Source organism: Brassica napus, chromosome A9, assembly GCF_020379485.1.
Source record: "Brassica napus cultivar Da-Ae chromosome A9, Da-Ae, whole genome shotgun sequence".
NCBI lineage: Eukaryota > Viridiplantae > Streptophyta > Magnoliopsida > Brassicales > Brassicaceae > Brassica > Brassica napus.
This window is the reverse complement of record NC_063442.1, coordinates 16,945,787-17,017,695: the sequence shown is the minus strand read 5'-3', so window position 1 is coordinate 17,017,695 and position 71,909 is coordinate 16,945,787. Positions and strand designations below refer to the sequence as shown.

Below are 71,909 nucleotides of genomic sequence, written 5' to 3'. Positions count from 1 at the left end.
GTAATAACTGCATAATTACCACAAAGTTGAAGGACCTAATGAGTAAACTTAAAAGAAATTTCAATTCAGCCCCAACATTTTCAATATTATCAAAAGAAACACGTACCCGAAAGATCACTCGCCGGAATGTTGCTGGCCATCGAACTCGCGAGCCGCTCGCACTGGCGTTCGAGTGTAGACACCCAACGTTTAGCTCCGAAAGCTAAACCGGAATGAACCAACGGTTTATACATTGTGTGAACCGATCTATCATCCACCTCCATATGCTCTATCCATGTGACCTTTAAAACACACACAAAATATAAATATTAAAATCTTCACCTTAAACTTCAGAAACAGTCAAATTAGCCCTTAATATCTTCTGATTTACCTTAGAATAACCATTAGGCAGCTCTTGAATCAGACAACCTGACGGCCTTCTTCTTGTTCTTGAGATTAGGTTCGGTCTAAGGCTGTCTAAAGAGACATCAACCACAGCCCAAGAACCGTCGCTATGCTGTTTACAGTATCTCACAAAGTAGTTCTCACGTGTCGGGACTAGCGGCGACGGAACTTGAAACTCAGCTGTCATCTTTTCAACACAAATCAAACAACAAAAAAGGTTTAAAAACCGATTACTACACTGTTCGGTTTAGTATCTTGAGAAGCAAGTAATCAGCTAGGTTTACATACCACTTGCAATGCACCATTGTAGTTCCCAGCAACTCCAGTAGACAGAACTTCAAGTGTCAAGGCTCTTGACACGATCCCAGAGAACACACACGACCATTGATTCTTTATTCACACGTCATAAAAACAAGACAAAAGTAAAATATTAGTTTGCTAGGGTTTAAAAGTTAGTCAATAAACCTTGGAGATCAAGAAACAATTTAGTTTAATTACCACATCCATGAGAATCTCAACGAGGTTGATGTGATTCATTATAACAACAGCTGATTCTCTTGACGCTTCTGTTCTCAACCCTAGTGGCTTTGGTCCGATTCCTCTTGGAAACGTTCTGAAATACTCTTCTTCGTTCAGAAGGTCCATCGAGTTACCGGTCGAAACCCATAATGGATCCCCAGCTTGAGCCATTCTCACGAGTTCCTCCATAGCTGCAACCGCTAGCTCGACGATCATAGGCTTGTCTGTATCAGAAGGGATTGAAACCGACCTCAAAATGTCACCTGTTCCATACATGTCCCCTACAAAACCTGTCGTCTGGTTCCCGAAGTTCCCAACTTCAAGTTCCAGAGAACGAGAAGGCGCGTGGATCCCTAGTGGAGCGAATGAAGATCCTACTGGCTTCCCAACGTACTTTGCAGCAATGGCGGAGATCCTGTCAATCTGTAGGTTCAAGTGTTGATAGAATCAGGTTGGTCGAATTCAACTTAAGTCACGTATATGATAAGATTAACTACCTCTTCGCGGAGGCGAACATTTTCGATCCTGAGATGCTGTTCATCGAAGGACATTTCTCCGATAGCAGCTGGACCGCCACAGTTAGGGCATGTAGCATTGCTTAGAGCCTCCTTGTATCTGTTGTTCTCTGCTCTGAGCTTGTCATTGTCTGACTTAAGAATCTGGTTCTCATGCCTCTCATGTTGTGCCTATAGATATTACACACACACACACGAAATGAGATTAATATAAATTATTTCAATCTATTATAATTATGATATTAATTAGTTTACTACTGTATATAAGAATTCATTTTAATTTAATAAGAATTTAATGAAGAGGATGTGATTTGTTACATAGATATATACCTTCATTTGTGTGCGTTTGTTTTGGAACCAAAACTTTACTTGAAGAGGCTCTAAGCAGAGATCGCGGCTCAACTCTTTACGTTGCTTATCATCTGGATGAGGACATTCTTTAAAGAACCTGTAAAGCCAATATAAATATAAATACAAATATGAAACTTTTTTAAAATGTGTCGTATCTATTGTTATGTGAGCTAGAGCTTAAGTGTTGTTTCTTACGATTCTAGCTCTTGGATTTGGCGCTGCGTGTGGCGATGGTAACGCTTCTTTTTGTTGGGACGTTGGTTAGGATCTTGAAGCTCTTCACCAGAAGGATTATCGGTAGTGACCTCGGTGCCTGACTTGGTCTCGAACTCATCTTCTCGGCTGCCGGTGATTCCCAAGTCGTTGTCGGAGGTACTCTTTGTGGTCATGTCGAACATGTGGTGACTCTCAAACATGCTTGGATGATACATTGTGATGATGATTGATTCTGGTCAATCAGTCAGATACTAATCAGGAATGTTTTTTTAAGTTGTGAACTTTGGTTTCCTTCAAATCTTCAAGGATGTGATCATAGTCGTTTCATGAGGTGATTTTCTACGCCAAGAAATCAAATCAAGATAGTTAAATATTGTGTTTGAAATTGTCACATATATCTAAATGAAATGAAGAAGAAGAAGATCATTATGGAAATGGAAGCAAATAGTGATGTTAAGGGAAAGTAATTTCGAGGTGTTATGAAACTATTGTTAGCTTATTAAATAGGAGTAATTTTCACAAGTTACCGTTAATTAAACACTATCGGGTTTCTCCGTTTTGGTTATATGTACATACAGTTTCTAGGTAAAAACATTTAAAATGTAAGAAGTCTTACTTATTACTCTAAGTGTCAATAGCAGAAACCAGCCAAATAAAATGAAAAATTTGGACTATAACATATATAAATCCAAAAAGTATTTTTTAACAAAAAGAAGGGAGAGGATCCGATGATGAAAGAACCACAACCGCATACAAGATACACATGTGTTAGTATATGAAAACGCACGTATGTTTTACAAATAAAATCCCTTACTTTATAACAAAACGTATTAGGTAGCTATAATCTTGATAATCATCTGATTTGTTAGTTTTAGAAGAAAAAAAATGCGATGTAAATAGGAGGAAACATATGGACCCAAAATGATACTAATAAAAAGAGTTTTTTATGTATAGAGGAAAATATCATTGTTCTTGGGTTGATAGTACATGTAAATACATCTATAAAATGCACAGAGTGACATATATGTGAGTTTATCTGTCTCCAAGTGTGTGTGCATATAAACAACAAAAAGAAAATCACTCCTTGAAAGTCAGAAGACTTCTCAAAACATCAGATCTGGTGGACAGAGCTGACGGTGAAGGAAGAAGAGAGAGAGAGAGAGAGGGAGAGTTACGATCTTTAAAGAAACCCTAATTTGGGGGCAAGGTCAAAAATGAAAACAAGAACACTTGTATAACTTAAATACTTACTCGTCAATTCGATCTGAAGCTCTTAAGTTCTTTGGAAAGTTCTTAAAAGTCTAAAGACAGATCTCTTTGTAGTTGTTTTTCTTATTTTTTCTTTGGTTGGTTGAAGTTTTAGGTTCGAGTTTAATGATATTTCTCTCTCCTTTATCGACTTAAAAGCTAGGAAGAGAGGAGAGAGATAGAAAGCGGTTCACAAGTTTCCAATTTCTCAATTGAAATTATTAAAGAAATAAATTGACCTTGGTCTTTGTGCACTAAAATGAACCGCTTTCAGTAAAAGAATACTAAAAACTAATGAAAAGGCTAAATTTAAACAATTAAAAAATGAAGAGAGATGCATACATATGTAGGGTTAAATTAAAACAGTATATAGTCTATAGGGTTAATTAAAGCGTTGACAATAAGTCAATGGACTTTTTTGGTGATGCAACCACCAAGAAGATTTCGTCAAAGCCCTTTTGAACTTCTAACTCCAAGAAAGTTTATAGTAACGCTTTCTTAATTTTTAATGAGATCATAAGTCTTCGCAAAAAGACACTAACGCATTAAATCAGACTAAATAGACATAATCTAAAAAATAGACACATGAATATAGTTATCAAGATCTTGACAAACCAAAAAACAGAAAAAAGTAAAGAAATGGAAGATCTAAAGACTTCTCTTCTCAAACAACATGCAATACATATGGATCCGATCTAGATAAAAACACAAATGTGTATGCATACTTACATGCGTGTACATATATATATATATATATATAGAGAGAGAGAGAGATCTTACTTAGTATTGTTTTGAAAGATCTTTCTTCTGGAGACAGAATGAACCCTAATTTACAATGATCTTTGGTTTGTACCAATTTTCTTGTGGGTTACAAAAGATCGGGGATAATGACAAAGAGTAAAAGGGTTGCTTGCTAGGGATCTGGTTAACATGGGATACCGGAAATTTAAACTGAGGAAGGACTAGCTAGGTACAATGGAAACTTTTTGAAGGAGAAAGAGAAGAAGAAAGACAAGAGAGGAAGAAAGGGAACAGATGGATTTGCAAGTAGAAAAAAAGAGTTATTGCTGAGCGCATAGAGAGGGTGCAATGCATTTATGATTATCTAAAGCTCCATTAATGCTTTACTGAGAGAAACTTACTCTTACTTGTGTGTATATATATGTATACATGGGGGGAGTTTCAGTTTTTAGAAGAAAAAATAATTTTCAGAATTTACTGTTTTTCTTCACCTCCTGGTTTCTCAGTTCTGAAAGCTCTATAGGTTAGACAAACATAAGCTTTGAAAAACTAATTATTTTTGTCACGTATAAATGGGTTTCTTTGGCGTCCTCCATAGTGATGTGTATATGTATATCTGTTACCAACCCATTTTCTAACCTCTATAACAAGTACAAACAACGCATCACTTAGTTTATTAAGGTTTATTATTTTGTCATTACCTGATTTTTATGTTCTCAAAATTTAGACTGTGTTGTTTATAGATTAATTAAGTATTCTAATATACTAGTAGTCTAGTACATAGTGTACGTGTGTGTGTACGCATAAATACATAAATGATTGGTACTTCAAACGCTAATTTAACAGCTAATTAAGTTTTCATACTATTGTTTTTTAGTAATGTTACCGTATCCCTTGTATGCAAGAAATGTTTCTAATATAAGAAGCTGGACGATGACATATCAATGCACTAGAGCTTCTTTCATTAAAATACTTGTTGGTATCTAGGTCTTCAAAAAGTATTTTTAATTTTTCTTAACATATTACAAAAAAAAAAGAATTTTTAATTTTCCTACTGATCGTCAAGTTGAATGTCGTAGTTCTCCAGATAATATCTACAACGTTAAACATCTCAGAGTTTTGAAGAGCTTGAGTTGAAAATTTTGTTATGCCAAATTAGTCGAAGGTCATTTCCCATAATCTTGAATGTTAGTGAAGGTCTACGAATTTCGATTGATAGGTATTTCATATAATAAACCACAATAAGGAGTGAGGGTAAATGTTCTTGTAAAGACAAAAAAATAATAAATATATTCCGGAACGTTAAACATAAATACTTTATTTAAATTATGATTATATGTTTTGGAAGAATTTCTGCATTAGTAGCTATTGTATAGCTGAGTTAATATTCTTACTTGTGTGTTACATAAAAAAAACTTGTTTATATAGCTGAGTTATTAAAACTATGAAATCATTCTATATTGGAAAGTTGTTTTGTACAATGAAACATCTATAAATTAATGATGTTGGGACTACACCAAAATTATTATTTTTTTATTAATTTATAAAGATATTAATTTATCGATATATTTATTGAACCAAAAACTTACACTACAAGAAAACGTAACCTTAACGAGGAAATTTAACGAGGAAAAAGAATCCTCGTAAAAAAACGTTGATTTTGCGAGGAAAGTACGTGGAAAAAGAAAAGCATCGTTATTTCGTCGTAAGATAACGACAAAACATATTCGTCGTAAAGACGATGTAAATTGACGTGGCTTTTAAGAGGAAAAACTATTTCCTCGTAAAAGCCACGTAAATTTCGCGAGTTCTTTACGACGAAATATTTTACGTGTACTTAACGAGGAAATTTTGAATCCACCAACTTGGTAGGTGGCTCACGTTTTTTTTTGGCCATCCAATTAATTTTCGTCGTAATTTCATAGTAAAATTACAACTACCAGATTCGAAATTTTTTATAAATATGGATGTTTGAACATCATTTTAAACACACCAACAACAAAAAACGTGAAAGAAAAAAAATGGCTCGCTCTGGGACTATTTACGAGTTGCGGAAATGGATGTATATGCATAGAGATGCTAACGGGAGAGTGACGAAAGAATACCTTGCGGGGCTGGAGACATTTATGCACCAAGCAGATTCAACACCGCTCGCCCAAGAAAGTGGTAAGATGTTCTGTCCTTGTCGGAAATGCAACAATTCGAAATTGGCAAACCGTGAAAATGTTTGGAAGCATTTAATAAATAGAGGTTTCACGCCAAATTACTATATCTGGTTTCAACATGGGGAAGGTTATAATTATGATCAGAATGAAGCTAGTAGTAGTAATAGCAATTTTCAGGAAGAACCGGTTAATCATCATTTGCATAATGAACATAGTTACCATCAGGAGGAGATGGTAGATTATGATAGGGTTCATGATATGGTAGCTGATGCATTCGTAGCTCATGATGAAGATGAAGAACCTAATATAGATGCAAAAAGTTTTACGGAATGTTAAACGCGGCGAATCAACCACTTTACAGTGGTTGTAGAGAAGGTCTCTCTAAATTGTCGTTGGCTGCTAGAATGATGAATATTAAAACTGATCACAATCTACCTGAAAGTTGCATGAACGAATGGGCGGACTTGTTTAAAGAGTATTTGCCGGAAGACAATGTGTCTGCTGATTCTTATTATGAGATTCAGAAATTAGTTTATAGTCTTGGGTTGCCTTCGGAGATGATAGATGTCTGCATCGACAACTGCATGATCTATTGGGGAGATGATGAGAAGCTAGAAGTATGTCGATTCTGCAAGAAGCCACGATTCAAGCCGCAAGGACGTGGACGTAATAGGGTACCGTACCAAAGGGTGTGTGATATATGGTGTTTTATACATCTTGTATATATGCTTTTAAATTGGTTTTCAAGTCTTTATCGTGTCTTTCTAGTCCTTTTCGAGTCATTACAGGTCTGGAGTTGCATTGGATGTGAGATGGACCAGCTGGAACAAAAGAGGCAGCAAACAGTGCAATTTGGTGGTTTTCACGCAGAACAGTCTTGATGACTGTTCCGGATAGCGGAGCAACCCGAGTGGTTGTTCCGAGTGAGTGTTCCAGCGGCAGAGATTTTTAAGGAAACTACAATCATTACGGGATTTGCCCTAATTATCCCTATTTTCTCTTCCAGCCGCCTGTGGCTTTGATATATCATATTTTCTGTTTCTCTTTATCATTCTACGCTGTTTTTGGGAGAAGAAACCAGACCTTAGAGTTGGAGACTTGTGATTTGATACTTTGTAAAGGGAGAAGGCTCCATCTCTCTCACCATAGAGAAGAACCCCCTGAACCCTTATTCTATTTTATCTACACATGTTTTATTCAGTCTATGTCTCTGTGTTTTCTTGCTCCATGGCTGAGTAGTCAGCTTGCTTAGTCTAGGGTGTTAGGGTGTTAGATCCGTGAGCTTGACATAAATAAGTTATAAATCGATTGTCTTCATTCATTGTTGTTCTTAAGGCTTGCATCAAGTTAACCACTTAGTGCCTGATTCTAGGTTTAATCTATTCATCAAAAGTGTTATAGGTTGCAGATATGTGCAAAAAGGTCGGAGAGGAAAGGATCAACGCAGCCTGCTACTCGTTACTGCTGCAGAAATTCAGTCAGAAAGGAGAACAAGCAGATTAAGGGAGCAACTGCTCCATAACCAATGAACTGCGCAAGAGCAGGGGTGGAGAACCAGAATGGTTGCAAAATCAGAACCACCAGTGGCACTCAGAACGATCATGTATTACCTCCTTCTTCGTCACATCACCATATCAGTCTTCAAAAAAAAAAAAAAAAAAAAAAAAAACGAGATTAATGTGATGGAGAAGGGGAAGAAAGAAAAGAAACATGGAGCCACTGGAAAGGTCGAGCAAGAAGTTGGTACCAAGTATTAAAGAGTGTGTAGAGGAAAGTAGAAAGCAGAACAATCAGTTGCCTGTTCCGTCATCAGAACAGTCGCACCAGATAGAGCAAAAACGAGTAGAGGCTGTGGACATCAATGGATCTATCCTCTCTTGCCATTTTGCGTGATATCCTGCATCCTCTTCAATGAAATGGTAGCCCCTAAACACTTTTAACTCCACCATTAAATAGCCTGTTCCACACCTAGACCGTCTACCCTGAATGATGCCTGTGATGAGAAGCTCACGCTACTCTTAAATGAATGTAGGGAGTTCTGTCTCGATAGTGTTGCTTTTTCAGGTTTGGGATGAAGAGTATGGAGCCGATTTTTGAACAGCAGTCAGTGGGGTTCCGGTAAGGGTGTGTTGTCCTAGTTTTACTGCTTGTATGGTTCAGAGATTCGTGGTTAAAGTATGGTTGCTGAGAATAGGAGAGTTCCCACACTTTCAAACCTTTCTCCCTGTTCTTGATACTTGACATTGTTTGAGGACAAACAAGGATCTAAGTCTGGGGGAATTGATATATGGTGTTTTATACATCTTGTATATATGCTTTTAAATTGGTTTTCAAGTCTTTATCGTGTCTTTCTAGTCCTTTTCGAGTCATTACAGGTCTGGAGTTGCATTGGATGGGAGATGGACCAGCTGGAACAAAAGAGGCAGCAAACAGTGCAATTTGGTGGTTTTCACGCAGAACAGTCTTGATGACTGTTCCGGATAGCGGAGCAACCCGAGTGATTGTTCCGAGTGAGTGTTCCAGCGGCAGAGATTTTTAAGGAAACTACAATCATTACGGGATTTGCCCTAATTATCCCTATTTTCTCTCCCAGCCGCCTGTGGCTTTGATATATCATATTTTCTGTTTCTCTTTATCATTCTACGCTGTTTTTGGGAGAAGAAACCAGACCTTAGAGTTGGAGACTTGTGATTTGATACTTTGTAAAGGGAGAAGGCTCCATCTCTCTCACCATAGAGAAGAACCCCCTGAACCCTTATTCTATTTTATCTACACATGTTTTATTCAGTCTCTGTCTCTGTGTTTTCTTGCTCCATGGCTGAGTAGTCAGCTTGCTTAGTCTAGGGTGTTAGGGTGTTAGATCCGTGAGCTTGACATAAATAAGTTATAAATCGATTGTCTTCATTCATTGTTGTTCTTAAGGCTTGCATCAAGTTAACCACTTAGTGCCTGATTCTAGGTTTAATCTATTCATCAAAAGTGTTATAGGTTGCTAGACATAACTTGAATGAGCATTGCATCCCTAACCAGCGAAAGTAGATGTTAGGGTGTTTTGTGAACATATCGGACTTGACCTCTATTGCTTGTTGTCGCATCTTGATCCAAACGAGAGTTTAGGTATCAAGATCGATCAGCATAGGGAGCAGTACCACGACAGTGGGCTGTTCTACTTGAGTGATCCGAGTTCTAGACTTGCTCTTAATTAAACTTGAATAATTGTTTGGCTCACACTTGCTTAACACCCGACCAAACCACCCTAGGCTAGCATTTTAATCATCTGAAATCTTTAATTAATCTTTTTACTTGCTTGTTACGAAATCAACTTTAAAACCCCCATATTGTTTTAGCTTGATTCTGATCCCATAAAGATAAAGTGTAAGATTTGGTCTCTGTGGATTCGATCCTAAAGTGCTACATCGACATACCATTCGATTGTGGTAGTGTGCACATTAGGTTATTTGGTGTGCGTATACACGTAATATCAATGTGGTACCTACCAATTACAGACATATTGAAAAGATTGTATCAATCAGAGCAGACTGCTGCAAAGATGAGATGGCATATGGCATGCCGAGCATACTCAGACGGATGGTGAGATGACTCATCCATCAGATGCAAGAGCCTGGAAACATTTCAACAAAGTACATCCGGATTTTGCTAGCAATAGCCGGAATGTGTATCTCGGATTATGCACAGATGGATTTAGTCCGTTCGGAATGTCAGGGAGACAATATTCATTGTGGCCAGTCTTTCTTACGCCATACAACCTGCCACCGGAGATGTGCATGCAACGGGAGTTGTTATTCTTGACGATATTGATACCTGGTCCGAACCATCCAAAAAGGTCCCTGGATGTTTTCCTACAACCACTGATAAAAGAGTTGAAGGATTTGTGGTCAACAGGGGTGAGGACGTACGATGGTTCAACGAAGACGAATTTTACGATGCGAGCTATGCTTTTGTGGACCATAAGTGACTTTCCTGCATATGGGATGTTGTCTGGATGGACTACACATGGGAGATTAGCTTGTCCATATTGTAATGGAACGACAGATGCGTTTCAACTGAAGAATGGTAGGAAGACAAGTTGGTTTGATTGTCATCGTCGATTTCTTCCCATTGGCCATCCTTACCGAAGAAACAAGAATTTGTTTAGGCACAAAAGGGTTGTGAGAGACACTCCTCCACCATATCTAACTGGAGAACAAATTGAAGCACAAATCGACTACTACGGAGCTAACGAAACAGTTCGTTGGGGTGGTAATTGGCATGTCCCTCGTAATATGCCTGATTCTTACGGTGTTCATCACAACTGGCACAAGAAGAGTATATTTTGGGAGTTGCCATATTGGAAGGATCTTCTTCTGCGCCACAACCTCGATGTGATGCATATAGAGAAGAATTTCTTTGAGAACATCATGAATACAATATTGAATGTCCCAGGGAAGACAAAAGACAACATAAAATCGAGGTTGGACTTGCCGGATATTTGCTCAAGAAGCGAGTTACATATTAAAAGCAATGGACAAGTTCCCGTTCCGATATTCAGACTGTCTTCAGAAAAAAAGTCGGTGTTGTTCAACTGGGTGGCATCAGAAGTGAAGTTCCCCGATGGGTATGTTTCAAATCTCTCTAGATGTGTTGAAAAGGGTCAAAAGTTCTCTGGGATGAAGAGTCATGATTGTCATGTCTTTATGCAACGACTACTGCCCTTTGCATTTGCGGAGCTACTTCCAACAAACGTACATGAAGCACTTGCAGGTTCGTAGTGTTTTATATCACAATAATTTTATAACGGTCTAGTTTGCAAAATAATATACGACTAACAATGTGTTTAATTGTTTTTGGAATATAAAAGGCATTGGAGCATTTTTCAGGGATCTGAGCACACGCACTCTTAAAGAAGAAGTTGTGGAACAGCTTCAGGAGAACATTCCCATCTTATTGTGCAACTTGGAGAAGATATTTCCTCCTGGATTTTTTGACGTCATGGAGCATCTAGCTGTCCACCTCCCATATGAAGCATTGCTTCGTGGACCTGTACATTACGGATGGATGTATCAGTATGAGCGAGCCATGAAATATTTGAAGGGAAAAGCAAAGAACCTCGCCAAAGTTGAAGGTTCTATAATTGCTGGAAGTTTGACGGAAGAAGTTTCTCACTTCACATCGTACTACTTTGCGTCAAAAGTACGTACCCGTAGAAGAGCTCCAAGAAGATATGATGATGGTGGAGTTGCGCCAACATATGCAGTTGCTGGTGTTCCAGACATCTTTAGCCAGATTGGACGACTCGGTGGGAAGTCTAAAGAGGTTTGGTGGTCGAGTGAACAAGACGCTCATAGTGCACACACCTATATTCTACTCAATTGCGAGGATCCATTGATGCGTTATTTTGAAAGGTAACATATATGGACACTTCAAAACACATATAATTAATTATATAATTGCAAGAGATTCATTCCTATGAAATGTGATTAATTTTACAGCCTATTTGTTTCTCAAGTCGAAGAAACATTTTCTGGTATATCCACAAGTGACGTAGACAAAAGGAAAGATCAGCACTTCATTAAGTGGTTGCGGAATCAGGTATTATAACTCAAACTATTTTTTCATACATGATTTGTATTTTAATGTTCTCTTTATTTTTGCAGGTTGATTATGACGACGATGCAGATTATCCTAAGTGGTTACACGAAGTAATTCAATCTCCACTTGTAAAGGTCACCACATCACAGATGTATTTCACACGAGGCTACACTTTTCACACATATGAGTATGGTAGACAGCGGGCGACCAGTAACTATGGAATATGTGTGAAAGGGGAAACAGATTTCTACGGGATCTTGACGGAGATTATTGAAGTCGAATTTCCAGGGATACTGAAGCTGAAATGCGTCATCTTCAAATGTGAATGGTTCGACCCCGTCGTCAACAGAGGTGTTCGGTCTAACAAATTTGGTGTAGTTGATGTCAACGGTGGACGTCGGTACAACAAATTCGAGCCTTTCATCTTAGCTTCACAAGCAGACCAAGTTAGCTTCCTTCCATACCCTCGGATGAGAGATTCGGGTATAAATTGGTTAGCAGTGATCAAAGTTACACCTCGAGGACGAATCATCAGTGGAGAAGAACCACCATTGCAAGAAGAACAGATAAATGAAGTCGAGGAACCTGAACAAGAAATTGATGACATCCTTCTCATTGATCCGCATAATCACGAATACGAAGATCTTACCGATGATGCCACAGACGAAGCTGTAGAAGACGAGTTTAATGAAAATGATGATATTTCTAGTGATGACGAGAATGTCGATGTATCCGATTGATGTATTTGATTTTGTGTAGTTTGTTTTATGAATAAGGTAATGTGAGAGTTTGTTTTATGAATAAGGTAATGTGGGAGTTTGTTTTATGAATAAGAAATTGTGGGAGTTTGTTTTATAAATAAGTAAATGTGGGAATTGTGGTTTGGAATGGAAATAAAGATGGGGTTTGGAATATATGAAGTAGAAGATAAGGAATATGGGGTTTTGGGGTTTGGGGTTTCGGATTTTAGGGATTTAAACGTAATACTCATTAATTCCTCGTAAGTTGACGTCGAATGTACGACGTAATCCTCGTTTATTCCACGTAGGACAGAATCATCGTAAATAACTCGTTAGCTTACGTGGAAATAACGACGAAACTAAAAAAAATAAAGAAAGCGAAACCCGTTAATTCCACGTAGGACGGAATCGTCGTAAAGACCTCATAAGGTAAATAGACGTAAATACCACGTAAAGTAAATGACGAAGGAGGCACTCTTTAATTCCACGTAGGATGATTTCGTCGTAAACACCTCGTAACAAAAATCGTCGTAAAAACCTCGTAGACTAAAAACTAGAAAAAAAAGGAAAAGAAGAGAGACACCAGATTTACATGTGGCAATACTTTCAGCAATTATAATACTTAAGTCTCGCCCACATAAATTCTAATATCTTCTTCTCTTTCTTTTGTTCCAAATATTTCTAATTTGGTGAAAAGCGGGACTAGCTACTTCCTCATAGTATAAAAACTAGTAAAAAAAAAAAAAAGAAAGATACTGGAATTTTATGTGGCGAGACTTAAGTCTCACCCACATAAATTCTAATATCTTCTTTTCTTCTTTTTTTTCAAATATTTCTAATTTGAAAAGTATTTTGGTGAGGAGTGTGATTTGAGATAGGGTGTGTTTTGTGAGTTTGTGTGTGGTTTGAGAAGGAAAGTTGTGGGTATTTATAGAAAATATAGGCTCGCTAATTCCTCGTAACTGGTTAACTCGTTAATTCCACGTAACCTAACTCGTCGTAAAAACGTCGTTAACGAAAACGCGGGCCTTTGTATTTCGTCGCTATTTCCTCGTAAATGAAAACGCGGGCCTCTGTAATTCCTCGTAAGTTTACGAGGAAATTACGAGGACAAGTAATCTTATATATATCCCGAGCGAGCTCGCTCTGTCTTTCCTCTCCACTTCTTCTCCACTTCCTCCCTAATTCGTAGCAATGGTAAGTCTCTCTAATTCCTCTCTAGTTTGATTAGTTTAGGATAGATTAGGTGGTTAGTATAGGGAATTTAGATAGGTTTACGGATCTTATGTTATTTAGTGTTGATTAGGTGGATAATGTTGGGAAGTATATTGTTCACGAAAATTTAAAAAATTAAATTTTTTCTCAGGTTCGAAAAGGTAGACTTACTGCCCATTACAGAGAGATGTTTGGTGAGCCGGGTAGTCGTTTAGACCCGTCGTCTTCTTCAGCTCCCGGTTCTTCGGGTCAGGAGACTGTCCCCGAGACTCAGTACACTCAGAGAGTCATTGGATCTCCTTCTTCTAGTGCACCATCGGTTCCTCACGTGCCTCCCCAGATGGCTCCTCCTCCTGTGCCTTCTCCGATGCCGGCACCTCCGATGCCCGCCGAGATTCATCCCGATTTGATGGTGCCTCCGAGTGCTCCTTACTCGCAGTACACCGTAGAGGACATTCTCCGTCTGCCAGGCAGAGAAGGTTTACCAGTCATCGACCCCGACCGACCGGACGAAACTTTATGGTATGTTTCATTATTTTTTTATTCTTTTTAAATTCTTTTATAACTTTAAAAAATAATTTATATTTTAAATTTGTATTTTTCAGGTGGGGGATTGACGGATGTCTTGCATCGGACGTAACCGACACGATAAAAGGTTACTTCTCCATGCCACATCCGAACTGGAAAACGACGCCCCACTACGTCAGAAAGACGTGGTTCAAAATTTACGCTGTAAGTTTTATTAATTAAATATATATCTTTAAATTTTTTCATTATTTATATATATATTTTTTTCTGAAAAACTAATTATAAATTATTTTTTCCAACAGCAAAAATATAATTGGGCCTTAGGGATCACTGAGAGGGTGAGGAAGAAGTTTGTCGCGAAGGCGAAAGTTCGCTTGTTGGACACGGTCTCCAACTGGAAGGGTGACTGGATCGTGAAGGGGTATGAGCGTGGAAAACCCGCTGAGCTCACCACGGATGTCTGGGATGGCCTCATCCGATATTGGCGTCTTCCTGATTCCATTAGAATCGCCCAGTCTTGCTCGAACTCCCGTAACACAGTCGATGAGCACGGGAATGGGCCGATGCTTCACACTACGGGCCAAAAACCCCACGCCGGTGTCCGGGAAATGGTAATTAAAAATTTAATTATATTAAATTTTTAGTATATTTTTATATATATTCTAACAACTTTCGTAAATGTTTTTTTAGGCCAAAGAGACGGGAGGACCCACAAGAACAAGGCGGGCCGATTTATAGATGGCAAGTCCGAGCAAATCTACAACGATTTGGCTGCTCGGGTTGAAGAACGCCAGACCCAGCTGACCCAACAGTCCACCGATGGATTACCCGTCACCTTATCCACACCTGAAGTGGATAAGCTTTACGAGGAGGTAAATTTTCTAAAATTTTAATTTTCTTAAATATTCATTTAATTTAACTTTAAATTTTTACTAACAAAATTTATTTTTTGTCTTTAAGATTGTCCCTAAAAAAAAGGGATGGACGTTGGGGATTGGTTCCGTCAACGATGTTCCGAGAGCGACATCGTCTTATGTTCAGCGACGGGATGATGAAGTCTCTCAGCTGCGTAGGGAGTCCGAAGAGCTGCGTAGAGAGTCTACTCAGCTGCGATCTCGTATGGGTGGACTCGAGGGCTTCTTGGACGTTGTAGCGGCCACAAATCCGGAATGGGAGACTTTGTTGAGGACCATGCGACAACAAAATCCTATCCCAGGCGAGTCACCGACCGACGACTCACATGCCGAGGCGGATGTTCAGGCGAGGAGTGATGAATTCTACCAGGCGATTAACGACCACCCTTAGTTCTTTTTAATTTCGGTTCTTGTATTATGAATTCAAAACTTATTTATATATAAAATATTTTGGTTTTGATTTTTTTAGAATTTTAATTTTATTAATAATTTAAATAATTTAAATTATATTTATAATTATAATTTTTTATATTTCTATAAAATAATGAAACGAAGTAAATTCGTAGCTAATTTTGCGGCTTCTTTACGTGGAAGCTTAACATGGTTTTTACGAGGAAACTTTTACAAGGAAATAACGTGGAAATCTATCAAGGTTTTTACGTTTTCTTTACGTGGAAAGCTGTCAAGGTATTTACGTTTATTTTACGAGTATTTATTTACGTGGGTTTTACGAGGAAAGTTTTTCGTGGTATTTACGAGGAAACTTAGCGACGTCCTTACGTGGAATCTTTACGTGGTCTTTACGACGAAATATCCTCCTTCGCTTTTACGACGAAATTATTTCCTCGCTACCTTACGACGAATTAGCGAGGATATATGCGTTACGACAAACGTATAACGACGAAACGGGTTTCCTCGCTAATTCCTCGTAACACTGCTTTTACGACGAAGTAACAAGGAAAACTGCCCTCGTAAAACTTGTTTTTTCTTGTAGTGTTAATTTAGAACTATAAAATTATATTATTTTATAGAAATTTTTAGTGTATATTAATTTATAGAGTATTAATTTAAAGAGATTTTATTGTATATTGAAGGCAGCAAAATAAAAGTTAACGAACGTGTGTTGTCTGGTAGTAGAATAATTATAGTATATATTAATAAGTAAGGGATATACAGACTCAGTGGCGGACCCAGGATTATTTTAAACATGGGTCATAAAATAAATGGGCTTGAAATCCATATTAAAAAGAAGCAAAAATGAGTATCAAGCAGGAATTGAACCCATGTTTTAGGTGTTTAGGGGTGTCAGAACATGGAAATTCACCACCAGAACTAAAGAATTTTAATTGTACTAACTTAACAAATCACATTTATATATTTTTAAGGTGTGGCAGCTGCACCCCTTTCTCTCCACATGGGTCCGCCTCTGTATACAGTGACGGAGCATTTATATACTTATATTACAATGAGTATGTAGGTCGCTTAAATGATATATTTAATTTGTTTGAAGGTTTGAACATCATTTATTTATTATTTTATTTACTTTTGCAATAGAAGCTCAAAACATACATTTATTCGCATACATTTATTTTAAAAACATACATTTATTTTATTTTAACAGACAACCTATAATGACTATAAATCTCAATATTTTTTGTAACTTGGCAACGAAGCTAGTCTCTCCCTTTTTTTTTTGGCAACATGAAGCTGAATCTTTATCATTACTGTCTTTGATGTGGTGGTTCAACTGAGACTATGATCATCTTTTGTTCTTTCCTAGGAATATCACTTCCTACATGATTGATAGCTATTCCACATAAAAAAAAATCTAGGTTGCTTGTTGTGCTCTTGAAAATTACTCTAGAAGTTTGGAAAGGTTTAGATGCTTAGGTTGACTTCCCTTGAGCAACGTGGAGATTCTAGAAATCGAAGAGCGACTTACGTTTTCACCCTCAGGATATTGTATGCAAGGCTATAGAATATGTTGATGGTGCTTTGAAATCTCATCAATGGTGAACGGTGTTGGGAATGGAAGGAGAGTTGTGTAGCTGGTATGGTTGGCAAGCTTTTGCCGCGGCTAAAAGAGCAGTGAAAAACACTTGCGTTTTTATTTTATTTTTGTCATCTTGAAATCACTTACGCTATAATGGGCAATTTTGTAACGTTTGGGATATATAGATGTGATTTTTGAAAGTGAGATTCTCAAAATGTCATCACCAATGTGGATAATAAAAGTATTTTAGAATGATAACAGTTAAAATGAAATACTCCATCCGTTTTTGATATATATAAATACTATTTTTAAAAATGGTCTCCTAAATATATAACTCTATATATATATTATGTTTTTCATTTATTTTTTATATAATAATAATAAATTGTAATTTAAAAAATTAATTTATTATAAAACTAATAATCGTAAAAATAAATCATTTATGATAAAAGTTTAATATGTTTTAATGTACAAAAAAAGAAAATATATTAATATGGAAGGGAGTATGCTTTTAGGTGTATTTAACTATTAACATGCACTACATATATGTTTAATACACAATTGTCGTGATTCAACAAAAAAAAACCCTGTCATTTAGTTCCTAACCATAAACCTTCAAAGGAAGCTGCACAGTGTCTCTTCCTGGGTCGCTCAAGATCGACGCCGTATTTATGCGCACACAGTCCCATCCTGCAAAATTAACAAAACGGCAAACGGCAAGCGTCGTTCAAACCGTCTAGTATCCTTGGCCTTAGATTCTTAGCTTCGAGTCAGTCCCAACCAGTTTAGATGAAGTTTGTGTTTAGATTTCTTTATGCTCTCTGTTTCCTTGTTGCCTCTGTCATTCTGTAAAGAATCTGAAAATGGTAATGAAATTTTAACATTGTTACCAAAAAAAGAAACCGTATCAGCGATTGATTAGTACACTGTACACGGCACGTAGTTCTGGCGTTAAAATTGGAAACGTTAGAGTGTGTTGGATCAGAGGGTAACTTAATGGATATTGCAAAGGTATTTCCGTAAACTAAAGGAAATGAAATACTAGGAGCAAGAGCAACGGGACGTCACGCTTCCAATAATCAGCTAGTGGGAAAGAGTGCTACTGTTACCCACCAACAAACTCATTTATTGCTTCTAAAATATTTATTTTTCGTTTCCTTTAATTTTTAAATGATTTTTGATATTTTATTTGCTTATTTCAAATTTTCAAATTCTATTTCATTACATGAGTTATTTAGAATATCTTCAAACATATTCTATTTTTAACTTGAAAATGGAATATAATATGGGTAAAATCTTATCCATTTTCCATTCTATAATTAAGTAAAAAAAATAAAGTAAAAATGGACTTAATCTATAATTGAGGTGGTGCATTAACATTTAAGTAAAACTCAATCTATATGTAATTCTCTATTTGAAAAAAATGAAATTTTACACTGGAGATGCTCTCATGTAATCGTTCTTTATATAAGAAGAAGTGATATATAATTTTGTTTTCCATTAGAATAAGAAAAATTTAGTTAAAATATTATTGACTTGATTTTATATTTAGAAATTTTGTAGAAAACAATAAAGAATGTAAGAATTTGTGTGTGAATAGCTAATTTGTACACTTATTTATTTATTTTTATCAAACGAGTAGACATTTCTATATTTAAATGGGTTTGCAGTTTTTTCAGTCGAAGCTGTGTGGTATTGGTGGTTTACCAGTGAGAAAATAAAATGTGAGGGTGCGTTTTGATCCGTTACAAAACTACCATTGAGTTCTTTTCTCCTTGTAACTTATTGCGAAGATGGTATGCGGGGATTCGAGATGGAGCCTTCTAGTGGCGGGGAGGCTATCCGGTTATTGGTTCACCAGAAAATTATTCAGTTCCGTATAACTTCCCATAACATGCATGCGTTTATCAAGATTTTTTCTTGCTTTCGAGCTGGTCGGCTTTGCTGTTGTGCTTAGGCCGTGATGGTTGCGGCAAAGACATCTTCATGTTTCTTTTTCTTTCCATCTCTCCTTTGTTTTCAGATTAAGCTCTCTTCAATTTTGGAAACGGTATGCTTTGCTCAGTTCAAACTCTGCATATTTTTGGTGGACAATTGCGTTTAGTAGATGCGGACCGTTCTGGCGGTAAAGTTTCGGCTGAGTTCTTTGTCCTGATTTTTTTCTTTTTGTCCTTTGGTCAACTGGTTTGTTTCGGTAGAACTGGTCCAATTTTAGGTTTTGAAATTTTCTCTTTTTATGTTCTTTTTATTTTCAGTCTTATCCTTTCAACTGTAATTTTTAAACAAAGCACCAACAAAGTTAAATATGAAATATATTCAAAATGTGGAAAAATAAGAAGTAAAAAAAGAAGCCATATATACACATGGACCGAATCATATAATTTTATGTAGTAAAATTTCAGTTTGTAGAAATTCATTTTGGTCCACATTTTCAACTTCAATTCTGGTTTTGTTTTTATTCGAATCATAATTTTGTTTGGTGTAGACTATAATGTTAAATTCATTTTCTTCTTGAAATGTTAAAAGTACAATTTATAACATATGTGATTCGTATAAAGTGTTACTACATATTACTAGTAAAGTATAGTGTGGACCAAGGCTGGCACAAAATCTGGAACCCAAGATCCGAAATCGATCCGAACCGAAAAACAACTCGATATCCAAACTGAAATGTAAAAATATCCGAACGGATCTAGTGGGGTGGTAGTAGCATATCTGAACCCGAGATAGTATTAACCGAACCTAAACAGGTAATCCGAAATATCTGAAAGTAATAGTCAATATATATATATTTGAAATATATATAAGTATTTCAGATACTCAATTCAATGGTAGCAGCAGCGCGACGGTGAGGTGGCAGCAGCGCAAAGGTGAGGTAGCAGCAGCACTTGGCATAGAAGGGCTCGAGAGTCGGCTTTCTATGGATTCCGTCGATCGAGGCCGCGGGATGCCTCCGAGGATTGCTCTTGCTTTGAAGATTAACTGCGTACGGATGGCTGGTTTTGCTGGCCAGCGGGAAGTTCCGGTGACATCGAGTTTTGCAATCCATATGTGTTCGTCGGAGAGGGTGTTTCACAACCCTTACGCCTTCTTTCCCTCGCTCGTGTTCTATTTTTCATCTTGTCTTAGCTACTGCTCTCTAGGTTTCCGGCGTTTCTCTATCGTAGGACTGTACTTTCCGACTTCCACTATAGGGATCACTACAATTAGTTATAAAAAAAGCATAAACAAACTCTATTACAACTCTCTTAATCAAAATGGGACTCCGTGTCTATATTTACAAAGTAAAAGTAACCACATGCAAGATTATCTGCTTCTTGTGTTTTGAGTCATAGCTACGTGCTTTATATCAAACGTTCTGAAACTCTCATTCGGTCTTTGTATTTTTTTCAGTTTAATTGTAAAATCAGGTCATTCTTCAAGTTCCTAAACCATTTTTAATAGCTGAGAACAATCTGTTGCAAAAATCACATGAAATTGTCCGAGACTTTTCATGCTTTCCATCGCCCAAATGAAAGCTTCAGTTCCGCATATAAGAATATAAGAGTGATAGGGAGCCTCTTGTATTTCTTGTTCCCATCAATCTTTCAAATTCTTCTAATGTACTATACCAACCAATTTGTGAACATAAGTTTTTATCCTTTCAGGACCCATCCATAAAACATCATCGTCCCACTCAGCATAGTGTGTTATTTGTTTCCTCATCCCTACTTTGTGTGGATGTTGTTTGTGTAACCTTGTGCACCATTGCAAATTATTCCTCATTCTATAAAATCGTCTATGTTTCTACCAACTGTAAAGTATCTCTGAGAACTTTATCAATACCGTAAAAACCTTTTAGTTACGTCCATTCCAAATATACCATAAAATCCAAACAAAGTGATTATCTTCTATGTGTGATGCAATTCTCCAAAAAAAAAGTCAATATTCGCGTAAACCGATTGCATTGAAAAACTAGGATTTGTGGGAATTCTTGAAAGAATCCATACTTGAATGGCCGATAGACATTCAAAAATGCATTACTATTCATTTCATCTTCTGCTCCACATATATTACAATGTGTATTGACATTTTTTCCCTATAGTATTGAGATTTCTCCTAACCTGTAAGCAACCTGAAATAATTTGTTAAGAAAATGTTTAACTTTGGAATTCATTTTCCAAGAATGAGCTTGCAAAAACTTAGTGTCTGGGCCAAAAACTAGTGCTTGACGTGCTTTACTTGGGTATTGATGTTCCAATTCATATCCAGACTTAATAGTATATCTTCCTGATATTGTAAAATATCATTCATTTTTGTTTGTGGTTTGTATCCGATCAGTGTAATACTCTCAATTAAAGTTGCATCGTCCGGTTCAACTAAGGTCTTATTTAATTATTTAAACGATTAGAAATAAATATTTTATAAGATTTTATTTAGGAAGTATGTAAAAGTTAAAATACGTAACTTAATGGAAAAGTATCATTTATAATCGTGAATTATAGTAAAATAATCTATTTATAAATAATGTTTTAACTACTACCATGAATGAAAGTTCTAGGCTTCTAGCCATAGATTTTTTTCAAAATAGTCTATTTTCTGTAATATTACACTTAAATGCAAATTTACTTTCATATGATAATTCTGTTTTTAATTGATATAGATACGCATTTTTTCCTTAAAATGTTTAGTAGTACAATTTAGAAAAATATGTGATACATATAAGTGTTACTAATTACTAGTAAACTATAGTTAAGACTTTTGAGACTTTTTCCTGTCCAATAACTATATTTATTTTCCTCTCTTAAAAAATGCTAAACTAGTGGGCTGGGACTTGGCTCAATTTGTAGTACTATTTAGTCATCTTTGTTTGTTTCTTTCAAACCAATATGTAGTTGTCAATTGGTTCAATTTATAATTTTTATATGTTTTCCCAACCAATATATGCTCTAATATAGAGAAGTCAATGTCTATATGTAAAGAGACTGAGTTGGCAACATGCCCTTCAAGTTATCAAGGTAATCTTTTTTTTTAACCGAGTATTCTGGTTCCACCGTGATGGTCCAAATTAGAGATCGAAGTGAGCATAGATCCGAAGGTCACTAGGTGGCTCACCGTGTAACAGTCTTCGATCTTAAATGCTGCAGTTTATATATAAATTCCACAGTGGTCAAGGCTCGAATCCAAGGGCGAACACTCCAGCTGGAGTTCCTATATCAAGGTAATCCTTTTCGCAAATGATTCCTAAGTCGCCGGAGTACTACCACAGTTGCATGATAAAAACTGTTTAAAATCAAAGTTTGGTTGCTTTTTTTTTGCTAGCGGTGTAAATTTTGGTTGTTTATAAGAATTGTGTAAACTATTTCTAATATCGATTTTATATGTCTTTATAGTTTCAAAGTTCTCCCTCACTTACATTTTAAATTTTTTTTTATCAAGTTGTGGTTAAGACTTTTCATGCCGTCATATTCATCGTATAGATAGTTGATCACTAAGAATATTTTCAACGGCGAAAACTTATATTAAGAATCTTAATCATAAAATATTTTTATTTTAATATGTTCTATTAAATAGTTAAGTTTTAAAATTATTCTCAAGTTGAAATAGCTAAAGAGTTTCTGTAGAGAATTTCAAAAAAAAAATATTAATAAAAAAAAGTTTCTGTTTTTCTCTACCTTTCAAATTTTAATTATTTTATTTCTGAGTATTCAACAAAAACTCTAAGCCGGAGATGCTCTACTAAGGGGGCAACTGGTTTTTCCGCTACCACCCGCAAATGCAGCTTTTGCGGTTGGTAGCGGTTATCGGCGGTTTGCAACAATCACTCAAATCGCTCTAAACCGCTTCAAACCGCTCCGAATCTCATAAATTCAAAAGCTGGCTCCAGCTAGCGTTTGCGGTTGCGGACGGTTGCGGGAGAATAATTTTTTTTTCTTCTTTTTAAAACAATATATATACAAAAGTAAAAATATTTAATAAAAATTTAAAAATTGAAATTATGAAAATATTAAAATATATCTATTATATTTTAATTAATATTTATATTTATTATAATTTTATGATTTTTTATATTTTTATAATTATATTAAATGTAAATATTGTTAATTTATTATTTGACTGTTACCGCATTAGGTAGTTAACCAGTCATAAGTCATCCGCAAACACACTAATTTTTAACCGCAGTACCAGTCGTACAAATCTCTTAAAAATCGCTAGAAACCGCAACCGTCCGCATCCACAAACTCCCGCAACCGCAACCGCTGCGTTCGAACCAGTCAGGCCGTAAAATGATATAAAGTTGACCAAAGAAATGGTTGTTTTACCCTTTTTTTATTGAAACTAGTGGGGGATTTGTTCGCAGCTTATATTAATGTTTAATGATATAGCTTGAAAACTTTTGAAAAATAATAAATTTAATAGATCTAATGCTTCACCGTTTTATAAGTACCTAAATTATCAAAGCCATATTTATAATAAAATTTTATATCTATCAAACATTAGAATCTTATAATCACATATGTCAAACATTAGAATTAGTAAATATTAAAAAAATCACAAAACAGCGGCGGATACCCAAAAACCCGAAGAAACAATGAGACAACGGTGCAAAACTCTACAATTAGAGGGTGACTGGTTTTCCGCTACCACCCGCAAACGCAGTTTTTGCGGTAGGTAGCGGTTGTCGGCGGTTTTACAACAATCACTCAAATCGCTTTAAACCGCTTCAAACCGCTCCGAATCTCATAAATTCAAAAGCTGGCTACAGCTAGCGTTTGCGGTTGCGGACGGTTGCGGGAGGGTAAATTTTTTTTCTTTTTTTTTAAATAATATATATACAAAAGTAAAAATATTTAATAAAAAATTTAAAATTGAAATTATGAAAATATTAAAATATATCTATTATATTTTAATTAATATTATAAAATTTTATAATAAAAACAATTTCAATAAATTTTCAAAAATTAAAATTATAACTTTCTAAATATAAATTTTGTATTTATTATAGTTTTATGATTTTTGATATTTTTATAATTACTAGAGCCGGTGTCCGCGCTTCGCGCGGATTATATGTGTAATTAAAGTAATGTTTTATTAAAATTTAGAGTTTTAGTTTCTGAAAGTGTGAGTTAAGTTTTGTTTTTTTATGTGAAGACGTAGGAATAAAATAGTTTGACAGTAGAAATAAGTAATTGTCCAAAAGGAATAGAATCTGGTAGATAACGAAAAAAAATTAAAATAAGATAAGACGTAGACGATGTCTGCGAGGTATATTGTGAATAGTCTTGTAGAGCGGCCACTTTCTTTCGCCATGATTAATGTATAGAGCTAATGATCTGAGATAAGAGAGATAAGAGTATGATCTCAGGTAAGAGAGATAAGGGTATAAATAGGAATCTAGATATAAGGCGGAGGGGGATGTGGAAGGTCCGTAGGGATGAGGCTTTAAGGGAGAACATTGAAGTTCCAGCCCTTTCATCAGAAGCGTTTTGCGGGAAGATTTGGAAGAAACGAAGAGAATCGCCATGCGGGAAGAGAAATGGGGAAGACAGCAATTAGGGTTACTGAGAGGTTGAGAAAGCTTTAGCTTTAGTTTTACCAATACGGCAATTAGGGTTAATGGGCTGCGCTGCGAAAAAGTTATTTACCTGGCCCACCGGCAAGTGTTGTGCATATCTATACTATTATTTGCGAAGTAAATTTTCGGAATCGAGGTCTCACGTTAAAAGTTAGAGTGGTTAATATCGTTTATACCCTTAATGAATAAAATGTATAAATAAATTAAAAAATAAATCGAAATTTTAATTGATTTGATTAGATTATTTATTAATAATAATAATAATAGTAAGAATTATCAAAAATCTGAAAATAAAATTTAAGAAAATGATAATTTATGGATATATTGTATTGTTATCTGAAAAAGTCTTTTAGTAAAAAAGTAAAAACATAAATTATATAACTAAATATTAATCAAATAAAACTATTAATTATATAATTAAAAATAAAATATTGAATTATCTAAAATCTAAAAATATAATTAAAAAAGATAATTTCTATATATATATAGATATATTGTATTGTTATCTGAAAAAGTATTTTAGTAAAACATTAAAAACATAAATTATATAATTAAATATTAATCAAATAAAGTAAATTTTTGGAATCGAGCTTTCACGTTCAAAGTTAGACTGGTTAATATTGTTTATACCCTTAATGAATAAAATATATAAATAAATTAAAAATAATAAAAACAAATTTTAATTGATTTGATTAGATAATTGATTAATATTAATAATAGTAACAATTATCCAAAATCTGAAAATATAATTTAAAAGGGAGATAATTTCTATATATATACTGTATTGTTATCTGAAAAAGTATTTTAGTAAAACGTTAAAAACATAAATTATATAACTAAATATTAATCAAATAAAAGTTTTTAATTATATAATTAAAAATATAATATTGAGTTATTTTAAAATTTATTTTAGTAATGAATATAGTGTACAAAGAATTTTTCAAAAAATTATGAAAATATTTAAGCCCGCGGACAAAACATCTAGTTTATTAAATTAAACATTTATCTAATTATTCTGTACTGTTTTACTGTTGTCGTCGTTTAGCTACAAATCGAATAAATATTTAGTAATTAAATTCTTCAATACAGAACACAGGCGTGTAATCCAACACCTTGAATCTAACCATGCTATATTGCTTCAATCGTATAATATTGTTCTATAAATTTTTAAGTACAATACTTTATCATCAAAATAACAGTTTATAAATTGTGTAATCGTACTCTTTCCTTTCTTGTGACATGGGTGGTGCCAATAACGTGTCGTCGCCCCCTCCACAACTTGTCAGATTTTAGCTTCTTTTTTTTACTTTTGACTCAATAGTTAAAAGCTGCCTAGGGACAGCCTACGGGTGAGAGTATGATACACCTGATGCTTCTGGGCCCCACATAAGCTGCTGTGTACAAAACCCAAACGTTTTATTGCAAACGAAGCCCGATTGTTTTATTGCAATTTTAATTGGAAGCTCAATCCTAATGACATGGCAGTATGATAGGTGGGGATTATTTTGCCCATGTGGCATCTCTCTTTGGCCTTTAAATTAGTCTCTTTTATATAGTAGGATATTGAATGTAAATATTGTTAATTTATTATTTGACTGTTACCGCATTTGGTAGTTAACCAGTCATAAGTCATCCGTAAACGCACTAATTTTTAACCGCAGTACCAGTCGTACAAATCTCTTAAAACCGCTAGAAACTGCAACCGTCCGCATCCAACCGCAACCGCTGCGTTTCAACCAGTCAGGCCCTTAGAAGGAATGATAAATCGATCTGTTGCATATTAACTTTTAAATATATCTTATTAAGTAAAAAACCGAGAAAAAGTGTAAGACTTTGATAGTAAAATCGTTGAAAAAGTAAACCGTCTTGTGTATTTAAGTTAAATAAAGCATACGGGTGAGATAAATCACATTTACTTCATATTAGATCTCGTTTGGAGAAAATAATTTAGAGAGAGAGAAAGTAGATCTCGTTTTAGGGCCCGGCGTACGGACGGCGCGTGAGCGTCCGTGCCGTCGCCGGAGGCCGTCTTCTTCCATCAAGCTCCCTTATTTTCTTTCCTCTTCGCCGTCCTTCAACGATCGCCTTGTCTAAGCTCTGGATCTGGTTCATCTTTCTACGGTGGTTTAGTGTCTGGAGGGAAGACGCGGTCGGGTTAGGTGCTGGCGTGAGTAACTTGGTTCGTGGATCCGTGGTGTTGATTCCGGGACATGGAAGCTACCCTAGTTCCGTCGTCGCCGGCCTTCTCCGGGAGGTGGAGGCTTTCGCAGATCCACCGACTCCGGCTTCAGTTCCCGGGAAGAGGAGACTTACTCAGCTCCGTCTTCGCCGGCTCTTGGCTCCGAGGGTGGAGGCTTTCAAAGCTATGCCCTGTCGGTTATGAGACCCGTTGTTTTGTGGGTTGTTGCTACTATTTTGTGGCGTATGAAGTTGCGTTGTGGTCTTTGGTGGTGCGGTTTCAGTGGCTCACGGTTTCCTTCTGGCGGATGAGATCTAGAAGAGTTTGATGAAACTCTCCGCAGAATGGTTAAGCGTTGAAGAAAAGCTCGGTTTCGGTGGAGGCTTTCGGTATTGAAGCTCCGACGAAACGAGGTGTATGGTGGTGGTGTTCCGGCGGGGCTCCGATGCGGCGATGGTCAAGTCGAGGCATAGGTGACGCGTGTCGCGCTGACGACGAGATCTCAACACGCGTCCAGTCTCCTTGACGCATGGGTCAGCAAGGATGCGTCCGGCCCGCGTAGTGGGGTTCTTTCGGTTTGGGCCGTAGGCCCGGTTAGCTGGTTTGTGTATGCCCTCTCGTGAAGGGCTTTAAGTTTAGTAGTTGGTTTGGGCTTTGGCCCGGTACTTGTTGTTGGGCTTAGTCCCTTTTATTAATAAAAATAACTTGGCGGAAAAAAAAAAAAAAAAGCATACGGGTGAGATAATTTATTGATAAGTAGAGTTTTATTTATAGATTTTACCCCTGATGAGGTCAAATTCAAGATCATGAGGGCGCTATCCGCAGTGGATAAGAACTATTGATACTTGAAACAAGTTCAAGGCAGGAGAGCTTAACATAAGTTCCCCAGATCTCCTCTCTCGCCATACATTATTTGGTCTATAGATTTTTTATCTATCGCATGTAATAATAAGTCTGTTTGAATAGTCAACTATCTCTAAAGTTCAAATGAGTATCATTACATAATAATATAATATTCACTTTTGGAAAATATGACCCATTTTCTGGAGATATTTAACGTTGTCTCCAAAATGAAGGTGTGATACTTCTTCGAGACTTGGATAAAAACGTCTCAAAAGTTTAGATTTTTTTTCTCTAAATAGTTTTACCTCTACTTTCAATTTTTTTTCCTAGTCTTTTTATTTACATAAAACATTCAAACTTTGAACACATGTCTACATATATGAAAAAATCAAAAAAAATAATCAGCAAAAAAATCCCCCTCAATTATGCACAACGGCGATCAAACTTTTGACTTTTTCTTTCTTTCTTGCACCTACTCTTATATGTTTAGATTAGTTGGGATACAGTTGATTTATACGAAGATTTAGAAAAAATAGATGATCTTGAAGATTTTGGAGATGATGACGATGAAGCTGACTTCTTTCTTCTACTACTTTTCGTGTTGCTATGTTTAGGTAAATTTATTGGAGTAACTGGAGGTGCATCTCTTAGTGTATCAGATATTGTTCGTTTACTCGACCCTTGATCAAAATCTGCATATACAAAAACAACGCAAATATAACTATCTATCAAGTATACTCTAATTAACACAATGCTTACTAAGATGACCAATTTTTCATTGGAGAGAAAACACTGATTTTTCTTGACAAAAAAAAAACACTGATTAAAAGAACTAACCAGTTGAAGACGAGGTGAAAAAAGAAGTAGAAGGTCTTGCATTACTAAACGATGATGCCCTTGGAGACAAAACCTCAGCTCCGACCTTGAACTCACTCATCTTCATAATAATAAAAAAGTTCATAGATTAGCTATAAATTACTTATTGACATTTTTGGTTTTACTTGTTAGTATAACTTTAGTTCTCACATATGTATTAGCCAAGAAAAAGGAAAACAGCAAAAGAACTTACCCAACCAGGACCACTACTAGAAGAACCCTCCCAGCCAATATGAGAGACATGTTTTACATTTGTCGGATACCCAATTTCTATTTCATCACTCTCTTTCTCCCCGGCTGAAAAATAATAATTATTATTATTTTCACATCAGAATGTATTGATAGTTATATTTTCTGAAACATAAGGACATTTCCTTAAAACTAATAATGAAACAAAGTATCTTATGTATAAGTAATTAACTTTCTTAATACATTAAAAGAAGCGAAAAAAAAAACTATGTGGACGCAATATATTATATGTGACAGCCATTAGGTTTAAGTGACCAAATGTTCTTGCTACATAAAAAGGAATTATGTTGACCCATAGCATTTGTTAAAGTAGTAGTAGCACGAGGAGAAACTTAATTAAGATAGTATATGAAGAGAAAATGGGAAAGATTACCAAATATTTGAGAGATACATTTGAAGCCTTTGTAGATGCCCTTCATTTTCATTGCCATGTTGAAGAGATCACAAAAATGCAGACTAAACTTGTCTTGGTTATTGTTTTGTAAACTTGATTACTAGAAAAATAGTATCCTTTCTAGGTGATAGTTGAAGAAGCCCAGCAAACAATCTCCTCTCTCCCACTTCAAAGTTTTCTTTTCATTAGCAAAAAACATGAAGGTTTTAGTGTTTTACTAATAAATCATATACATTCATATATACAAAATAAAGAAAGAAACAAAGGAGAAGACAATAAAGTGAAACTAGTACCTAAATGCATGTGATAATGAATAAGGTTTTCTGTACAACAAGATTGAAACTAATGCCTTTGTGACTACAACTTTTATTGTAAGATCCCAAGCATCAAAACTTAACTGTATAAAAGAAACACATTGATGCTGGTATCATATAATTTGACAGTATTTTTAATTCAAAATGAATGATTGTTAAGGCGATCATCATATATACACAACTACATCAGTTTAATATATGAGCACTATAATTGGTTTGTTTTGTTTCAATGTTTACAAAAAGTAGTATATGACTTACGAGAATTTTAGCTGAAATTAATAAATCTTAAAGATTGATCGGAGAAAAAATGATAAAAGAAAAAGTAGAAGAATAAAGGAACAGCGTCTCTTTCGATTCTATGCTTCTTTCATCTTTTGGTGAAGCCTCTCTTGATAAATCACAAAGCATATTAAGAAAAAAAAGAATCTTAATGAAAAAACATAATTTCGTGAGAAATTATGGAAAAAAAAAAGAGTTCAAAAGAGAGAAGATGGTGAAGGCCAAGGGAAGAAGGAAGAAGAAGATGGAGACTCAAATCAGGCCTAAGGTAAGAGATAAGTAAGTGGATCACCATGAAAAGGCATCTACACATACATATATATGTGGTTAAATAAAAAAAATTATAATAGGAATGTTTCAAGATGCGATATGATCAGTATTCAATGATTAGTTGGTCTGTATAAATATGACACATAGTATGAGGAGCTTAAAAATGATTTTTTTTTTCATAATGATTTATCACCAGCTAAAACTTTATGTGGGTTTAATTAACTAGCAACTAGTTAGTTTCATAAGAAATTAACATGAAGTTCGTATATAGATTTATTATCTGGCGTTGAGAATTAATCTGGGGAGAGGGGGGGTTTAGACCAATGTTCTATAGAGCTAGAGACAACTGTTAGTGCATGCATATTTTAATTACAACCCAAGATTTGGTCATATTGTTGAGCTCACGTTTGTCTTTTAGCTTTCTTGCAGGAATAAATCTCCTAACTGGACGATAAAAGACAAATCTCCTAACTATTTTTGTACATTTGTTTTTAAATACACAAAATATATATAATAATAATTAAGCGATACATATATATACACATACTAATCACTGCAGTCAATCCGTGGAAATAGTTCGTTTTCACAAACAGGTATTATGACAATTGGAATAAGTACATTCTAAAAAATGAATATTTGATTGTATAGGTTTATAAATAGACATATATTTCATACACACATGTTAAAAACTCAAGCTTTTGTGTAAATTTTAAACTAAAACTTTTGATCTATGGAGATGCAAAATTTGTTTATTACTCTTGAATGCAAATTTAGCAGCGTCAACCTCCAACTCCATTCCACAACACAAAATCTTTTTAAAAATAAATGTTGCAAGTTGCAACCATGCTATGTTTTTTAGCACAGTTTGCATTTGTGAGAAAGAGATTCTCAACCGCGGGACTGGAGAACGAGTAGAGATATCAAATGTGTGGGTTGTGCTTATTTGGGTGTGTTCATATGGACATGTCTTTTTGTTGGACAGTTTTGGTCGACATCCAAATAAGACCATACCCAAAAAATACCATGATCAGTTGGATGTTCATGGGGTTCAAAAACCCATTGAGTATAAATAACCTAATTTTTATGGAAAAAGATGGAAATATACTAAATTTAGTATATATTATAGACTTAAACTTTATTATTTTGCAATTTAAATTTTTGACGAGAAATTTTGATTTTGATGAAAAATATGACTTTCGGTTTCTGAAAAATATGATTTTGCGGTTTTGACCGAAAAAATATAATTTTAACGGAAAATTGCGATTTTGCAGTTTTGGTGGAAAAACGTGATTTTATGGTTTTGATGGAGAAAATGCAATTTTTACAGGAAAATATGATTTTTTTGGTTTTTGCGAAAACTCGATTTTATGATTTTGGTAAGACAAATTAAAACTGTAATTTTTTTTCTTAATTTTCTAAACATAGATATTTTAGCTATTTGGACTGTTTAATATCCAGATGGTCTTGTCCGGTTTTGTCCATGAGCCCAATTGGGCTTGTCCATTTAAACCTATTTAAATTTGGTCGAATCTAGATGTGTCCATATAACCCATAATAATTTGGACACCCCATAGACAACCCGCCCATTTGACATCCGTACCGTAACCATGAGTGCGAAAACATATAGGACAAGACACTCATCATAAATGTACGTAGGTCAGAAAAAGATGTTATCAAGGGTAAGTCGAGACTTTGAGTTGTCTTATACTAATGGTGGGTGAACACACCACTAAAATGGTCAAGGAGGTTCTTGTAAGTTGTGTTGGATATTGACATCGCTCAAGTTGTAAAAGCAGATACGCAATGACCTGTGAACTACTAGTCTACTACCAAGGAGAAATGAACCATCATATCGAGTTGGAATTTGAAATCCAGGAATTCAGGTGGCTCATATCATATGGTGTAACGTTTCAATAGCCACAGTTTGCGGGAGTTTTTTTATGTCCGTTTTTTGGTCGGTGGGGTTATTACATTTTCGGTTTTGATAGGTCTAACCCTGTTTGTGTCATCATTTGTTACTATAGTGGACAAATTTATCTTAATTACTCAGATATTCTCTATTTAAGTTTTGAATGATAAAAACAAGGCATTTGTAACAAACAAAAAAACAAAAAGCAATATTGTTTCATTCACCAAACGAAGAATGTAACAGCACAAGAAAGCCCTCTCAGTTCCATCCATTCCTCCACCAAATAAAATAAAATCCAAAGAGTTTATACCAACCAATTGTTCAAAAGCGAAGAAAACGACTTGCGTGAGAAATTTTTAGAATCGGACAACGTCTTGGAGGCAATCGAAGAAATGAGTGATCTTGATTTTCTCTCTCCCGGCATAGATAGCTTCTGCCGATCCACCGTCTTCTCCTTGCGCTGCCATCTCTATTAGCATGTACAACTTCTTGATTGGCATCTGCACATAATGTTTGAAAAAAGATTTTAGAATTTATAGCATAAACATAAAGTTTGTTATTCTGTTTTTCTGTCAGATTCATGAAACTATGTTAGAGACACATACATCATCGAGAGCCTCAGCAGCTGCATCGATATCATCCTCTGAGAAGACATTAAGCTGCTTCAGCACCTGAGAACGCAAACAACAAAGAATTAAACCAAATCAAGACTCAATAATTGATCGGCGATGGAGAGAGACTCAAATTACTATCGTAGTTCAGAAACTACAATTCTACATACGGAAACCAGTCTATGTATAGTCCACAAGATAATGAGGTAAACAATGTGGGATGTCCAACAATGAGTTACTAAATAACATTTTTACCTTCTTTGCATCCTCTGTTCTCAATGTTGGAACAGAGTAAGTGATGGAGAAGGCCTCACAGATACCAACAGAGTCTAAGAAGGTTAGTTGACTTGTTGTCCCAAACACGAGAAGTTTCTTCCCCTGTCAACACAACATTTTACCAAATCAGAGATGTTCAGTTTTAACTTGTAATGATCGAACATAAAAGAATATGAATGATGATTAACAATATGGTGAATGGAAGGCACCTTCGGAGGAAGTCGTTTGAGAAGAACCATCAACGTCTGAGAGATAATGTTTGAGAAACGAGGACCGATTGCTACGTATTCCAACAATCTGCAATTTTCAGAAATTCAGTACTGAGCCGGAGAAAGAAACTGCCAAAAGTATGCTATAAGATTATTGAACCGAATCTTGAAAGGAAACAGATATCAGGTAACAACAAACCTTTCGATATCATCAAGGATAATGATGCTCATAGGTGATTTATATGCATCCTCAAAGACCTGTCTCATTCACACCAATCTAGTTTGTCAGCAGTTGAAAGAACATGAGAACAACATCTACAGTTCTCTCCGAAACACAGACCTTGACAATGTGAGCACATTTTGTGCTCTCCTGAAGACCAATCATAGTTTCAGCAGAGACCTACAAAATAGCGAATCAATATCACACTCGGAGAAAACAATAGTAAGGTCTGAAGATGATTTACAAAGAAAGATAGACACTTACGATCTTAACATATGGGAAGTCACTATCGATACCAACAGTTGCAGCTAAAGCAGTTTTCCCACTGCCCAGAAAAAAATGTTTAAAAATCAGCAAAGGCTTGAAAAACAGCAAGCCATAAAGAATGTGTGCTATATAAACTACGGAAGATACCTTCCACTTGGCCCCTCTAGAAGACAAGTGACAAGAGGACTTCTAGTACTAACTTTAACTTGCTCGACTAGAAGCATAGCTCTTTTGTAAATGTGATTATGTCGATCACCAGAATCCACCATCCCATTGAGTCTGCATAAATGTCAGAATTGTTAAAGTTAAGGCACTGGTAAATCAAAATCCAGAGATAATGCATACAGACCATGCGTGCCAAGTGGGAGATGGAAATACAATTTAGACTGGACAGAAATAAAACAACAACAAAAAATAAACAGGGACAAGTTTAGATCAAATCAAAAGTACCATTGCATCTAATTACAATTTCAAAAACTAGACCCTCTTTACAGTTTCAGAAATCAATGAAAATTGCCTAATGGCATAAGAAAGGCAGTCCCTAGGTAACAAAAATTTAGAACTGCATTTTTAGAACAAGACGCACATGACAGAAGAGACTTAAGTTTGGCTTTGAAACTAGCATATCTTATGTTCAAAGGGGCATTCTATCAAGAAGTATCCAAAATCGTCAAGACCACCAAACATTTATGACAGAAAATTACCTGCAGCGCTCCAGGTCATCTGTGGAGGCTCCAAAGGCAGGCTGAACTTCATGGATTGCATGGAGAAAATCCTCCATAGTGATCTTGATATTCTCTTCTTCCACTGGCTTTGTAAGATCATCCATGCTTAACTGTCTGTTTAACGCATATGATGTAGCACTTTTAACAACACCTTCAAGCTCCGCCCCGCTGTAATTTTTTGTTCGAGCAGCTGCGAGAAAATATTGGCATATCATGTCAGTGACACACTTATGCGAGTAAGTATCTAGTAAAAGATAAAGACATGAATACCAAACATTCCATGATTTGAAGAATTATCATCTAAGAAGCCATACCAAGCTCTTGGAGATTGATATCATGACCAAGGAAAGAATTTTCCTTCATCTTGTTTGTGTGAATCTGAAGAATTTGGAAACGTCCAGCTTCATCAGGAAGGCTTATCTCAACTTGAACCTCCAATCTTCCCGGCCTATAGTCAAAATAATAAAAATAAGAGGCGCATGAGCGAATACACTCTGGATAGTATCTTCTCAAGTGAACATTAACGAAAATTAAGGTATAAAACCTACTTCAAAACATTGCGGTTATGTAACTGGAGGAAAAAAGAATCGGTAACTATCTATTACACAAGATCGATATACCTTAAAAGAGCTTCATCAAGCAAATCCTTTCTGTTTGTCATTCCAATAAGCAAAACATTGTTCAAGGCCTCCACACCATCTATCTGGAAAAGAAGTGTTAGCCACATCCGTAAAAATACCGAATTAAAAGATATTAGCAAGATCTTTGACTGACCTTTGTCAAAAGCTGGTTCACAATACTATCATGGACACCTGTGCCATCTCTGGTCGAGCCTCTTGACTGAAAATTACAAAGCATACAATTGAAATTATTTTTGTTTAAAACTCATATAACCAGCACATCATGACAATCAATATCCAAACTCTATTAACCGGAATCAGTGGGGCTGGTCGTCATACTTAAAAGCATATTTACAACTTCAAGCTGGCAAAATTTATCTACTGTATCGTCAAAGTCGCATACCTTACAAATAGCATCGATTTCATCAAATATAATGACGTGTAACTCACTCGCATCACCTGAGAAATAAAATAAGAGTGCCTCATTAGCACATGCGTAGAAAAGGAAAACACAGATCAGGGAAAACAATTTTTTCTTACCAAGGGTCCTCTGGTCTTGCTCAGCATCAGCAAATAAGTCTCTTACATTCTTTTCTGTCTCACCAACAAACTTGCTCAGCACCTCAGGACCATTAACGATCTATTATGCCATCAAAATAAACCAGAAGCATTAAAAATGTTGGTTTCTGGAACACTAGCAGTGAATCAACTAAGAAACTAAGTTAATCAAACATTAAAAGAAAGTAAAACAGTTGTAGCAAACAATAAGCTAGAGATTTAAGCTACTAATGTATGAAGAAAACTAAGAGAACTAAACAGTCAGTCACAGGTTCACGCTAAAGGGAGTCCACCTATCAGTAACAAAGTTCATCATACAGTGATCAGAAATACCTTTGGATCCTTTCCATTCAGCATCTTTCCAATTTGCCGTGCCATAAGGGTTTTGCCTGTACCAGGAGGTCCAAAAAGAAGCATTCCCTTAACGTGCTTTATCCCCAATCTGCACGATCAAGAAAAACTAACATCAAAGGAAAATCCACAACGAAAGTCTACCATTTGCTTAAAGAATAAAGCACAGAACCTGCTTGTGACATGAGGTGGAAATACACGAGAAGCAAAAGCTCTTCTAAATATATCAGCAAACTCTGCACCCAGACCACCTATGCCCAGCGACTCAAGGTTAAATTCCTTATGCTTGAATATATTGCTGCTCGCAGCTTCTCGTTGGTTAACAATCTGCATAAGAAAGTACAAGTCAAAATGATACACGATACTAACCTATATCTGTTTCCATAAAATAATATACATCAGATGTGATATTAAGTTTGCTATTTCAAATGTAAAACTGAATCATCAATTGGTAGGAATTGTTAGAGTAACTGATTCAACAACATATAGCACTACATAGTTTATCGAAATCAAACCTTTATGCCACTTGCGTTTGATGCTTCAAACACAATATATGTATCTGGAGAAAGCATCCCTCTTTCGATGCCATTAGATTGATTTTGACCCTCTACATCCGCTCGATTGACCGTAAGAATGTAATTAGTTCCATGATACTCAAACGTCGCTTTCTGGCCTACAGTCAAGACCTGCAGCAGTGTGCATAGTTCCAATAAATCAGGGCTGATCTGATTTTGTGAAAAACTAAAGGCCAAATAACCATATAAAGGATACCACATAATCTATAAAAAAGACATGGGAAATAACCCGGAATATTAAAGGATTTGCAGAAGAGTCCCGGGATGCATGCACTAAAAACCATTGTTTCAGCAGAAAAAAATCCATCTACATAATGCTTCAATTGGAAACGTATACCAGCTAATTTGTTTTTTTATAGACCCTTGATATTTAGGAGTCATCGTTTCTGTCAGTTTCATATTAGATGCATGCTTCAAAATCACAAATAGAAAAGAAACATGAAACGAGAACAGACACTGCAGAAGAAGAATCTCTCTACCTGGTTGGTGTATTTCCTCTTAAGTTGGGTTGAAAGGAGAGCAGCATCAACCTGTAAAGTAATATTTCCAGAGAATTAAAGTTCAATCACAAATTGAAAGAAGATGCATTTATTCACAACCTGCAAAGATGCCAAGAAACACATCATAGATATCAACAACAAACCTGCTCGCTTTTAGTCCCTTTCTTAACAAATTCTAACTCAAGCGTCAGCATAGCCAGCTCAAAATTTTCTGGAGGAACAAATCTGCAAGAACAAGACAGTCTTTTATAGCAGCCAGAAGATTTTGGTAAAAAAAAAAAGAAAAGAAAAGGCTAAATGAAAATTACCTGCTAACAGATACCATGTCACCAGTGGAAACTCTAGCATGCCTCCGTTGAATAGCATTGAGAGCAAGGCTTCCATCACGGATGCTTCCATGCCCAGTAATCAACAGTTAAGTTCACAAAATTAAAAAAAAAAAAGAAAACACCATCACGAAGAAAACAACAACACAAGGAAATATATTCTAGGCGATCCACGAGATCTACTAACAACATTTCTAAACGAAAATATTAATTGAACAGTTAAACATCCCAAGGATTCTAGATTTTGATCATCCAAGAAACACCTAGATGGCTGTGATATTCGAATTCCCGAAACCTAGAAAGCTATGCTTACAAAATAGGGTCAATTTCACATAAACAATCAAACTCACGAGATCGCATTTGGCATCAGCAATGTTGACAAGTGGATCGTCAATATAAAGAGAGAATGTTAAAAAGGATATCATAGAGAGAGAATGAAGGTGTCGGCGACGTTGGCGAGGAAGAGATCGGAGCCGGGAACGGAGAACTGACGGAGATCGGAAGAGGAGCAGTAAGCGAGGTTAGTGAAGGCTAGATCTGCCGAGGGAGTATTGGTCACCGTCATCGTCATGACCTGGGATCCGGAACGACCTGCCATGGCTGTTTTCGAGACGCAGTCTTTTTGATTTTCGTATCCTTCGCGAGGAAGAAATTGAACGAGAAGAAGAAGAAGGAACCAAATGAAGTATATATTTTCTTCTCGAAACGTATGTCCTAGTTTTATGTTATTCGTGTCGTGTGTTTTACTGAATTTCTCATTTTACTCTTTTTTTTTAATTACTTTATAAGATAAATTTTTTGAAAGAAAACACACAAAAATGATTAAAAGAGATTTCATTAAGAGTTAAAAAGCCTTTTTTGTCTTTACTTATAAAATATATAAATATAAATAATAATAATTTAAAGAAATAATAAAAAAAACATATTTATTATTTTTCAAATATATGTTTTTCAAATTGAATCATTTTTCAAATATGTTTTTTAATTATTTTGAAATCCAATTATTTTGAAACTATTTTAGGAATTATTATTTTATATTTAAAATATTTTTTAAAATCATAAACTCGACCCCTAAATCCCACCTCTCATATCGAACCCTAAGTATATACTCCATCCGTTCTAAAATAAATGATGTTTTGGAAACTTTTTGATGTTTAAAAATGAATGATGTTTTGATATTTTATATTAATCTTAGTTTTATTGAAAACGGTGTGATCAATAATATTTTATCTTTATTTTTAAGGATTGGTTGAATTAATTTTGATTTATATTTTTAATGTTTTTTTTTAGGAATGAGTGTATACCTTAATTTTTGTGCATACATCCAAAACATCAAAGTATATTGGAACAGAGGGAGAGGGAGTATTAGTTTAGTTAAGAGTATACTAGATTTTGATAGCGGATTTATTCTTTAAAATATACTTAAAAAGACATAAATATATGTTAGTTTTTCATAGCTTGAGCATTTTACTCTCACAAAACCCAAATTAAAACAAACAAAAAATTACAAGTTCCAAGTCTAGGTTAAAATACATATAAGGTAAAAAAAATTGACCTACAGATCTTGTTTTGAGTCTATGTCCTATCCGAGATTCCATCAGATATTTGAAATATCCAAAATTTCTTGTATATATTAGTTACATTTGAGTATTATAGTATATTTTTGGTATTACAAATATTTTTTCATGTTTCGGGTTAGAGTTTGTGGTTATGGTTTATAATTTAGAGTAAATTTTCATATTTTCATAAATATGATTCAGATATATTCGGATAAATATTTAGTAGTTTTGAGTCTTCTGATCAGATTTTGGATAAAATTTTGGGTATTTGAATATTTTTAGGTATTTTCCTATGTTACTGGAAAGGAAAGCGGGTACGTGGAAGCGTAAACGGATGGAAACGCAAAAATGAGTTTTTTTATAAAAAATATAAAGCAGGTACGTGTTGGAATTGTATATCCATATGTATATAAATACATATTAAAATATAAGAATTTTTTAAAAAAAATTAGGACTAAAAACTAGGGACAATTTGCTGAATATTCATAAGAAGCACTAAAATGAAGAATATAGCTATTCTACAGTAAAAGCTCATCGATGTGACAAGTTCACCTAAAATTGCCCGTAATAACCTCTGAAGCGCGTGTGCGTGCAAATGACTCCAATGCACATGCTATACTATACTATATAAAATGTAATATAGTCTCAAAAGACAATCCTTAAACCCTAAACCCAAACCATATACCCTAAACCCAAATCCTAAACCTAACTTCTTAACTCAAACCGTAAACCATAACAGAGCTACCAAAACTGTAAACCATAAACCCAAATCCTAAACACAAATTCCTAACCCAAACCATAGACCCAAACAGAGCTACATAAACCCTAGACCCCCCTAAACCCAAATTCTAAACCCTTAACTCAAATCTTAGACCCAAATTGTAAAATCAAACCATCGCCTATAACAGAGCTACCTAAACCCTAACCTTGAAGGTCTAAACCCTAAATCCAAACCGTAGACCCTAAACCCAAACTCTAAACCCAAAAACCCCTAAACCCAAACTCTGAACCCTAAACCCAAACCGTAAACCCTAAACCCAAATCCTAAACCCAAATTGTAAAACCAAACCATCACCCATAACGAAGCTACTTAAACCCTAACCTTGAAGGTCTAAAATATAGTATATTTCATTTAGAATAGTATGGCAATTGATGATAGTTACTATATTGATGAATGAGAAAAGGAGGAAAATGGAGAGGTGAAGAGCAGGAGGGGAGGAGGAGGAAGGAGGAAGGAGAAAATATAGAAGTATGGAGGAAAGGAAGGATGAATGGAGAGGGAGATCGGAAAAGGGAGGGGAGGAGAGAAAGAGTAGGAGGGAGCGTAAGAGTGAAAGCGACATAGGAGGAAACTATACTATTTTGATGAATAGTTTAGTATACTATAATGTAATATTTATTCAAATATTGTATGAAAGCTATATAAACTGTCAATACAAACATGTATGTGAATCTCCATTAACTTAAAGCATTCATTCAACACAAAATAATACCATTTATAAAGCATGAAATTTCAAAACGCAAATACACATTATCACTCAATTTATAAATTAGGTGAAAGCTATATATTAGCGACAATGCTGAAGGATAAGACAACAGAGTTGATGGAGTAGTGAAGGAGAAGAATGATAAGGCGAAGGAGATACACTTTGCCGAAGAGGAAGAGAAGAATTGTAACATACTATACTGTAATTATAAAATAGAATAGAGTACATTGCACAACATTATTGTTCATCTTCCCCAATTCAATCTATCGTCTGTTTTCACTATCTCCACCCCAACAAACCAAACACCTGACATATATAATCACCCACAGATACAAGACGAGATCAGTTTGAAACTTAGACAATATCCCCAGATGCTATGAAATCAAATTAAACTTACCTTGATTTGTTGGGGTTTGGAAACTCAATTGTACCGCCGTAAAATTGAAAAAATCACTGAAACCCTAACTCTCAATATCCTACTTATGCCGCACGACCGAAACCACACACCCTCTTCAAATCTCCCTTCTTCGCTGTATGAAAGAGTTTGTAAAGTAGAAACAATTTTTCAATTTGCAGGATAATGATACTCGTTGATGTGTACGCGCACAAAAAAGGCTATTTTTGGCACTTTACACAACAATATATAACATATCGTAGCCAAAGTGATGTTATGGGTATGAAGTTAATTTTTCCTTTTCTTATGTATACAGACTCCAATTCCCCTAAAAACTATATGATATAAATTTAAAATAAAGTATTTATTCATTTATATTAATTTTGAAATGATTTCATATTAAAATTGTGAAAATACACATAAATTAAGTTTAAAATAAATTATTATATTAATTATTTTTAATACTTCATAAATAATTGACACAATATATTTGAATATAGTATTAATTTTAATATTTATATCCTCTCTATTCTTTACTATTAAAATTTTGGATTTTATATAAATTAAAAATATGATTATATTTTTTATTGACATATGACATTGTATTTTTTTTAAAGAAAGTAAGCGTGACTCCAAAACGGAATCATAAACTTCTGTATACTATATATATATGTGTGTGTGTGTGAATCTATACTATACTAAAAGCCAAATATAGTGCAAGGAGAAGCATGCCACATCAATTAAAATAATCCACCAATCAGAAGTTTTCTTTTTGACATGTCATTTTTCAGTTTATAGGCTTTGAATCTTGACTGTGTAGGTTTACAAAAATAATCTATATATATACTATACTAAAAGCCAAATATAGTGCAAGGAGAAGCATGCCACATCAATTAAAATAATCCACCAATCAGAAGTTTTCTTTTTGACATGTCATTTTTCAGTTTTTTTTTTTTTGGCAACAAACTGATTTATAGATCTAAACGGTTTTGTTACAAAACCGAGACCGAGCTATGGAGGGCAGTCTTTGCAAGAGTGTCTGCACCCCCATTATGGTCGCGGCTAATAAAAGAGACAAAGAAAAACCTGAAATAAGAAGATAACAACTCGATATCAGTGAGAACTCCAAAGAGCTCCACTGAATAGGTCTTCGAGTTTATAGCTCTTGCGAGCTCTTGAGAGTCGGTTCGAAACCAGACGTTGGTGTAGGCATTGCGCTGTGCTGTCTGTACTGCTTCTCGCAATGCTAGCGCTTCTGCCATGAGGGAACAGGGTAATGTCATCAAAGTGCCATCCTAGACCTGCTCTCTTAGCCACAGTCCACGCTGCATCCGTGTTGCATCTAATTACATCTGGTGCAATAGGTAGTTGTACCTCACTCTGAGGTGGCGAAGAATGGTTAGGGGATGACGTTGCTTGGGCAAGAAGCCATTCGCGAGCTGAAGATGTTGCTTTGTCCACTGTAGTCCTCGCGGGGATTGCTCTGTTCTCAAAGATGAGCATGTTTCTTGTGGTCCACAGACCCCACAGTACCCAGGAAAACAGATTGCTGGAGAGACCTGTTGGCGGTAGGCATATGCAGGTTGACATGATCAAGAAGCATTCATGGAGCGAGGATGCATGAGAGAAGTTTGGCCTTGCTTGGAAAGGTACCAGGTCCCACACTTGTAGAGCAAATGGGCATGAAAAGAACAGATGATATGTTGTCTCCGGATTGTTGCAGTGTGGGCATGTACCAGTAGTGATAATACCCCGGCCTTGTAGATTTGCTCTTAGAGGGAGGGCTCCACGGCAAAGCTTCCAGAGGAAGAGTTTTAGCTTCGGGGATGTATTCTCCCTCCATACAAACTTTTGCCAGTCAAAGCTTGTCACAGTCGGGGGTAAGGTCCGTTGAATTGAGGTTTCCTCGCGTAGAGCATAGTACCCTGACTTCACGCTATAGTCACCTGTCTTAGTCTTGAGCCAGCAGAACGCATCTTCCGCCTTGAGTAGGCTTGGTTTGACAAGGTAGATCTCCTCAGCCAGCTCAGGGAGAACTGACTCAACCATAGTTCGGTTCCACTCTCCCGACCCACGTATAAGAAGGTCTGATACAACAAGGTCCCTGGTCGCTTCCGTTGGCGGACCAAAGGGAACAGTTTTTGTCGTCGAGCAAAACCAAGAATCTTTCCACACACTTGTGGTGTTACCATTACCAATAGCCTTTCCTGTCTGTAGATTGAGTAGGTTACATCCCGCCACTACCCCTCTCCATCCATGAGAAGCTGAGGAGGAGCACGAGGAGGAGAGAAAGCTAGAGTTGTGGCAATACTTACCAAGAAGCAGTCTTGCGAGTAGACAATCCGGGGAGGTCAGAATACGCCAGGCATTCTTAGCCAGCATAGCAACATTGAAATCTTGTATGTCTCGAAAACCTAGACCCCCGATGTCCTTGTGTTGCGAGAGTGAGTCCCAAGAAACCCAAGAAATCTTCCTAGTTGACGGATCATCATCCCACCAGAAGCGGGTGAGGGCTGATTGTATCTGATCACATAATCCTACTGGTAAAGGGAAACAAGACATCGAGTATGTTGGGACTGCCGAGAGTACCGACTTTAACATGGTAAGCTTCCCAGCCGCAGATAGTCGACGAGTAGACCAAGATGCTGCCCGGATTTTTATCCTCTCCACAATCGAGGAGAACAGATCACGTTTTTTCCTAGTAAATAGTTCCGGGAGACCAAGGTACTTTCCCACTCCCCCCTCCTTTTCGATACCAAGGGTTTGTTTGACCTGAAATCTGGTCCCCTGTGGTGTTTTCGAAGAGAAGGAGATTGAAGACTTAGCAGCATTGATGGGTTGGCCCGATGCTTGTTCATAATCTCTGAGAATCGAAACTAGGAAGACACAGCTCTCTCTTGTAGCTTGCGTGAAGAACATCGTATCGTCCGCAAAGAGAAGATGGTTGACTCGTGGACAGTGGTGTCCAATCTTAACGCCCGTAAGGTCTCCACTAAGTTGTCCCGCACGACAGAGCCCCGATAAGACCTCTCCACAGAGGATAAAGATGTATGGAGAGAGCGGATCCCCCTGTCGGATTCCTCTACCACGTGTGACGTTCCCAAGAGCGGAATCATTCACTAGAAAGGAGTATGATACCGTTGAGATGCACTGTATCACCCAATTGGTCCAGATCGGGTCAAAGCCTAATTTTTCGAACACTAAACGGACAAAACTCCACTCCAATCGGTCATATGCTTTACTCATATCCGTCTTTACCGCGATGTAGCATCGCTTCTTAGCTTTCGAGGTCTTCAAGTAGTGTAGGATCTCGTGGGTAATAAGGACATTATCCGCAATGGCTCTTCCGGGGAGGAAAGCAGATTGGTTCTCAGAGATGAGACCACTAAGAACCGGTCGCAAGCGCAAAGAAAGGAGCTTTGAAATGATTTTGTAGTAAACATTGCAGAGGGCGATGGGCCTAAAATCTGCCACCTTGAGAGCATTTAAACCTTTCGGGATGAGACGGACATGGGTACAGTTGATCGTGGCTGGCATTAAACCGGAGATGAAGAACTCCCGGACCTCCGTAATTATAGCCGGTCCAACCACTTCCCAATTGGCTTGGAAGAAGGACGCGGAGAATCCGTCAGGCCCCGGTGCCTTGTCAGGATGGATGGCAAACAGAGCTTTTTTTATTTCCTTTGGAGACGGGATAGCTATAAGGGCTTGGTTTGCTTTATTCGAAACTTGGGTTGATAGTGCTTTACTGACGACCGCTTCTCCATTAACTCCTGTAGACTTGAAAATGTCCGTAAAATAACGGGCAATCTCGGCAGCAATCTGTTCTTCCTCATATACATGTTCCCCGTCTACCTTCTCCAAAACCGTGAGTCTATTTCGCGCCTTTCGTCCCTTCGAGACAGAGTGGAAATAACCAGTGTTCTTGTCTCCTAAGGTTAGCCAAAGTAGTCGACTCCTCTGTTTCCAGAAAGCCTCCTCCTGTTTATACGCTTGAAGGAGATCTTTGTTTATTTTTGCAATAACCTCATCCGAGGTGTGGTCTGACATTGCCGCATCCAGTTTGGCTCTGAGAGAATCAATCAGCTTCCTGCTGTTTACGTGATGTTCTCTGCTCCATTTAACAATTGCAGATCGACAGGAAACAATGCGCTGGGCCACTGTGGCTTGAGGGTGTCGATTCCAGTCATTTTTCAGTTTATGGGCTTTGAATCTTGACTGTGTAGGTTTACAAAAATAATATTCCGAAGCCCAACACCAACTGTACGCTCAAATCATCATCTTTCTTCTCTTGCCGTCATTTCCGTTTTTCCTTTCCACGAAAGGTCTGCCATAACGTCTCCATAAAAGTTTACACCTTCTTTTAAGTCCCTATTAAAAGCTTAATCCCACTTATCCCACTAACCCGTATTCAATACACCTCAACCTTGCTCTACTCACTTACAATCACATTCCTATAAGTAGTCATGCCTCTTTGCCTTATTCTCATTAGTACACGAAGAATATTGATTCATTGAATTACAAAAGAGGAAGATGCTGAATATGTAAGACCTGGTCCTTCCCTTTTATGAAAGAGTTTTTGACTTTTTTTGTTGGCTCGGATGGAATGGTAACGTCTTTTCTGTAGGCAACTAAAAGTCTTAACGTTAATACCCTTCATGGAAAACCTATACGTCTAAACAAGGTATCATCTTTGTTCCTATATCTTTGTTAAGCATCATATTTTTGATTCTATGTTATTTTTCTTAAAATTTTACATCATACCTTTTATTTGCTAGGAAGTTCTTGGGTTCTTGCAAGTTTTGGTGCATAGACGTGTTTAATTGCTCCTCTTAGGAGTTTGCTAACATTTTTTTCTCCGCATTGTCAACATGTATTATGTAACTATTTAAGTGTAGTTACACCACAATTAATAATGCTGAGTTTGTTTCTCGCCGTGATGAAACCAAGGAGAGGATAAGAGCTTCAATGAAACAATTTTGGGCTGCAAGGTCAACAACCAAGCGATTAAAGGAGAGCCTCACTTCGTTTTGGTCAAAAACATTGCTGAAGCTGCAATGGAAGAATGAAGTTGTGAATTAGATTTTGATTGGGACTTTCAAAAAGCTAAATAAGAGATTTCATCTGAGCTGAAGATTAAATTGGCTGAGGAAAAAGTAAGAACTAAGAACAAAGGAACACAACAAAATGAGAGAAAAAGAATATGCACTTGCCAAGACGGAGAAAATGAGGAGAGTTGTAGAAAGAAAAAAGAGCATCAAGAGAGAGACCAAAGATAAGTTCATTCTCCAAATTTCATGCCTGGATGATATAACAGAATATGTCACTAACATACATAAGATATTTCTACAATTTTTTTAGAGTGTGGTTTGCAACTGATTGAACTTATTTAGCACCAACATAAATGGTTCCAATAAAACCTTCAAAAAGGTCAATGTTGAGAAAAGAGATTCTCGAGATTAATAAAAAAGCACAGAAATGTACAAAAGGATACTGAGCATAAAGATACTTTAAGTTAGATGACAAATCTAAATAATTCTTCAAAGATGGCTAGAGAAAAGCACTCTACAATGTTTGAAGGAAATCAACTTGCTCATCGAGATTATTTTAGTGGAGAAGAATAACTATTAGGCTTGAACAACAAACAAAACTAAACTAAAAACGAACAAAGCTAAAAAAAAAAACTATAAATATGAATACATCAGTTGTATTATAAGAATGTAAAAGGAACAGGAAAAACAGGTAACTACACATTAGATTGCATAGTGCCATATTCAGCGTGTAGGGGAGGATTCTTGGGCAAGAGTTTAATTAAAATAATATTGAGGGTCAAATATGTATGTGTGTGTTTTCACACTTATGGCAATCAATTATTGTCAAAGAAAAAAAGAACCAAATTCGTTAGTTTTTTTTCTTCTTTTTGAGTTTGTCATATTTTTTTTTTTTGTAATAATCGGGAACTACATGGACATTTGAATGCAAGAAGAACACATAAATGCAGGTCGTATATCATACAACTAGGTAATAACCCGCGCTTTACGCGGAATGTGATTATTAGTTTCGTTTTTTTAGTAAGGAGACATTAATCTGTTTAATCTAGATACCGGTTCGGTTTTTGGTTTTTTTTTTGTTTTTAATCTCCTAAAATGTAACTATCATTTTAAATCAATATTTATTTGGTTTATTCAGTTAAAATGTTTGCGGTTTTTGTTTTTTTTTTCCTATGATAATCAAAAAATTACTATTATTTGTTTATTTTCATGCTATAAATCTTAGATAGTCGTGATGTCGAACCAATAGTTTAATATTATAGTTTCTAAACGGATAATAGTTTAAAAAATAAAATTATTAAGACAAATTATTTTACTACAATTTGGTCCATAGTGAAAGAAGCATTAAGAAAAAAATATTTTTAACGTCCTAAAAAAATTAGATATTTCATTTGTGGTAAATACTTACTTATAAGGTGTTCACATCAATGTGCACATGTATGTGTATGTAAAAGTATATAAAAATAGTTGATAAATATATAAATATACTGTTAATTAATATTAAATGACATTTTTAAAAAAAATAGTACATGAAAAATAAAATTCTTAAAATAAACTTATTTAAAAACAAAAATATTGTAAAATTTATATAAACTATAATAAATAACTTATACATAATTATTTAAATATATGTATATATATGCATATAACGGGTCAAATTGGATATCCGTTCCTATAAATATTGATATTTGTGATTTGTTTTTTTTCACGGATATTGCATTTTAGTATTTGATTTGCTTCGTAGAGTAACGGATATTCAGATTTTTTGGTTCGAAACAAAACGGATAACGATCGAATCAAAATTTATGAATAATTTGTCGAACTCTATTCGTAAACATTAAAAATAACGTAAAGAAAAACCATGCATGTGAGTTTTATATTTAAAAAACGTAAAGTACATAGTGTGAACATATTTACGTAGAGTTTGGCTGAGAAGCTCTCTACATGTGACATGTGTCCATTTTAGTGTGAACGCATTTATTACAATGCTTCTACACGTGACATGTGTCAAGTTTAGTGTGAATGACTTTATTACAATGCTTCTCCTTTAATATATAAGGGATAAATAAAGGAGAATATCATCAATAGATAGGTTGTCCACATAGGTCAAAAATCAGCCTATGAGGAGGTTATGTTTCACCACGTCATCTAAGCTTCAGTCGACCAAGTTTGGAAGCCCATCTCTCTTCATCTCGCGTTACCTAACTTTCTCCCAAGCAATGATCGTCTCCCCGACCTTCCCACTTCGTCCTCATCGATTCATCTCTCCAGTGAATCACTGTTACTCACAACTTTCTTTAAATATGTTCAGTCTCATTATTCCTACTAATATCCTTCTTGCTGTCTATAACCTTTTCGCGAACTCTCTGCTGTTTCGTTCATCGTCAATGCTCCTTCGTTTCGAAGACTCAGGCCCATTCCCATCCGTCCCACTGATTACTTCGTAAAGGGCTTCATCGTTGTTCTTGGATTAAAGCTAGGTGTCGGAAGTTCGCTCTCTTGGCCGTAGAGGTGTGGAAGAATCGATGCGGTGTGGCGGAGAAACTGACGACCTCGACGACACTGGATTTCAGATCTCGATTTCTCTGGCTAAGATCCCGTTCGTGGACGACAGATTAGTTGTCGACGGTTTCTAGGTTTATGCGGAACGAGGCTTGAGGAGCTCCGGGTTGTGTTGGGCTGGGTTTGGAGGGTACAAAGTGGTTTCAAACGGACCAGTTGTAAATGTTTGTCCTGGCGTCTTAGGAGCTCCGGTGATGTCGTGGATGACTTCTTCAGGTCGCGGCGCCCCCGACGTCCTAAAGAGTGACCGTTGAAGTGGTGTTGATTGAAAGGATATGTCAACTCAACCGCCCTTGATGGTGAGAGGTAAAGATTCAAGTCAAGGCGACGGGATTGCTAGAGGACGGCTCTCTGGTGTTTAGATCTAGGGTTTTCTGCCTAACCGGTTTAATCTGGTTTAGTTATAAATTATTTTTGGTTTTTTTACCCAATTCTGAAATTGTAAACCAAGGAATTTTCATCCGGTTTAGGGTACAATAATATATAATTTATAAAAAAAATCAAACGTAAAATCCCTATCTTTTTGTCTTTCTCTGCTTCCTCTCAAGTCTATTGTCGCTGGTTTAAGAAAACACTATCGAGAGTTCCTTCAGCCAAACAAAGAATAAAAGGTGGGTAATAAGCTGGAGATGGATCAGACGCAGATGCACAAAGAGAACCCACTAAGAATAGTTATAGCTACATGAGCTATACGAGTCATCAACAACCATGGCTATAGGAACTTCAGTCGAAGAAAATATTGGAACTTGACTTGAAGTCTTGAATCATGTGACTAAACCTCCACAAGAATCATTATCTTTTTCTGAAAAAAATGACAGATTGCTCATGAAGAGTTGTCAGTAGCCAACTATCAGTAAATCCAAATTACTTTTTTTGCTGTAGCCAAGTATTATATAATCCTGCATAATTTATCGGAAATAGTAAATTGTGATAACAATAAAGTAGCATATCTCAAACCAACCGGGCGCTCGAGACTAGATAAATTAGACCACTATGTATATTGAGTTTTTTTTTGCTAAACGTATATTGAGTTAGTTTAGATCATAAACAGTCTTAATTGGAAACAACTTTAGTGTTTCCACTGTACTACATAAAACGTAATGTTATTCGTGACCTTTCGAAATTTTATAATTACAGGCCAATGAAAAATTATACATAACATCTAACTTTACTAGACATGCAAAAAGAATAAGTAAAATTAAATCAAAAGTCCAAACATGCAGGAGACCTATAAGCTAGGATCAACATAACATAAGCACCTTAGTAACATTAGTCAGCTTTTGAGTTTAAGAGGCTGAAAACCTGGGACATGTCCTCTTTCTGAGCTTCGTCTATGTATATACCAAAAACACAAATAAAAACATGTAACTTATTAAGCAAAATTTTAAATTTAAAAATCACATGACATAAATTATAGTAAAAGTAAATTAATTATAAACCAAATTAAAATATTAAGAAAATACAAGTTAGGTTATTAAAATAAATTAGTACAATTACCCCGCACAAATTAGATGTGATATAACAAACACATGTTAGATTATTAAAATAAATTAGTACACATGTGTTGTACTTATGCAAATTATATAAGTAAATTTAATATAAACACACACAAAAATTATTTTATCATGTTCAGTTAAAATTAGCATGTGTAAATCTCTCAGTTATATCCCATGTTCAGGTTTAGTGGGAGAAATAAAAGATACAAGTGCTAGAAAGCAAAAAGAAGACCCACTCCATGCTATTGCTTTCGAAACTAAGCTTGGAGTTCAGTTATATAATGCACGAGTTCATCCTAACTTATATCAATTAATCAAGTTTTTGTTCAGATAAAGAGAAAGCTATTGGTGATTTTTTGCCTTTTCTTCTATAAACATTTTTCATAAGAGTTAATGGACTACATATTCTTTCCCAATGAATTTTCATCTTCAGTAGTATCTATACATGTTATGAGAGTATTTATATTGAGAACCTTAAGTCTAGATTAGTTAACTCTAGGACCTTTAATAAAACTTATTATGGTAATTTTCTTCACTGAAGTCTATATTTGTGACAAAAACTTTAAAAAAACTATCATATAGAATTTCTCTATCTCTTATCTGATATGACAATAATATAAAAAGCAATTTATTTTCATCTAATTTATTAATATAGAAATGATTTGGTTTGTGGTCTAAATTATACAAAGCTATTAAAAGTACATGCAAATAAAATAGGGATTGGGAATACATTTATATTGCATAAAGATCTAGTATCACTAAAGTTTAATTATATTCCGTATAAAATGCATAAAATGATTTTTTTGTTTACCAAAAAACATGATTATAAATAAACAAAAGGCATTGGTTTTGATTAATATGCTTACTATAATGTATATACTTTTATGTTTACAAATTATTTTTTAAATATGTGGTTTCTAATATTTTATTTGATCCTGACAATTTCAGAAATACACTTCTTCAAGTCGATGTGATTTTTAATATTGGAAGCACAATATATATATATATATATATATATTATATCATTCAAATTAAATATTTTAGTCTTGATTTTTATTCCTAAAAGGCTTTTATGAAATATTATGACAAGATTCCAATCATCTCCTTTTGATTTTGTTCGAAAAATGAGAGATTTGATCGTTCGTCTAATATTTGTTTCACCTTAATACCCTATCTAGCTATTATAATTATAAGAATGAGAGATTTTAACTATTTATTATAAGATTTCTGGTTTATTTTTTAATAAATCAAATAGTTCTTAGCTTATACATAGTTTACATAGACTAAAATGGTAAAGTATTATATATATTTTTATCGATATACTCTTAAATAACTAAACCTCAAAAGCGTAGGTTATTAAAATAAGTAATTTGTTTTGTTGTTATAGAATTAGAAGATTTTTAGATAGGACTTGTGAAAATATATTAGATAGACATTTATATTTTGAGCATGTACTTATATTCTATAACAGTTTGATATATTAAATTTGAACACTAATCCGTGAATACAGTTTGCCGGTGATGTTTTTCTTCAAAATTTTATTTTTTAGATATGTATGTGAAGTGGAACTAATTTTACAGATGTCAATTTTTTAAATTAACACTTATGTAATTCATAGAATTCACAGAAGAAGTTAAACAAAAAAACAAAATTCATATCAGTGAATAGAAACGAGAACAAAAGCACAATTTTATAGATGTAGAAAATGAAATCACTTATGGAGAGTCAATGATAATCAAATCGAGGGCATAAAACCTAATTCTCTTTTATCATTTTACAATTGATGTCTATCTGGTTTTTGTGATTTGTGTCAGCCGTAAAACTTAGTTTCTTTTTGTGCATATGATATCTTAAAAATAATTAAAATGGACTATAATAAGTTAGTCACTTATTGTCTTCTTAATTACACTAGGAAACACTTTTTACTTGCCGCACACTTTGTGGATGCTGAATGTACGATATACCCTCCTAACACACACCTCTTCTCACGTTACCTCACAAACAAAGTGAATTAATTAGAATTTTATTATTTAATGTTTTAAATTGTAAGTTTAATTTTAGGAGTCCACTTTCCTAATTGTGTTCCCAAACCACTAACCACAGTGGATCGGCTGAGGGAAGCCCAGTGTCTATGGAGACCAACCTACATAAATAAAAAAATCTTATATAAATATTCTAATGCATATAAAATCATCATACTACTCACTTGTAAAAGTAGCTCTCTTCTACATTAGTGTCCTTATCGAAATAAATGTGTGTTCCTGAAGTGGCATTAAGATACAGACGACCTGCATGATAAAATTTCATGAATGTATTGACAATAATTTGGAGCTGTTAATTATATCAGATGATAAGCTTTTCAATCGAAAATATAACTAATACCTCCAACCATTTTCTTGGATCACCAAGCATGGCTTCGAGTCTTTTGTGAAACGAAAGTGCGTTTAAGTCGAACATGCTCAAGGTCACAGAAACATCCCCGCAAATTTAAAAATGTTATTATGCGATGAACATGTTATTTACAATAAATATGAATAAACTGGAGGGCTAAATATGAAATAATTAAGTACTTATCCATTTTGATAGTCACCATCGCGGTTCTTCTCTTCCGGAGGATCACTGACTGTACTCTTCATTGCGGTTATCTCTCCAATGATGTCTGAGAGAAGTGAGTATTAAAAGCGTTTCCCAGTTATAATGATGACAACTAAAAGGAAGTTTACCTGGAAGATGGGTCACTGCAAGAAAAATCAAGCTTAACGAGGAAAATTAACGAGGAAAAACAAACCTCGTAAATTTACGTCAATTTTACGAGGAACTTCTGTGAAAAATAGTATCATCGTTATTTTCTCATAAACTAACGACAAAAACAGTTCATCGTAAAGTCGATGTAACGTGACGTGTCATTTACGAGGAAATAACGATGATATTATTTTTTACGTACGTTCCTCGTAAAGTCGACGTAAACTTCGCGTGTTATTTACGAGGAAATAATTTACGTATGTTTAGCGAGGAAATTTTGAATCCACCAACTTTGTAGGTGTTACACGTTTTTTTTTTTGGCACCTAATTAATTTTCGTCGTAAATTCATAGGAAAATTACAACTACCAGATTCGAAATTTCCTATAAATATGGATGTTTGAACATCTTTTTAAACACACCAACAACAAAAAACGTAAAAGAAAAAAAATGGCTGGCTCCTGAACTATTTACGAGTTGCGGAAGTGGATGTATATGCACAGAGATGCAAACGGAAGAGTGACGAAAGAATACCTTACGGGGCTGGAGATATTTAAGCATCAAGCAGATTCAAAACCGCTCGCCCAAGAAAGTGGTAAGATGTTCTGTCCTTGTTGGAAATGCAACAATTCGAAACTGGCAAACCGTGAAAATGTTTGGAAGCATTTAATAAATAGAGGTTTCACGCCAAATTACTACATATGGTTTCAACATGGAGAAGGTTTTAATTATGATCAGAATGAAGCTAGTAGTAGTAATAGCAATTTTCAGGAAGAACCGGTTGATCATCATTTGTATAATGAACATAGTTACCATCAGGAGGATATGGTCGATTATGATAGGGTTCATGATATGGTAGCTGATGCATTCGTATCTCATGATGAAGATGAAGAATCTAATATAGATGCAAAAAAGTTTTACGAAATGTTAAACGCGGCGAATCAACCACTTTATAGTGGTTGTAGAGAAGGTCTCTCTAAATTGTCGTTGGCTGCTAGAATGATGAATATTAAAACTGATCACAATCTACCTGAAAGTTGCATGAACGAATGGGCGGACTTGTTTAAAGAGTATTTGCCGGAAGACAATGTGTCTGCTGATTCTTATTATGAGATTCAGAAACTGGTTTATAGTCTTGGGTTGCCTTCGGAGATGATAGATGTTTGCATCGACAACTGCATGATCTATTGGGGAGATGATGAGAAGCTAGAAGAATGTCGATTCTGCAAGAAGCCACGATTCAAGCCGCAAGGATGGGGACGTAATAGGGTACCGTACCAGAGGATGTGGTACCTACCAATTACAGACAGATTGAAAAGATTGTATCAATCAGAGCAGACTGCTGAGAAGATGAGATGGCATGCCGAGCATACTCAGATGGATGGTGAGATGACTCATCCATCAGATGCAAGAGCCTGGAAACATTTCAACAAAGTATATCCGGATTTCGCTAGCAATAGCCGCAATGTGTATCTCGGACTATGCACAGATGGATTTAGTCCGTTTGGAATGTCAGGGAGACAATATTCATTGTGGCCAGTCTTTCTTACACCATACAATCTGCCACCGGAGATGTGCATGCAACGGGAGTTGCTATTCTTGACCATATTAAAATGCGGGCCTTTGTAATCTGTCGCTGTTTCGTCGTAAAAAAAAACACGGGCCTCTGTAATTCGTCGTAACCTTACGAGAAATTTGCGACGGTATGTAATCTTATATATACCCCCGAGCGCCCACTCTTTCTTTCCTCTATACTTCCTCTCCATTTCCTCTCCATTTCCTCCATGTTTCGTTGCAATGGTAAGCCTCTCTAATTCCTCTCTAATTTGGTTAGTTTAGGATAAATTAGGTGGTTAGTATAGGGAATTTAGATAGGTTTACGGATCTTATGTTATTTAGTGTTGATTAGGTGGATAATGTTGGGAAATATACTGTTGACGAAAATTTAAAAAATTAAATTTTTTTCTCAGGTTCGAAAAGGTAGACTTACTGCCCATTACAAAGAGATGTTCGGTGAGCCGGATAGTCGTTTAGACCCGTCGTCTTCTTCAGCTCCCGGTTCTTCGGGTCATGAGACTGTCCCCGAGACTCAGTACACTCAGAGAGTCTTTGGGTGTCCTTCTCCTAGTGCACCATCGGTTCCTCATGTGCCTCCCCCGATGGCTCATCCGACGATGCCTCCTCCTGTGCCTCCTCCGATGCCCGCCGAGATTCATCCCGATTTGATGGTGCCTCCGAGTGCTCCTTACTCGCAGTACACTGTAGAGGACATTCTCCGTCTGCCAGGAAGAGAAGGTTTACCAGTCATCGACCCCGACCGACCGGACGGAACTTTGTGGTATGTTACATTATTTTTTTATTCGTTTTAAATTATTTTATAACTTTAAAAAATAATTTATATTTTAAATTTGTATTTTCCAGGTTTGGGATTGACGGATGTCTTGCATCGGACGTAACCGACACGATGAAAAGTTACTTCTCCATGCCACATCCGAACTGGAGTAAGATGCCTCACTACGTCAGAAAGACGTGGTTCAAAATTTACGCTGTAAGTTTCTATTAATTAATTATATATCTTTTAATTTTTTCATGATTTATATATATATTTCTTTCTGAAAAACTAATTATAAATTATTTTTTCCAACAGCAAAAATATAATTTGACTTTGGGGATCACTCAGAGGGTTAGGAAGAAGTTTATCGCGAAGACGAAAGTTCGCTTGTTGGATACGGTCTCCAACTGGAAGGGTGACTGGATCGTGAAGGGATATGAGCGTGGCAAACCCGCTGAGCTCACCACGGAGGTCTGGGATGGCCTCATCCGATATTGGCGTCTTCCTGATTCCATTAGAGTCGCCCAGTCTTGCTCTAACTCCCGTAACACAGTCGATGAGCACGGGAACGGGCCGATGCTTCACACTACGGGCCAAAAATTCTACGCTGGTGTCCGTTTGGAAATGGTAATTAAATATTTAATCAAATTAAATTTTTAATATATTTTTATATTTTTTTATATTCTAACTTTCTTAAATGTTTTTTAGGCCAAAGAGACGGGAGGACCCACAAGAACTCCCGTCTCTTATGGAACTTTACGAGAGGACCCACAAGAACAAGGCGGGCCGATTTATAGATGGCAAGTCCGAGCAAATCTACAATGATTTGGCTGCTCGGGTTGAAGAACGCCAGACCCAGCTGACCCAGCAGTCCACCGATGGATTATCCGTCACCTTATCCACACCTGAAGTGGATAAGATTTACGAGGAGGTAAATTTTCTAAAATTTTAATTTTTTTTATTATTAATTTAATTTAACTTTAAATTTTTACTAACAAAATTTATTTTTTGTTTTTAAGGTTGTCCCTAAAAAAAGAGACGGACATTGGGGATTGGTTCCGTCAACGATGTTCTGAGAGCGACATCGTCTTATGGTCAGCGACGGGATGATGAAGTCTCTCAGCTGCGTAGGGAGTCCGATGAGCTGCGTAGAGAGTCTACTGAGCTGCGTCACGAGTTGAGCTCAACGCGATCTCGTATGGGTGGACTCGAGGGCTTCTTGGACGTTGTAGCGGCCACAAATCCGGAATAGGAGACCTTGTTGAGGACCATGCGACAACGAAATCCTATTTCAGGCGAGTCATCATCCGACACACATGTCGAGGCAGATGTAACAGCGAGGAGTGATGAATTCTACCGGGCGATGAACGACTCTTAGATCTTTTTTATTTCGGTTCTTGTATTATAAATTCAAAACTTATTTATATATAATTTTTTTTGTTTTTGAATTTTAATTTTATTAAAAAAATAAATAATTTTAATTATTGTTTAATAATATTTTTATATTTCTGTAAAATAATGAAACGAAGTAAATTCGTAGCTAATGTTGCGACTTCGTTACGTGGAAGTTTAACGAGCCCTTTACGAGGAAGAGTTTACAAGGAAATGACGTGGAAAAATATAAGTGTTTTTTACGAGGAAAACTTGCAAGGTATTTACGTGACCTTTACGAGGATATATTTTCGATTAATTTACGTGTGTTTTACGAGCAACTCGTTTCGAGGTATTTACGAGGAAATGTAGCGGCGTCCTTACGTGGAAGCTTTACGTGCTCTTTATGACGAAGTGCTTTTCTTCATTTTTACGACGAAATTATTTCCTCGCTATGTTACGACGAATTAGCGAGGAGATATGCTTTACGATAAATGTTTAACGACGAAACGGGTTTTCTCGGTAATTCCTCGTATACTTGCTTTTACGACGAATTCACGAGGAAAAACGCCATCGTAAATCTTTGGTTTCTTGTAGTGGGTGTTTGTATTTGCTAGACGAGCAGCTCGCTTTGACTACGAAACTGGAAACATTCTTCAGTTATCAGAGAACTTGGTTCGGTAAACTCATTCAAGGAGGTTGCATCACTGAACCGAACCAAAAGGGAGGAGTCAGACAGCCTGAAGTTTGGATTACACCGAACCACATCAAATCCGGCGATAGAATACATCACTCCCGCCGTGAGATGAGGTCGGAAGGTTGGAACACATCTAGCATTCACAGTGGCTGGCATGAGAGTTCCCTGAAAAATGATTGGAAATATATCAGAGTAGCAAAACAGATTATAGATGGTAATTAAATTATTAAAGAACAAATTCGTAATTTTCACGATAGTTCACCTGCCATTGCATCATTATTATCAAGAGTATAACATTAGACTCACCTTCCAATCAATCAAAAGCATATCGACTGATATGATCATTTCACCACCACGCCTAACATATCTAGCCTCCAGAATTGCATCAAATCTAACTTCAACTTTCAAAGAACATCTTCCAGACTCCAACTTAGAAAGGAAAACTTGGGAGTTAGTTATATCTCAGAAAAAGTGTTTTGTTGTTTGAACAGATTTAATAAGATGATTGTAAGAGAAAGAAAGCTGGCCTATTTATACGCTCAGGTTCACCGACTCCTAATCAAGCATGCATTCAAGGCTATATCGTGGTGACTGAAGCAATGGAGATTAATCATGTAGAAGAAACAAACATATGAGTTTCAATGCCACAGATGATTCAGACGAAGATGAAAATTTTATGAAAACGAAGAAGGCGAAGACAACGCTAGAAGTCTAGAGTTTTCTTATTCAGGTTATGGGCATGTACTACATCAACCACAACCGACCACTTTCCCAGCCCATACACACAAAAACAAATAAACTCAACAGAAAATCCAAATATTAGATACAATTGAAATAAATGAAACGCAACGCACATATAAAATGGGATACATGTCGATATAACATAAGCCGGTTTTTCTATGTGGCATCCTAGATGTCGGTGAGAGCTAACTTTATTTTATATAATAAGATAATAAGATATCTTCTTTTATATAAAAATATTTACACTAGAAGGCAGTTTTTGAGTTTATTATTTCACTCTAGGACAGTTTCAACTACCAACACACTTTTTCTCTCATCTCAACACCTTCTCTCCTTTTTCTAGCGTATGAAAACTCATTATTACCCTTCTCATTATCTTTCTTTTAAATCTAACAAAAATACAAAAAAAAAGAATTATGTGGCCATAAATTAATCTCTTTTTCTCTTTTTGTTTCCTTATCTCTTACATTCTTTTCTTATCTTTCTTATACAAATTTTTTTTTCTGTAAAACAAATCATGTTGAGAAGAAGATGAAGATTATGATGAAGATGAAAAACACGTGACGATGGAGTTCGATTTTACAACCCTTAGTCGGCCTCATATAGAACCAGTAAAAGAATAAGATGAGGAAATAGAGGATGACAGAGTTGATGATGAAGACGGCGACGACGGTGAGAACAAAGACGGCGACGGCGACGACAAGGATGACGAAGGTAAATGTGAGGTATGATTCTGAGATAATAAGTTTGTATGGAATCATCAGCATCAATGTTTGGAATCCTCGACTCATCTTCCACCGTGGATTTAACAATCGTTCCAGTGATGGATAGATAACTTCGATGAACTCGGTTTGTGCATATGGCTGCTTCCTTATAATTTCAATGAAGCGATTATGATTGAACTGAAATCTAATGAGTTCTTGTCTTCTGATTAAAATTTCAACAAAGCGGTTATGATTGAACTGAACAACGACTCCGGTTTTCATCGTTAAAGGTGTAAAGATTTGTAATTTTTGAATGCACATATTCATGTGTACATAATGTTTGACTGTCCACGTGTACATCAGTTTAAAAAAGAGACGTAAGATAAATATAAACTCTTTGATAATAATCATTTTTAAACTTTCATTACAACTTTTCACTTATATGAAGCAAAGAGAGTCCTCACTACGGTTTGTCCAAAAAAAAAAGTCCTCACTACGTATGTGAAAAGCTCCAATTTTTTTCCTTCTTAGCAACATAGATCGAATTGGATACCAAACTTTCCATATCAAAAGAAAATTGGATGAATCAGATGGAAAGACTTGTATTTTATTAAGTTATTTGCAACTATTACACCATAAATAAATATGACTGAATCAAGTCTTGAAGACTAAACATAGTGTACATGTGTACATCAACGTGCCTGCGTACATGTGGACACCTACGAGTACATGTACATGTAAAACACTTGCAAACAAAGAATGCGAGTGTTTATTTTACTTGGACAATGCTTCTCCTCTAAAACTTATCAAACTAAAACAGACCAAATCTTCTTACTAAGCCAGCTTCAATGTTGTATATCTCTCATACACAATGGGTACCCATTTTTTGGTCGATGCACCACAGCCGGCGTTTGTGGTACCAATTAAGTGTTCAAGATTATATGTACGGACAATGCAACGTCTGATATTTTTTATACATGGCTTTCACAATAAAAAAAGATCATAAGAATATTACTTAGTACAAGACATTCCCACCAAATGTCGTTCACTGGACAACTGAGATGTCCACATGGACAATTTACACAAGGCGTACACATGGACAACTTACACGCGGCGTACACATGAATAGTTTCTTGTCTTTGACTCCATGCCAATACTTGTCCACATTATGGAGTTGTCCATCCAAGAACAAAAAAAAAAGAATAATAGATAATTCAATGAAGACACATCGTTCAAACCAACATTTCCAACAAAACAAATACATCATATAACAATATAACATAAAATCAGAACCTTATGTTTCTCTAGGATCCATACAGATCTGAATTAGCTTTGTAAGTCATTTCAAAATACTAGATTCAAAAATCATATATACTTTGTGAATCATCCAAAGCTAAGTTTCAAAGGTAATACATAATAAGCTGAGCTGATATAAATAAATAAAAAACGAATCTAAAGGAAGCAAGCTGCATCTTTTGGAATCAGAGATCAACTTTATAATTGAAATTCAGTATTAAGCAGGAGAAAACAAATATAATAAATGTAATCTTACCTCGCCAAGCTGCCGTCAACTTAGTTCCAATCTCTCTGGATTTACATCATCTAGCTTCATCTGCGGCTGAGACGGAGATTGAGCAGGAGGTGGAGATACATCGGGTTTCTTAGCCACTTTCTCTTTGCCTTCATTTGTACTTATGGGTACAGCTTGTTTTTATGATATTTCTCTGGTGGTTATTCTTGTGGAGGATGAAAGTAGAGGTGGAGAAGAATAAGATAGACCAACGGATCAAGACTTTGATTCAGAAAACCCACCATCGGAACCTGAGAGAGGTGTATGCACACTTAGATTTTTGTTTCTTTGTTTCAAATCAGTTTAATTTGATCCATAACCACTTTATCGACATAGAAAAGGAGAAAAGAAGGTGAAGAAAGAGATAAAAAAAAGAAAACAATTTTATTTATAAAAAAAAAGGTATGGCTGTAAATAAAAGAAGAACAATGATATATTGTGCTTTTAACACCCCACAAAAAGGTGAGTGTTGTTAGGGCTAGTGCTGTCATTTTACTTCCACAAATTACCTCAGTAGTGAAATCTTTCTCATTGTGTAATAAAAAGACATTTTATGTTAATAACTCTATTTTATATATAGGGGACTTACTCATAAATGATCAGTTTCTCAAATAAATAGGGTTAAATTGCAAGACAAAAAATTTCACCAAATCGTTTGTGACTTTGTGTTATCCCCGAGTTTGTAACATGTGTTTTTAAGAAGTGGCTTCGTTTTATTAAGCCTTATCAACTTCTGATGTGTTCCTTTTGGGCGTACGTTGGAAAACATATTTGGCTTTGAACACAGCAGTCGATTAGTCTCTCTTAATCTATATGTGACTATCTCTCAACCTCTTTCCCTTTAACTCCATCAATGTAGGAAACCCATCACTTAATCTAACTGAAAAGATGTGTTTTTAGCCTCTCTTCCAATTCTCCAATCAAGAGAAAGCGTGATTTTTTCCTCTGTTATAAAAACATGGTTATTAAGTCATCTCTGTTTTAACAGGACAGGGGAAGGCTCTTCTCTCTTTGTCTTCTTGAAAGTTGCTCAAACTATTATCTAATGTCAAAATATTCCACTGTAAAGAAGACAGAATGAAAAAATGACTCGAGAAGCCCACTGGAGTGATTTATTTTTCTTAGACCTAAAGTTTCCTCAACATGTTCAGCCAACATAAAAATGCAGCAGATAAGATAAAACGAAAGTAAGTAGAGTGTTACCTAGAATACCGATAATCAGGTAGGAGCATAGCATACATGTCGCACCACAGCTTCTCTTGATTCGCCATGTGACCACACCTCACCAACCTCATTTGGTTCAAAGAGTATCTTTGACTAAACTCATTAAAATATAAAATATAATCTTACAAAGAAATAAATATCGTTATTGAAGTGTGAAATGTGAGTAATTTTACTAAAATATAAAATATATATTAGATAGTCACATTTAAAAATCGTTATTAACATAACTAAGAAATAAATAATATTATAAAACTTCAAAACTGTGTCCTTTTTCTCAGCCATTTTACATTTATTTGTTTAATATTATGAAAAACTATTCATAATATTAAAAAAATTAAAATAAACAGATAAAATAGTTTAATAGCATATAACCCAAAGATATTGGAAAATATTATAATTTAAACAATAAAATCTTAACTAATATGTATATTTTTAAATGATACAAATTTATATTAGATATTAGATGGTGATTTGACAAAAAAAAAATATTAGATGGTGAAAATTTTATATATAGGGGACTTACTCATATATGATCAGTTTCTCAAATAAATAGGGTTAAATTGCAAGACAAAAATTTTCACCAAATCGTTTTCATCACACCCACCGTGTTTTTAATTGGTTGGGTCTTCCCGGCGACAACCGTGACACAAACCCTAAAAAAAATTGGATAGTGAAATTGAATTTGGGATTGTGGATTTTGGAATTTTCTACGCACTAACTCTTTCTCTCTCTACACGCACAGTGCTTTCTGTCGCCTTCAATCGCGACTTTTTTTTTGGCTTATAAAGATTAGGGTTTTATTGCTCTCTCGCTCGACATGAATCAGCCCCAAGTTTCTCTGGGTAACAGCACTGGAGGCGACGCCAAGGAAGAAGAAGAAGAAGAAGAAGAAGTGAATCAACATCAGCTAGAAGAGGAGGAGGAGGAGGCTGAATCTAGGGATCAAATCGTCGTCGAGGAGAAATCAGACGATCAGATGGAGGTTGATCCCGTGAGTCCCGCAACTGTCTTCTGCGTTACGCTTAAACAGCCCAACTCCAATCTGCTCCATAAGATGAGCGTCCCTGAACTCTGCCGTAACTTCAGGTCTCCTCCTTACTTACTTCCTCCCATCGACTATGTTTTCAAATTCATCATTTCTTCTTTTGTTTTATGTCAGTGCCGTCGCCTGGTGTGGCAAGTTGAATGCTATTGCTTGCGCTTCTGAGACCTGCGCCAGGATTCCAAGGTTTTATTTTTTCTTTTTCCTTTTCAATCTTAGAGATGAAAGTTCTCATCTTTCACCCTCTTGTTGCAGCTCCAAGGCAATTCCACCCTTTTGGATCCCAATTCACATCTTAATTCCCGAGCGACCTACTGAGTGTGCCGTGTTCAATGTTGTTGCAGGTATTTTCATATTACTTTGCTTTCTAATTGAAACTATTAAAATGACTATGATACTTTTTTTTTTGTTTATGTAGACTCTCCTCGTGATTCTGTCCAATTTATTGAATGGTCTCCCACTTCTTGTCCTCGTGCCTTACTCATTGCTAACTTTCATGGACGGATTACTATCTGGACCCAGCCTACTCAGGTTAGTTCTCTTATGGATGTGCTCTATTACTAATCAAACGAACAGAAAAGAGAGTTGCCGTTTTCCAATTGGTCCACCTGTATAAATCTTTTGTGTCTTGTTCTTCTAAATGTTGATCTCCCACTTGTGTCAATATGTTTAGCAAACCTCATATAATTTTTTTAATCTGGTTTGGTCTTGCAGGGTGCGGCTAATCTAGTGCACGATGCTACCTCTTGGCAGTGTGAGCATGAATGGCGTCAGGACATTGCTGTTGTTACAAAGTGGTTGACGGGGGCTTCTCCTGTACGTATTTTAAACTTTTACTTATCTGACACTATCATTTACACGACATATTTTCTTTTTACCTTCATGAGTTTATTAACTGATTACTGGATGGGTTGCATGTGAGAGTGGGGAATGGAATTGCTAAATTTTGTGTGTAATTGAACCTGAAATGTCTCTACGTTTTGGAAGAAATGAGACAGAGAGACCAAAGTTTCCTTGAAGTCCAGCTTAACTGATATATATTAGCTTTCTTTGCGAAATTACAAAACTCCTAAAACATCTTCCATTTGCATTTCTCTGATACGTTTCTGTAATGATTGGCATGAACACGTAAGGAATGAATAACAGATAGATGATACTGCCTTTGCAAAGTATGTGTTGTGAAAGTCTAATTTAATATTGTTTCTGGCCCATCAGTTTACTGCTCTAGCTTATCCTGGAAAATTTATTCTGATTGTGTTTTCTTCTTTCGAGAATCAGTATAAGTGGTTATCCTCCAACTCCAAGACAAGTTCTGGAACAAATGCAAAGTCAACTTTCGAGGAGAAATTTCTCTCACAGAGCTCCGAAAGCTCAGGTTTTCTTCTTCTCATCTCTTGTGTCCTACTTTATATTGATATATTTAGAACTATCCACATAACTGTGAGTTTTTTTAACATACCTTATATATATGTATTGATTTTCATACCTATATATGTGACAAGATCAGTGCAACATGTTACGCTTTCCATGGTTTGGCATTTGTGCATGTTCTTTCACTTCCGGTGACGGATCTGACCCTTGACCATTTGTTGCAGCTCGGTGGCCCAACTTTCTCTGTGTATGCTCTGTTTTCTCATCGGGGTCCGTTCAGCTTCATTGGTCCCAGTGGCCTTCTAACCAAGGAGGCACTGCACCAAAGTGGTTTAGTACAAAGAAAGGTCTTTTAGGTGCAGGGCCTAGTGGGATTATGGCTGCTGATGCTATCATAACGGACAGTGGTGCCATGCATGTAGCAGGGGTTCCGATTGTAAATCCCTCAACAATTGTAGTATGGGAGGTGACCCCTGGCCCGGGAAATGTACTCCAGGCGACTCCAAAAATCTCTACAGGCAGTCATGTGCCACCATCCCTTAGTTCTTCCGCTTGGACAGGCTTTGCTCCTTTAGCTGCATACTTGTTCAACTGGCAAGAATACTTGATATCCGAGATAAATAAAGGGAAGAAGCCTACGGATCAAGAATCCAGCGATGCAATATCACTTAGCTGCTCGCCAGTTTCCAATTTTTCTGCTTACGTAAGTCCCGAAGCTGCAGCTCAGTCTGCGGCAACCACTACATGGGGATCTGGAGTTACTGCTGTTGCTTTTGATCCAACTCGTGGTGGTTCAGTAATAGCTGTTGTTATAGTTGAGGGTATTGTTCACGTTCTTCTCTGAGCCTCATACTGATTTCATGATAATCAACATCTTCAGTTATACATTGAGTTGTTTTCTTTAAAACAAAATGCTAATCCCATGCATCTGCATTTCATGTTTCCGGGATACTTATTTATAGTTACTTACGTTTGCAGGACAGTACATGTCGCCATATGATCCAGATGAAGGTCCTTCAATTACAGGTTGGAAAGTACAGCGCTGGGAATCAAGTGTTCAACCTGTTGTACTGCATCAGATATTTGGAAACCCAACTTCAAATTTTGGTGGACAGGTCCCCACACAAACTGTCTGGGTATCGAGAGTGGATTTGAGCATACCACCTACAAACGATTTCAAGAATCATCAAACAGCTGTTGCAGGGCCTAGTGTGGATGCACAAAAGGAGCCTGATTCTGGTGATGACAAGGCTAACAAGGTTGTTTTTGACCCTTTTGATTTGCCAAGTGATATTCGTACACTTGCACGGATTGTCTATTCTGCTCATGGTGGTGAAATTGCGGTTGCTTTTCTTCGGGGTGGAGTTCATATCTTTTCGGGTCCAACTTTTTCACCCGTTGAAAACTATCAAATAAATGTCGGCTCAGCTATTGCTGCACCCGCATTTTCTCCAACGAGCTGCTGCTCGGCTTCTGTATGGCATGATGCTGCCAAGGACTGTGCTATGTTAAATATCATTCGTGTTCTTCCACCTGCCCTTCCACCTAACCAATCAAAGGTTGATCAATCAATGTGGGAGCGGGCGATTGCTGAGAGGTACGTCATCTCTGGTATTTATTCGCTAGCCTGTTTGGTTGTAAAGAAACTTATATGGTTGCACTTTGTTTGAACAGATTCTGGTGGAGTCTTTTGGTCGGAGTTGATTGGTGGGATGCAGTTGGCTGTACACAGAGTGCTGCAGAGGATGGCATTGGTATAATTTGTGGTGCTTATAAGTTTTCTTGATTTAAATGCTGTTTAATCTTTTCGCTCAGAAATTAGTTGTGCTTTAGCTCTAGAACAACCATTTTTTAGTTTGCTTAGAAATGATCTTACTTTTAATAAGCTCCATGGCATTCAAAGAACCTATTTTCTACTTGTTTATTTTGTAGAGAGTATTGTACTCTATGATTTTATGATAACTTTCAATGACATAGAGCATAACGATTCAGATGTTACTGTCTTGATTGGATGATACACGGTTGAAAGCATCGGATGACACATTTCTTTTTCTTGATGATTACAGTTTCGCTGACCAGCGTGATTGCTGTCATGGATGCTGATTTTCACTCCCTTCCTTCAACACAACACAGGCAACAATATGGTCCTGTATGTTTTTCTAAACTCATTAATCTTTTCACCTTTTCAGAATATTTGAGTTGTTTGCTTGGCCGTACCGTATCGTTAGCCTTCATAAAACTTGGTTTACCTTGTGCTTTTTCTGTTTCTTAATGATTAATTTTAGCTGTATAAAGCTACTCTATTATACGAGCCTGTAGACCCTATTTGTGTTGGTTCTTCTATTCGACTATGCGATCGTAGTTTTCCCAAAAAAACGGGAAAAAACACTTCCCGTAGTTATCTGATTTTGAATGGGTTGAGTAGCCAATATGGATACTGGATCTGACTCTTAAGACGATGAATAGAATCTTGGCAGGATTTTGTCCTCTTGTGATGCTTTGTTTTTTTTTTCTTAAACTTTGTTTTCAAGTTTGGTTTCTACTCTTTGGTAAAATCTTGTAATTTTATGGTTTTCAGAATCTAGACAGGATCAAATGTCGGCTACTTGAAGGAACCAATGCTCAGGAGGTTCGTGCCATGGTCTTAGATATGCAAGCAAGATTGTTGTTGGACATGCTTGGAAAAGGAATTGAATCAGCTCTTGTTAACCCTTCAGCGTTGGTTATTGAGCCATGGCGAACAGATGGTGAGACCATATTAAGCACCGATCCTGAGGCATTGGCTGTCGATCCTGCTCTTGTTTCCAGTATTCAGGTATATCTACCTCCAAGTCCGAGGATGGCGTTACATGTTTTTCTTTTTATGAGATGGAAATGCAAGTATGAATATTTTGAAGGCGCATGCATTGTTTTCATTTAAAGAGTTTCTGGTCTTTACTGTGTTAGTTTTGCTGAGGTATCTTCCTTCTTACAATCAGCCAAGACACGTTGTGTTTAAAACTTTGAATTAGATTTGGTTATTTTGCATATATAATTTTAGTTAGCTAATTGCACTAGTGATTGTTTCCACGAAGTCAACATATCATTTTTCTGTTCATGATCATATATTACTGAATATGAAATAAGACCATATCACTATCTTGATATGCAAAACTTATTTTCCTGTTGCTACTTTTCTGCTTTTCTCTGATTCTTTTTCTTTTTCATATCTTGTACAGGCTTATGTGGATGCTGTTCTTGACCTGGCTTCTCATTTTATCACACGTTTAAGACGCTATGCGAGTTTTTGTCGGACACTTGCAAGCCATGCTGCTTCCACTGGAACTGGCAGTAATCGCAACATGGTTGCCAGTCCCACACAAAATGCTTCGTCTCCTGCAACAACCCAGGGTCAGTATGCTGTTTATTTTGTCATTTCTTATTTTCTTTAGGCGTGAAGAATGGATAATGGTGCATAGCGGTAGAAATATCATTGTCTTGTGGGTAGGTTAGAATTCATGGAAATGAGATGAGCTTCTGAAGTCTAGATTTTCTTCTGGTCTGTAAACTTTAGTGTATAATCCATGTATCTCCCCTTCTTAGGTTAGTGGGTGGTACATTTGGTTATCTGTGTTGTTGGACTTGGCGGTAACTTGTAGGTATGTAATTGAGGGATATCTCAACTCTTTTATGTGCAGCTGTTCCTGACAAGTCAGTGAATCACGGACCAGGGCAACCTACTGCTACTACTAGTACTACAAACCCCAGCGGAAGCACACAAATGCAAGCTTGGATGCAAGGTGCCATAGCGAAGTTTAGTAGCTCAAATGATGGAGTATCAAACTCTACTGCAAGCCCAGTCAGTGGTTCAGCTACCTTCATGCCAATAAGCATCAATACAGGAACATTTCCTGGAACACCAGCTGTTCGGCTCATTGGGGACTGTCATTTCCTTCACCGGTTATGCCAGCTGTTGCTATTCTGTTACTTCCAGAGGTTACAGGCTTCGCGAAATCACCAGAAAAACGCTGATGCCAGTTCACAAAAGCTTCAAACGGGGGCTACCAGCAAGTCGGAAGAGGTCAACTCTGCTAAACCAAACCCTGCCTTGAACAGGATGGAGGAAGCCCAGGGATTCCGGACTTCTCAGTTGGGTGCTGGAGTGAAAGGGATTGATGATAATTCTGCCCGTACAACAAAGATGGGATCTGGGAATGCTGGTCAAGGCTATACTTTTGAGGAGGTAGGCACTTGTATTCCTTGTCTTCACTTTTATACAATTATACCTGGGCTTAAGCTGATCATCATGGGTGAGAATAATGAAAACCCTAGGTTGGTTGATCAAGAAAAAAAAATGCCCTGTTGATAAGTTCAATATTCTAGAAAGATCTTTTAGTTACGCTTTGATCTTTCAGGTGAGAGTTCTTTTCCATATACTAATGGATCTCTGCAAGAGAACAGCTGCGCTTCCGCATCCCTTGCCTGGCTCTCAGGTAGGTAGTGGAAACATCCAAGTTCGACTGCACTATATTGATGGAAACTACACTGTGTTGCCTGAGGTGGTAGAAGCAGCTCTTGGACCACATATGCAGGTAGTGCTGTTTGGTGAACTACATTATGAAATTGTATCCTTTTAGCTTTCTTTCATCCCTGATTCTCATTATATTGTTTAAAATAAAACTGAATAAACAGAACATGCCTCGTCCAAGAGGAGCTGATGCTGCTGGGCTTCTACTACGGGAGTTGGAGCTTCATCCCCCATCCGAAGAATGGCATAGAAGAAATTTATTCGGTGGTCCCGGGACAGATCCTGAGGATGCGGTCCCGTCAGATGATACTTTTTTCACGCAGGGTCATTCCCTAGATGTGTACGACAGAGTCCAAAGTCTTTGGCCAAGAAAACGCAGAATGTCTGAAAGAGATGCGGCTTTTGGTTTAAATACTTCTGTGGGTTTGGGTGCTTATCTTGGGATCATGGGTTCTCGTAGGGATGTTGTCACCGCGACGTGGAAAACTGGTCTTGAAGGAGTTTGGTACAAGGTTAACTCTTGATACATTTCCTTCCCTGCACATTTCTTTAATAATTGCAATACGAAAGTCTTCCGTTTGTAACTTGACTGTTTTCTTTATTACAGTGCATAAGATGCTTAAGGCAGACATCTGCATTTGCTTCACCAGGTGCTTCTAAGCAGCCAAATCCGAATGAACGTGAGGCGTGGTGGACCAGCCGTTGGGTTTATTGCTGCCCCATGTGTGGTGGAACGTGGGTCCGTGTTGTATAGAAGATCTACTATGCCTGGTTTGTCAAATTACCAGTTAATTTGAAGATAGTGCAAAAACCAAACCAGTGGGATTAATTAAGAGGTATAAGGTTAGCTTACACACTCAAAAGATATTCACCATACTTGCGATAATTTAAGTTTTGTTACTTGACAAAATTGCGTGGGATAAGAAGCGAAAGGGTATCTGCAAGGGTCTTGATGTGTAGTGACTTGTTAGACTTGGTAAAAGCCCGTATGGTTTTATAGGTTTGCTTCTTGTGGACTGTTTAAACTCTTCAGGCTATGATAGCGCCTGTAGAGAGCAGCATGGTGATGGTGTAATATATAGAGTCCATGATGTAGTAGAATACTAGAATCCATGATAAAACTTTATGTATTCGTTGACTTTCGATTCGTCATGAAACCAGTAGATGAAGAAAGACTAAATGTTTTATACTTTTTCTACGCTTTTTATTATTAATGTCAAGTCTCTTTAGACTAGAGTCGCTAGACCCCCGTTTAGTCTTTTTTTTTTTTTTTGTCATCTAGTATTATTAAATAAACATAGACAAAAATAAGTACATGTGAGGCCAAAACGACCCAGAAATTAAAAACAACAAAATGCTCAAAAACGAGCTCAGCCAAAAAGACAAAGCCTAAGGAGAGATGGACGGTCCATTCAAGCTTCTCCACACGTTAGACTCTTAGCGAGAAGAGGACACACGCCCTAAAGTTGAATTGCCACCATATTTCACCGGCATGCATGTCGCCGACGAAGCTTTAATCGGAAATCCACCGGAACCAAACCGGAAACAAAACACACCGCTCAAAAAGCCACAGTGACGAGATCTGGAAGTAAGAAAGATACCAGCCATAACGTTTTAGTCTTCAACGTCACAAACCAATAAATGTCGAGCACTAAAGTCCAAAAGGATCTCATCTTCAAATCAAGAGTTCCAAACAACTACCATCGCTGTTAACAAACAACTAAAGGAATCACTTGAAACAGAGGAAGAGCGAAGAAGAAGAGATCAAACACAATCCGAAACAAACTGGAACTACACCAGCGGATGATGTAAGGTAGAACCAGAAGCCAACGATATACACCTGAAGAAGGCGCGTCGTCGGAGCCAAAAGCCGACTAGTCAATGATGCTATCGGAGCCACTAGATGTCGGAACCTAATCCCGATACACGGGAGACAATGCCAGAGAAAATCAGCGACCTAACCATCGTCTCTCTCTCTGAAAGATACAGAGAGAGTTGGCCGATAAGTCTCCTCTAACCAGAGACGTGTTAGTCTCTCCGCTTAAAAATATAGTGATATAAATAATAATATTTTATTATATATCTAGTTGCATTTAGATAATTTAGTCTTCTTTTTTTTGTCAACCAATAATAATATTTAGTCTTCTAACTAGGTGTATGATCACGATAGCTACTAATTGCTTTGATTTTTGGTCAACTACTAGTTTATAATTTACATCTGTTACATTTCCCGCTTAAATCGATCAACAAGCATCTAAGGTTATTAGAATAAATTTACGACGTGAGAAGACATGCGTTGATAACACGTCCAAAATTAGACAAATATTTTCCTAAGGGTTTTGACTTCCTGACTAATTCACAGATCATAACAAAGATCTGTCAGTAAATATTTTCTTTTGTAAATTGGTATTTCAATTTTGTTTGTTCTTTAAAGATGTTTTCAGTGTTTTTTTGTAACATATTTTCTATTTTGTAGAATTATCAAACAAGATCTTGCAAACATATTCGCGTTCTGGCAGTTCTCGAAATTCACAATATTTGCTCAATTTACTCCAAACGAAGAAGAATACAGTTTGTCTGATCGGCAACTACGATAGTTGTACTTGTACGGTGTATGGTTTGATGTTGAACTTGACTGTAATTTATCTCTCCATGGTTAGACTTTGAATTTTGCACACGAAATTATAGATTATCAAACGATGCTTTGATATTTTCTCCAAAATTTTGGACACTTTCCTATCTAAAAATACAAATACAGTTGTTAAACTAAGTAATAAAACGATTGTGTGTTTCTTTTTTCTATATGCAATTTACCTGTCGTTCACTTCTATAGACTTTTAACCGACATCCTAAAATTTTGTCAAAAAACCAGACCAGTTCTGCATAGCTAAAGAAAACCGAGTAATTAATATATAAAAGTTTTTAGTCTTCAAATTTAGTAAGAAATATATGTATAAATTATTGAATCCCAAGTCCAGAACTATTTCAAGCTTTTAAATCCCAGGCTGGCCTTGAACATGCTAATTTTTCAAAACATTTTTTCCTTTGTAGGATAGTAGAGGAAGAGATCACGCCAAAAACTCATGCATGTTTTACAAAACAAAAAAAAACAATTGATAAAAAAGTGATAGATTGATCCAAAAAGAAAAGTGAATAGTTTAATCTTATAAGTTTGAACTGTAAAATGCCAGCCCAATTCTATTATACTACAACAAATAAAAACAAAATAAGATGTATATTAATATAAATTATTAAGAAAATCACCTATCACAGTGAAAACAACTGCATATTACTGGCTTAATTGTCTCCCTCATACACGTTCATGTGCACGTTCTCTTCGTTTCTCTCGTTGCACCATCTTCCAAAATTGCACCTCCATTTTTTTTCCAAAACCACATCTCTCTCTCTCTCTCTCTCTCCTCGTCTCACAAGAATAATAAGCCGACGGGAGAGACAAAAGAATAAACAAGAATGGGGAAAGGAGGACGTGAGAGTATATCAAAGGAAGAAGGAGTCATGGCTACAGACTTCTTCTGGTCTTACACTGATGAGCCTCACGCTTCAAGAAGACGTCAGATTCTCTCCCGCTATCCTCAGATTAAAGAACTCTTTGGTCCTGATCCATGGGCTTTTCTCAAGGTCTTTCATTTTCTATCATTGTTAGATCTGTTATTTTTTCCTGATCCTCTTTATTTTGATAATGTGTTTGAAGATGTACATCACATGAACGAATTAGTCAATATGAGATCTCAAACTGATTTGAGTTGGCGTTTAATGAAATCTGATTTGTTTTGATCCAACAACATTGGAGTTTGTTTCTCATTTGTGATCTTCCAT

At 36.2% G+C, this 71,909-nt stretch overlaps 5 protein-coding genes across 7 annotated transcripts in view; 2 read left to right on the top strand and 3 right to left on the bottom strand.

Annotated features, from left to right (window-relative positions):
* LOC106366875 (homeobox-leucine zipper protein PROTODERMAL FACTOR 2) overlaps positions 1-4,299 on the bottom strand; it is a 6,267-nt gene extending 1,968 nt beyond the window's left edge. The window contains exons 1-9 of one of the 3 annotated variants that reach the window (XM_048740777.1): positions 4,014-4,299; positions 1,965-2,324; positions 1,749-1,866; positions 1,401-1,589; positions 883-1,326; positions 673-774; positions 371-571; positions 107-281; positions 1-7 (exon numbers count right to left, since the gene is read on the bottom strand). The exon at positions 1-7 is cut by the window's left edge and continues 265 nt beyond it. In XM_048740777.1, the coding sequence (XP_048596734.1) occupies positions 1-7; positions 107-281; positions 371-571; positions 673-774; positions 883-1,326; positions 1,401-1,589; positions 1,749-1,866; positions 1,965-2,200 (1,472 nt within the window). In that variant the 5' untranslated portion in view covers positions 2,201-2,324; positions 4,014-4,299. Of the gene's footprint in view, positions 8-106; positions 282-370; positions 572-672; positions 775-882; positions 1,327-1,400; positions 1,590-1,748; positions 1,867-1,964; positions 2,325-3,236; positions 3,455-4,013 lie in introns of those variants that run through there. The other 2 variants (XM_048740778.1, XM_013806545.3) reach the window with 2 other exon arrangements.
* Positions 4,300-27,996: 23,697 nt separating this feature from the next.
* On the bottom strand, positions 27,997-30,951 carry LOC106364470 (CRIB domain-containing protein RIC10-like). The gene is made up of 4 exons (XM_022691774.2): positions 29,194-30,951; positions 28,765-28,868; positions 28,533-28,632; positions 27,997-28,387 (listed from the first exon to the last, which is right to left on the bottom strand). Exons 1-4 carry the CDS (start codon positions 29,249-29,251, stop codon positions 28,182-28,184), a joined length of 468 nt encoding a protein of 155 aa, XP_022547495.2. The 5' UTR covers positions 29,252-30,951; the 3' UTR covers positions 27,997-28,181.
* A 1,232-nt stretch (positions 30,952-32,183) lies between these two features.
* LOC106366874 (vesicle-fusing ATPase) lies at positions 32,184-37,912 on the bottom strand. Its single transcript, XM_048740776.1, has 21 exons — positions 37,647-37,912; positions 37,207-37,302; positions 37,042-37,123; positions 36,878-36,928; positions 36,339-36,509; positions 35,996-36,150; positions 35,806-35,914; positions 35,455-35,554; positions 35,318-35,373; positions 35,069-35,134; positions 34,915-34,997; positions 34,609-34,742; positions 34,274-34,484; positions 33,717-33,848; positions 33,567-33,627; positions 33,423-33,482; positions 33,282-33,340; positions 33,083-33,170; positions 32,853-32,975; positions 32,592-32,657; positions 32,184-32,486 (listed from the first exon to the last, which is right to left on the bottom strand). The coding sequence occupies exons 1-21, from the start codon at positions 37,820-37,822 to the stop codon at positions 32,343-32,345; spliced, it is 2,223 nt and encodes a 740-aa protein (XP_048596733.1). The 5' UTR covers positions 37,823-37,912; the 3' UTR covers positions 32,184-32,342.
* A 23,827-nt stretch (positions 37,913-61,739) lies between these two features.
* On the top strand, positions 61,740-69,264 carry LOC106366873 (mediator of RNA polymerase II transcription subunit 16-like). Its single transcript, XM_048740775.1, has 16 exons — positions 61,740-62,238; positions 62,312-62,380; positions 62,450-62,538; positions 62,613-62,725; positions 62,909-63,010; positions 63,473-63,569; positions 63,790-64,386; positions 64,544-65,162; positions 65,240-65,319; positions 65,632-65,714; positions 66,144-66,380; positions 66,784-66,955; positions 67,243-67,787; positions 67,960-68,136; positions 68,237-68,584; positions 68,680-69,264. Exons 1-16 carry the CDS (start codon positions 61,970-61,972, stop codon positions 68,824-68,826), a joined length of 3,744 nt encoding a protein of 1,247 aa, XP_048596732.1. The 5' UTR covers positions 61,740-61,969; the 3' UTR covers positions 68,827-69,264.
* Positions 69,265-70,602: 1,338 nt separating this feature from the next.
* LOC106364469 (sphingolipid delta(4)-desaturase DES1-like) overlaps positions 70,603-71,909 on the top strand; it is a 2,833-nt gene continuing 1,526 nt past the window's right edge. Inside the window, exon 1 of the mRNA XM_013804039.3 lies at positions 70,603-71,711. Coding sequence (XP_013659493.2) covers positions 71,544-71,711 — 168 coding nt within the window. The 5' untranslated portion in view covers positions 70,603-71,543. The remainder of the gene's footprint in view (positions 71,712-71,909) is intronic.

Coding starts and splice junctions, on each gene's coding strand:
- LOC106364470 (XM_022691774.2), bottom strand. CDS start 29,251: ATGGCAATGAAAATGAAGGGCATCTACAAAGGCTTCAAATGTATCTCT. Junction 28,869..29,193: donor ATGTATCTCTCAAATATTTG/GTAATCTTTCCC, acceptor ATTATTTTTCAG/CCGGGGAGAAAGAGAGTGAT. Junction 28,633..28,764: donor CTAGTAGTGGTCCTGGTTGG/GTAAGTTCTTTT, acceptor ATTATTATGAAG/ATGAGTGAGTTCAAGGTCGG.
- LOC106366874 (XM_048740776.1), bottom strand. CDS start 37,822: ATGGCAGGTCGTTCCGGATCCCAGGTCATGACGATGACGGTGACCAAT. Junction 37,124..37,206: donor GACATGGTATCTGTTAGCAG/GTAATTTTCATT, acceptor TTGTTCTTGCAG/ATTTGTTCCTCCAGAAAATT. Junction 35,374..35,454: donor GCAAGACCAGAGGACCCTTG/GTAAGAAAAAAT, acceptor TTTATTTCTCAG/GTGATGCGAGTGAGTTACAC.
- LOC106366873 (XM_048740775.1), top strand. CDS start 61,970: ATGAATCAGCCCCAAGTTTCTCTGGGTAACAGCACTGGAGGCGACGCC. Junction 62,239..62,311: donor GAACTCTGCCGTAACTTCAG/GTCTCCTCCTTA, acceptor GTTTTATGTCAG/TGCCGTCGCCTGGTGTGGCA. Junction 68,585..68,679: donor TTGAAGGAGTTTGGTACAAG/GTTAACTCTTGA, acceptor TCTTTATTACAG/TGCATAAGATGCTTAAGGCA.